This window comes from Myxocyprinus asiaticus, chromosome 32 (genome assembly GCF_019703515.2).
Source record: "Myxocyprinus asiaticus isolate MX2 ecotype Aquarium Trade chromosome 32, UBuf_Myxa_2, whole genome shotgun sequence".
NCBI classification, from domain to species: domain Eukaryota; kingdom Metazoa; phylum Chordata; class Actinopteri; order Cypriniformes; family Catostomidae; genus Myxocyprinus; species Myxocyprinus asiaticus.
Window position 1 is genome coordinate 31107964 of NC_059375.1, and position 61894 is coordinate 31169857.

At 37.1% G+C, this 61894-nt stretch overlaps 5 protein-coding genes across 16 annotated transcripts; 3 read left to right on the forward strand and 2 right to left on the reverse strand.

Moving 5' to 3' along the window:
- Positions 1-919: 919 nt before the first annotated feature.
- On the forward strand, positions 920-8638 carry habp2 (hyaluronan binding protein 2). The gene is made up of 13 exons (XM_051667157.1): positions 920-1046; positions 1136-1169; positions 1252-1350; positions 2771-2881; positions 2973-3089; positions 4379-4495; positions 4626-4779; positions 4865-4959; positions 5199-5433; positions 6894-7036; positions 7165-7299; positions 7399-7544; positions 7663-8638. The coding sequence occupies exons 1-13, from the start codon at positions 981-983 to the stop codon at positions 7822-7824; spliced, it is 1614 nt and encodes a 537-aa protein (XP_051523117.1). The 5' UTR covers positions 920-980; the 3' UTR covers positions 7825-8638.
- Positions 8639-9048: 410 nt separating this feature from the next.
- Positions 9049-14014, reverse strand: LOC127423105 (serine/arginine-rich splicing factor 2-like). 6 transcript variants are annotated; one of them, XR_007894281.1, is made up of 5 exons: positions 13508-14014; positions 11252-11553; positions 10478-10617; positions 9850-9935; positions 9049-9372 (listed from the first exon to the last, which is right to left on the reverse strand). XR_007894281.1 is itself a non-coding variant. In XM_051667158.1 (3 exons), exons 1-2 carry the CDS (start codon positions 13861-13863, stop codon positions 11259-11261), a joined length of 651 nt encoding a protein of 216 aa, XP_051523118.1. In that variant the 5' UTR covers positions 13864-14014; the 3' UTR covers positions 9049-9935; positions 11252-11258. The 6 variants fall into 6 exon arrangements, 2 of the variants coding, with proteins under 2 accessions (XP_051523118.1, XP_051523120.1); XR_007894279.1 differs by lacking the exon at positions 10478-10617; XR_007894278.1 differs by having other exon boundaries at positions 9049-9935.
- Positions 14015-17700: 3686 nt separating this feature from the next.
- LOC127423434 (E3 ubiquitin ligase RNF157-like) lies at positions 17701-40008 on the forward strand. 6 transcript variants are annotated; one of them, XM_051667725.1, is made up of 20 exons: positions 17701-18211; positions 19980-20098; positions 21846-21934; positions 22368-22514; positions 22685-22802; positions 22958-23024; positions 23556-23599; positions 23773-23820; positions 24175-24246; positions 24402-24561; positions 25678-25790; positions 28394-28629; positions 28868-28976; positions 29750-29858; positions 29948-30129; positions 33622-33681; positions 33796-33844; positions 35508-35627; positions 36720-36750; positions 38347-38472. In XM_051667725.1, exons 1-20 carry the CDS (start codon positions 18124-18126, stop codon positions 38360-38362), a joined length of 1977 nt encoding a protein of 658 aa, XP_051523685.1. In that variant the 5' UTR covers positions 17701-18123; the 3' UTR covers positions 38363-38472. The 6 variants fall into 6 exon arrangements, with proteins under 6 accessions (XP_051523685.1, XP_051523686.1, XP_051523689.1 ...); XM_051667726.1 differs by having other exon boundaries at positions 36720-36754; positions 38347-38456; XM_051667729.1 differs by lacking the exon at positions 35508-35627 and adding an exon at positions 37716-37755 and having other exon boundaries at positions 36720-36754; positions 38347-38442.
- A 4651-nt stretch (positions 40009-44659) lies between these two features.
- LOC127423335 (leucine-rich repeat-containing protein 59-like) lies at positions 44660-50611 on the forward strand. The gene is made up of 8 exons (XM_051667537.1): positions 44660-44823; positions 45209-45359; positions 45921-45980; positions 46111-46269; positions 46734-46838; positions 47001-47073; positions 47179-47370; positions 49961-50611. The coding sequence occupies exons 2-8, from the start codon at positions 45261-45263 to the stop codon at positions 50215-50217; spliced, it is 945 nt and encodes a 314-aa protein (XP_051523497.1). The 5' UTR covers positions 44660-44823; positions 45209-45260; the 3' UTR covers positions 50218-50611.
- A 149-nt stretch (positions 50612-50760) lies between these two features.
- Positions 50761-53620, reverse strand: LOC127423336 (alpha/beta-tubulin-N-acetyltransferase 9-like). Of its 2 annotated transcripts, none has more exons than XM_051667539.1 (7): positions 53574-53620; positions 53274-53363; positions 52717-52826; positions 52457-52597; positions 52317-52376; positions 52131-52225; positions 50761-51753 (listed from the first exon to the last, which is right to left on the reverse strand). In XM_051667539.1, the coding sequence occupies exons 2-7, from the start codon at positions 53348-53350 to the stop codon at positions 51595-51597; spliced, it is 642 nt and encodes a 213-aa protein (XP_051523499.1). In that variant the 5' UTR covers positions 53351-53363; positions 53574-53620; the 3' UTR covers positions 50761-51594. The 2 variants fall into 2 exon arrangements, with proteins under 2 accessions (XP_051523499.1, XP_051523498.1); XM_051667538.1 differs by having other exon boundaries at positions 53436-53603.
- Positions 53621-61894: the final 8274 nt, after the last annotated feature.

Here is a 61894-nt window from a genome sequence, read left to right on the forward strand (position 1 = left end):
AAATATATTAATAAAAAGGATTCATCAATACAATGCTAATTAACAGACCCATTTATTCAATATTAAGGCTAATTTGTGTTTTCATCTACGAATAATAGTGCAGTTATCTCAGCGCCATTTAAAGGGATAGTTCACCCAAATATGAAAATTTTCTCATCATGCACTCACCTTCATGCCATCCCAGATGTGTATGACTTTCCTTCTTCAGCTGAACACAAACAAAGATTTTTAGAAAAATATCTAAGCTCTGTAGGTCTTTACAATGCAAGTGAATGGTGGCCAGAAATTTGAAGGTCCAAAAAGCTCATAAAGGCAGCATAAAATAATCCATACGAAGTGGTTAAATACATATCTCAAGAAGTGGTATGATAGGTGTGGGTGAGAAACAGATATTATATTAGAAACAATAGTTGAGTCCTTTTTACTATAAATATTCACTTTCATTTCAACATTCTTTTGTTTTATGGCGATTCTTTGTGCATATTGCCACATACTGGGCAGAGACAGTAAGGGACTTAAATATTGATCTGTTTGTCATCCACACCTATCATATAGCTTCTGAAAATATTAATTTGCTTTGGCTTTACCATTTGCTTTGCACTGAACAATATTCAACTAAAAAAACAAATGTATAACAACATGGTTAAAGAACCTGTGAAATTATGAGGTTTAATGGCAGGATGACTGCATAATCTGACCAAGACAAGGTCAAAGAAAAGCCTGTCCAAGATATTCGACATCAGTTAATTTTCACATAAAACAAGAATACTGTTTTAAAGTATGCCTGTTGTGCGCACATTTACTGTAGTTCAACCCAGCCAGAACAAAACAGGAAATCAATTTGTTAGGTAATGATTGCTAGATATTGAGCAGAGATATGTAGGTCCAGGGGTCATCCAGGCTCAGGTCAACATAATAACTGCCTGCACTAGACCAGTGATTTTTATGGTGGTTGATGTGCATTTGTTACTCATAGAATCATGTTTCCAATTATTATGCTTCTGGTGGGCATATCTGGCCTTACTTTGCCAGTTCAAGCAGTGCCGGTATGTAAACCTGAGAGAATGCATTGAAATAAACGTATATGTTTTACTGGATGATTTTGCACTGGTGTTTGACTGAAATTCTGTTTTAGGGTCTGTTGGATGACCTTTTCACTCTTGTCGATGGTGAGAGTTTTTACATGTTGTTTGGTGTCAGTTTATTTGTTGTTTTCTTGATGGCATGGTCATTTCTCTCTCTCTCTTACAGACATATATGACTACACTTTTAATGAGACAGAAGAACCATCTTCACCTGATATTACTGATGAAACCATTGATTGGATTTTTGACCTCTTTGATGAGCCAGGTAAGAAATACTGTTAGTACACAATAATGTAAATGTAGTAAAGGGGTTTCGCTTTGTTACCCTCCACCACACATGCGTTATTGTCTACTTTTTGCCCCATATTAACTTTTTACTTAAATATTACTTAAATGTTCAGTAAATACTGATATTTAAATGAGTAATACAAAAAATGCATATGACAACTATAATATTCTCTATATAATATAGTTTATATTCTCTAAAGTGGCAACATTAATTGCATTCATATCCATTCTACTGCCATACAATTTAAGCAATTTCTCATCAAATACAATTAATATACTTTATATTCACTTACAAATTTGAATCATTATTGATAGGTGAAAAATCAAATGTTTTACTGAAAGCAAAACTGTATGTCCTCCACACAGTGTACCACGCTAAAAAAATATTTTAAAACAATCATCAGGATGTAGTGTGACTAAGAGAAGCTTTTTATTGGTTTATTCAAATCATCTCTTCATTATTAACCATTTTATTGCCATCTAAAGTGAAGAAAATGGGTTGGTTACGCATGCAATAGAGGGTTAAAGCCATATAACACTAATACTCTAAGAGAATTAACCTTGAAATATTGTAATACTCTTTTACTATAACCTTTATATCAAGAGGACATTAAGCTACATATAGGCTGTGTCTTGTTGGGAAGGCTGCGTCCTCCGGAGATCGCATATTTGTCGGCCGCATACGTCATCGAGGCTGTCTCGTTTCAGAAAAGCCAATATGACACTTCGAATGCGACCTTCTTTCACGGGAATTCTGAGGATGCATGAGGTGTAATCCTTCGTGGGCACTCACAACCCACAATTCTTTGCTTCAACGGAAATGTCTAAAAAAAAAAAAAAGAATGACGCCAATTTGCCCGTAAATATGATGTTCAAACGCAAGTAATGTTAATTCCCAAGTTGAAGTATCTTAGTAGAGGGGTGCAGAGTATATACTATGTATAATTATATTAATATATAATTAAAATAAAGTATTAGACTAAAAGTACACCTGTAAAATCTATTTTCTTTTCTCTTTACATCATTATAACTCTCCTAAAATGTACCTCATACATTCCCTTCCAGAGGGACTTTGTTCCCTTCTCACTCAAAGCGCTCGCGCTTGTTAAAGAGTGGCGTGCTGTCATAGCAACCATGTTACGTTCCGTTTCCGTTTGTCCTAAAAAGGCCGTCGTTTAACCATGGAGGACGCTCAGTATACTGCAGCCTTCAAAGGACTCGCCTACCTAGCATGCAGCCTTCGAAACGAGACACAGCCATTGAGTTCTTTGTGTCCTCTATGATTTACTGATTAAATTTTAGTAGCGTTTTTGGTTGTTTTATACTGTTCATACTGATTAACTGAATACACAGATTAATTTAATGTTCAACAAACTTTCATCTTCCCACTTCTGTAGACGTGTGTGATCCAAATCCCTGTCAGAACAATGGAGTGTGTGAAATCAAAGCGAATGGTGGCTACAAATGCGTCTGTCCAGAGCCTTACATTGGCAAAAAGTGTCAGGACGGTGAGATCACCAAACACTGTTCAAAAATACAAAGCCAATTAAAAAGTAAGAGTGTGAATCATTCACAGCTCTTTATGCTTGCATCTTCCAGAGAGGAATTTATGTAAAAATGTGAAGTGTGGTAATGGTGTATGTGTCAAAACTCAAGAAGCCCCATTCTACATATGCAAGTGCCAGGTCCCCTATGAGGGCCCTCAATGCAGGAAACGTGAGTATCCCTGTATCCAGTGTCTAGAGAGACAAATTCATTACTCTTAAAGTGTTTCTTTCATCCAACACCAAAGATGTTAGTTAATTAAATGTTAACAATAAGTTAACTACGTTTGTTTGAAATTTTGGATATATGTTTTTTAAATGAGGCCACGTCCACCCTAATATACTTTTGGTTGAGAATACATTTATTTTGCTACGTTTACATCTCTCATCAACACTAACGACATTTTGCTCTTATGAAAACAGAGCATTATGAAAACACTTTCCAAAAGTTGCATACTTTGCAAAATGATGACATTGGGAAACTGAAAACAGTTCTCAAACAAAAAATGGATTAATGTGGTTGTGGCTTTCGAAAACGGTCTCCATACCGCATACTTTGAAAAACTATGCAATTAAGAAACTTAAAATGGAGTGTTCAGATGAAAAGGGATTAGGCCACATCCACACAAATTTGTTTAAATTCAAAACCTCAGTATGCAGTTAAGAAGAGCATTTCAAAACACTCCATTATCGGTTCTAGTGTGGACGAGAGGTGTAACTGTAACAAAATCAATGCGTTTTCAAACAAAAACATATTAGTATGGATGTGGTCTACTAATCCTTTTTTGTTTGAAAATGTTTTGATTTTGCTACGTTTATGCCTCTAATCCACTCTGGAATGGCGTTTTCCGCATTCTTTGGAAAACGATTATGAATACTTTATAACTCAATTTTCAGTTTCCTAACGACATCGTTTTCCAAAGTATGAGGTCACTATTGGTCAAAATATATACAGTACATCATCATTCCCCTTACAAAAAATCTAGAGTTCTGGCAAACTAGCCACAAACTTTCAACACATTTTCCACTCATTATTTTCACATGCAAATGAGTTTGTGATTCACTGCAGATGTTTGCCAGAAGTTTGCAGCTCTTTACTGGTAGTGGTGAACCTGCAGCAAAACTTTGGCAACAATTTGCTGCAAAGCTGATTTGCATGTGAAAATATTCAGTGGCGAATTTGTCAGAAAGTTTACGTCAAATTTGCCATGAGCTCTCAATTTTTGTAAGAGGAATGATGACGTACTGTATATATTTTGACCAGTAGTGACCTCATACTTTGGAAAACGATGTCATTAGGAAACTGAAAATTGAGTTTTCAAACAAAAACAGAATAGTATGGATGTGGCCTAAGACTGTATTGAAATGAAACTTGATGCTGAAATTGTTTTTCTCTCCTCCTTAAAATGTATATTTATTCTATCTTGCTTGCTTGTGTACTTGTTATGTTTGCAAAATTAGCCTCTGCTTGTAATCCAAGTCCATGCCTAAATGGAGGAACATGCGTTAAAGGCCGAACAAGAGCCAGCTTTATGTGTGAATGTCCACAAAACTACACTGGGAGGTTCTGCCAAGTTGGTAATATACTGTGCTGCTAAATTTATTTTCTCCATGTTTCAGATTCTGCAGAAAGTCTCCATTATACAACTGGTACATTAAACTACCCTGTATACTGTGGTAGTAATGCCTGTGTATATGTCATCATTAGGTCCAAATGATTGCTACGAGGGGAATGGTGAATCATACAGAGGTTTTGTCAGTGAGACAGTGGAAGAACTGGAATGTCTACCCTGGAACTACTATCGTGTTTCCCATAAGGATTTTGAGGGTAATGATGGCATCGGACACCACAGTTACTGCAGGTAAGAATTCATTGTAAATGTAAGAAAATCTCACAATGATTTGTGATGCCTCATGTTCTCTTGAGTATTATTTTTGTCACTTAAGAAATCCGGATGGAGATCGGGAACCCTGGTGCTTTGTCAAACAGAAGGGCAAGGTCCGGTGGGACTACTGTAATGTCAAGCCATGCCTTAAACAAGGTATATATATTCCATCTGCTTTTTAAAGGGATTAAGTCTAAATGAAACTTATGTTGTTCATTAACTGACTTTCTGTGAAACACAAAAGGAGATATAAGGCAGAATGTTTGGGACTGGTAGCCTGTCACCATTCACCTTCATTCCATCTTTTTTATTCTGTACAATGAAAGTGAAGGGTGACTGAGGTGACTGTACCACTTTACCTATTTATCGAATTGTCTGTGAATTAAATTTCACAGATCCAGTTAAACCCTCCACGACCCCTGCAAAGCTGGAATTTTCTGGCTGTGGAAAAACTGGTCAGGCTAGTATGATAGCTCCAAGGATATTTGGTGGGAGGAAGTCCTTGCCTGGAGCCCATCCCTGGCAGGCCTCGCTTCAGGTACGCCCCGAGGGCTCTAATGGACACTACACCCACAACTGTGGAGGGACCCTTATTGATTCTTGTTGGGTCCTAACTGCAGCTCACTGTATGTAAGTATTACTCTGGGGAGGCACTGCTGTTGCATTGGGACTATGCAAAGGTGGCATATCCACAGATTGCCCGCATCCTGTTCTGATGCATATGGTGCAGAAAAAGGGCAAAACCTGGCTGAAATTGACAGTTCTAATCTGATTGGCTGGATTTACACAACTTCTGGGAGTAAGGGCACATCGTTTTTCTTTTGTTTTGTTTTTTTGCCTAGAAAGTCATGTTTAGAAGGAACCAGGGCTGCAACAAAAGATTTAAGTCAAACAGTCATTGAAAATACAAAAGTGCACAATATAACAGCAATGATCAGATTTATGTAAATAATTAAAACTGATGTAATTTCTGAACCACTAGTGCCACCGAACGGAACTGCAAAAATAAACAATGTTTTCTAAACAGCATTCTGAATACGCCCATCACCTGCAGTTGTTCAAACAGTCAGATAGACCCGCCCTCAACTCACACCACTGGTTGAGTAACGTTGTTGGGGTGGGTCGCTTAAAACAAAAACAGGAATTTTTATAGTGCCACAGAGACACAGTGTATACAGTTTTTGAGAAAATTAACCTATGAATGGCTTATGTATAGTTGTCTCTGCATAATAAGCTGGGAAAGAAGAAAGTATTTTAACACTGAAAAAAAGTTACATCAGCATTAAAGGGATAGTTAAAAAAAAAAAAGAAACCTGCTGAACACAAGCAAAGATTTTTAGAAGAGTATCTCAGCTCTGTAGGTCAATACAATGCAAGTGAATGGTGATCAGGCCTTTGAAGTTCCCAAAAGGAGATAAAGTCAGAAAAAAGTAATCAATAATACTCCAGGGATTAAATCAATGTCTTCTGAAGTGATCATGTTAGATTTAGGTGAGAATAGACCAAAATGTTATTCCTTTTCACTGTACATCTTGAAACAGTCTCTAGGCACGATCATGATTTCAAGCTCAATTACAGTTTCTAGTGCTTGATGCATGCGCAGAGCGCTAGATGGCGCAACAGGAAGTGTAATCGAACCTGAAATCATGATCACCTAGGAGACATTTGTCAATATGTACAGTAAAAAAGGAGTTACATTTTGGTCTGTTCTCATCCTAAACAAACTGGATCAATTCAGAAGACATTAATTAAACCACTGATTTTTTTAATCTCCTTTTTGCAGCTTGATCACCATTCACATGCATTGTATGGTCCTACAAAACAGAGATATTCTTCTAAAAATCTTCGTTTGTGTTCAGCAGAAGACAGTCATACACATCTGGGATGGCATGAGGGTGAGTAAATGATGAGAGAATTTTCATTTTTGTGTAAACTAACCCTTTAAGTTGTTATTTATTTTCATGATTACATAAATTATGATGTTGTATTATAGAAACTTTACTTTTTTACAGGAGTTTGGAATGTGACATTTTCAAATCCATATGCAAATGTAACAATTAAACTATCTTTGCGTGGCTTAATCACGGCAGTGAAGAAGGTGAGGAGATAAGGGTGGAGCTGGGTGGTGTTAACCTTGAGAGAGATAACCCTGCAAAGCAGTTTCTGGAGGTGGAGAAAGCCATTGTTCACGAGAACTACACAGAGACAGCTGAAGCCTTGTATAATGATATAGGTGATTCTGTCTATCTATCTATATAGGCTCTAAAGTTCTATATTTATTCTAGACATTGTTACAGTAGTATTTCATCTCTGACTTTCTCCTTAAGTTCACACAGTGCTTTTCTTTCTTATCCATGCCAGCTCTGTTGAAACTGAAGGCAATAAATGTACAGTGCGCCAATGAGACCAGGTCTGTTAAGGCAGCATGTCTCCCCACCGATCCATTCCCTGATGAAACACAGTGCACCATATCAGGATATGGGCTCACTGAGAAAGGTGTGGCTTCTGTATTCAGTATTTCACTGTGCACATCCACCTTAGCACCATCTGTCTCTGGGCCTATTACTAGCTGAACTCTATTGCTCTTTCTTGTAGACGATTCTGCCTCTCCTCAGCTACTGGATGCGAAGGTTCTCCTGATCTCTCAGAGACGCTGTATGTCTCAGAATATCTATGGAAACAGATTGGATGATACCATGATGTGTGCTGGGTATATGCAGGGAAAGATTGACTCTTGTCAGGTGTGTGTGTGGACAGTAGGATGATTGTTTCCATATAAACATCACCCTATCACACATTTGCTACTTTGTCACAAAAATTGATTGCAGTGTGTAAAACCAATGCTTTGACTACCTGTAGGGTGATTCTGGTGGACCACTGGTTTGTCAGAAAGACCAAATTCATTATGTCTACGGTGTGGTGAGTTGGGGTGACAGCTGCGGAAAGAAGAACAAACCAGGAGTCTATACTCGCGTCAACAAATTCATTGATTGGATCAATGAAAAGATGCGTTCAGCTTAGGTTTGTGCCTTTTAAAAGGCTTTAAAGGGATAGTTCAGCAAAAAATGAAAATTCTCTCATTTACTCACTCTCATGCCATCCCAGATGTGTATGACTTCTGGCAGATCCATACAATGCAATTGAATGGTGGCAGGACCCTTGAAGATCCAAAAAACATATTACGGCAGTATAAAAGTAATCAATAAAATGGCAGTGGTTAAATCTATATCTTCAGAAGCAATATGATGGGTAAGAAACAGATCAATGACCATTTTTTACTACAAATTCTCCTCCCTACCCATTAGGTGGCAACATACACAAAGAATACCAATCATAAAAAATAAAAAAAATGCCCATTTGATAGTGGAAATTAATAGTACATTTATGCTGCATTTATAAGCTTTTTGAACCTTCAAAGTTCTGGCCATAATTCGCTTGCATTGTATGGACCAAGAGTTTAGATAGTCTTCTAAAAATATTAATTTGTGTTAAGCAGAAGACACACATCTGGGATGGCATGAGGGTGAGTAAATAAGAGAATTTTCATTTTGGGGTGAACTCTCTCTTTAAGCTTCAATGCCAGTACTAATAGCTGAAAGAGAAGACTTTACATGAAGAAAATGATTTTACAGTCATTTACAAATATATACAGTACATGATCTGCAGTTTACAGTTATATGCAGAATGGGCAGCCAGTACTTTAGATTAAAAAAATGTAACCATCTCAATTTTAGTGAGCTATATTACAGGGCTGAGAAGCACATGCTTGTGTTTTGCAAATTACAACAAAAGAATGAACACTGAATCAATTACAAATGTAAAATTTTTTACCATGTATTGTCTCAACTAATTTAGTGTTCTGAACCCAAAGGAACCAGGAAACATTACTAGCCATGTAGTCATTTTTAGACTTTGTGCAGGTCACCTCCACCTTAACACTGGTACTCGTTTATACTTTTTTGTAAGTCATTCATGTAATGGGTTGTAAAAAATCACTCATTGAAGGCAAATTCTTCAAATGCCTTTTGAAAGTGTTTTCGGCAAATTAGCCATGTGAAATTTCATAGGGGACATAAGAGGTATTCTGGATTCTAATATTGCCAAGTGTTTAGTTTGGATCCATCAATGAGGTAAAGAGTATCACTACACTGTGGTTCAATTAAATCTATTTCCAGTAAGAAGGGATTAATTCTTACCCAACAGAGGCACCAGAAAATGACTGAAGAATTAGTATACACTAAATGCTCAGAGAAAGAAAACCTTTATTAGCATTCATATGGAAATTACAACTAATTGTATTTCACAGACAATAACACCTACCAAAATGATATCTTGATCTACTTCCAAAGATATAAAATAGGCTCAGATATTGACATTATAGTGGGCATCCACAAAAGGACTTGCACAGAATCTTTCTGCATAAAGAATGAATGCTGCAGCCAATCTTATCTCAAATCAAGACATTACATAGGAGCAATCAGGAGAATACTGGAAACAGCCAAGCACTCTGCACTGCAACACGCCACCTTAACAGCTAACCAGCAAAACACAACTGCTACGCAACTGCGCCTAGTGCATAAGAAATACACAAGAAAAATATTAGAATCATGTTGCTGTAATATTTTAATTTAAACCATAACAATACCTGCTTGGTTAGCAACGGTTCATAATGACACTTTTACACAAGCATGATTTTGTATTTGAAGGCCATCACCCAGCCAATTTTCTACCCAGTCACATCTAATAAGGTCAAAGAAATGATATGCACAACATCCAACATTTTCCTTTAATGATGTTTATTAAGAAAAAGAAAAAAAAAAAGTTAATAAATTGTGATTAATAAACTTTATAGTCTGGGAGTTTCAATAACATGGGGTAATAAACAAATGCAAACACTACCAAAAACGAAGAGAAACTATTTCACTTTGTAGCTCCAATTAAGCATAAAGAATTTAATATCACATGGAATTCGAAGTGTGATACAAAGCAATTTTGGGCAACAGAAAATAAACAATCATTTAAAATTTTAGACCAAGTTACAATAACCTTTGGTCTGATATATGGATAATTTGGGTATCCTCAGATGGACATCTCCATTCGATGCGATCCTTTAAGTTTCGATCACTTGACATCTAGAAGAAAAAAATAAGAACAAGTTAGTTTCAAAGAGCTTCAGAACAGAGAACCCTAAACTATACAAGCCACATTTTGCTTGTATGTTTCCATAAAACAAGGCATTGGCTCTATGTATACCATGCTCGGATCGTGGTCATCGGTTAGGTGAAAAAAAAAAAAGGAACCATTTAAATCAATGTGAATTTGCTTTATTTATGGTATTGCTTTAGCTCATGTACCCTATTTTGTTCTTCAAGAAACCTAAAGGAAAAAGCCAAACCTGGGGGTGGAATACATACTTCTCAAAGCCACTTTAAGTGTCAGCAAGCTAAGGTATAACCCATTTACTGCCAGTTAGAGCAGTATTTGGCCATTATGTAATTTAATAAATTACATTTAGGCCTATAAAAGCACACCAAGGACACTCAGCTGCCTGATTGCTTAAACTAGCTCAGAGAACACACCCCATATCCATTCCCGCTTTTGCCTATGCCACAACAGACATGAGCTTGTGACAAGGATGATGGAAAGGTCTCAGTCCATTGTCCTTCAGACGTACCTCAACACCACCTCAACACTCAATGAGACCGACCTGCTCCATAGCAACCGCCAATCAGCAGCAGGCAGCCAATGGTCGGATCACACACTAACTGCTCTCAAACTGCCCCAAACTCCTCTTTTGCAAACAGGAATCAGCAGCTTGGAGGAAAGAATTCCACATTTAGATGAAATGTGTACCACCCAAAATCCATTGATTTCAAAACAATCAAATACTTACTGTGTTGGACCCAATAATGGCTCTAAAGTAGATATCCATTGTAAGGTTTAGAATATGCATTAAAAAGTACCTTAAAATCATGCAGTTCTGAGATCAGCTCAGTAGAGTGGAGATTTCAGACAGGATGCTGTGAAAAACTGTCAAACTAAACCATCTCATACCCTAGTTTTAAAAATTATGCTACTATAAACTGTAAAACCTGACACCTGCGTTAAGGGAATGCATCTACCGCCAGTTTACCAACATTAAAATGAACTTAAGCCTTGCAAATCAATATCTATTTTCCCTCCGACTTGATGAGAAAGGAGAGGAGTGAAACAGGAGAAGAAAATGCATTTGCGTTCTTTATTTTAAAGCATTTTAATTGATTTGTGATCTACGCATTGGTTTACTCTGCACAAAGCAAAGTCAATTAAGTTTAGGATTATTGACAATATAAAGAGAACAGAATCCCAGTGGAATCTAAAAGATGCATTGGTCATTACATTTCTAAGAAAACAACACAAATTTCCCCAAATTGTATGAAATCTAGGAAATACAGTCTCTTTGGCTTACCTAAATTTCACGATTCAGTGGCAGCTCCATCGTCCTCTGGAGATTTGGGTATGCTTCTTGATCTGGATCTTGATTTGGATCCTTTATTCGATCTGGGAGTACGACTCCTGGAGCGAGACTTGGATTTGGACCTTGAGCGGGACCTGGAAGGTGATTTGGTCTTGCTCCTGCGGGGTGTATGGGATTTGGAGCGAGACCGGGAGTCGGACCTGGATCTAGACCGGCTGTAGCGGGATCTGCTGCGGGAACGGGATCGACTCCTGCTTCTGGATCTGCTGTGTCTCCTGCGACGAGGACTACGGCTAGAAACAGACAAAGAACACATCAGGAACAGAGTCTTCTTTACACAGATGAACAATAATAAGTAGGTTTGAAGATGTAACAGAAGTATTACAACCAATAACAAACATTACAAAGCTTAACAGATCAGTAGAGTACGTACTTTCAAATATGTTTAGTTTGTTTGGTGTTTATTGCCATATCGGCTACAATGGCTATTTCATGGCACATACAGGTGGCGATCAAACAATTCATAAATACAACACACCTTGCAAAAATACACAAAAAAGGAAGACTATTCAATCCAGTACAGTAAACCAATTCTATTAAAGATCCTTTAGTTGCACTTTTTATTAAAAGTCCAAGAGCTTTCCTGGGCACGTCTTTCAAAGTTTTTCCAGATATAAATCATTGTCTCATGAGCACATGCTTCACAATCAAAAGCGTGTTACAATGTTGCCGTTTTGGTGGTTCTTCACCTTCCAAAAAATACCCACGGGTCAGTCTAGTGTGGCCTATACGACACTTGAGGTCCAAGGGTGGGATTCTGCACTCTTTAATTCTTTCTGTAATACTTTCAAATATGAAGGCATACAAAATTATTCAAAGAGGACAGGGTAGGATTTTTTTTCTGTAACACTTTTGCAGTCCCTTGCAATAAGTTTACAATTGTTTTACTACAGTAACCATATTTTAACCTTCATATTCGTAGTAAAATCAGTGATACAGGAAAACGAAAAAAATTGTGGTTATGTTTTTACTAAAAATACTATGGTAAAACCATAGAAACCACCAGATGGTTAATCCACAGTAGAAACATGGTTACTATATGGATACAGTATACTGTATTTTTATTATTTTTTTTATCCCCTTTTCTCCCAATTTGGAATGCCCAATGCCCACTACTTAGTAGGTCCTCGTGGTGATGCGGTTACTCACCTCAATCCGGGTGGCATAGAACAAGTCTCAGTTGCCTCCGCTTCTGAGACCGCCAATCGTTGTGCATGACACCGGAGACTCGCACCATGTGGAGACTCATGCTACTCCACGAGCCCCATTGAGAGGGAGAACCACTAATCACGACCAAGAGGTGGTTACCCCATGTGACTCTACCCTCCCTAGCAACTGGGCCAATATGTTTGCTCACTCCAGGGGTGGTAGTCAGCATCTATACTTGCTGAGCATCCAGGCCCCCTCAGTATACTGTATCAAAATCATGGTTTCCACCAAACTATAGTATACTATAGTTAATAAAATTATTTTTATTTCCGTAGTTTGTGTATTATCACTATGGTTTCACTACGAATATCATTGTTAAAATATGGTTTATGTAGTAAAACAGAAGTAACCTTTTACGAGGGAACGCAAAACTTTCAGAATTTTTTTTATAAAAATAAATCCTGCCCTGTCTTCAAAAGGGCTTCGTCCACATCTTAACGTAAATTCCCCGGGGGGGGGGGGGGCGGACAGAAACCATGGTGGCCAAAATTGTATTATGTTACCATGTGTCCATAATAATCTGGGACCTCGTTCAACGCGTCTTAAACTTTAGTCAACTTAATTTCTTTGGTTGACAATAACTCTTGGAACCATGATATTCTGGGGAAAAGCATGTTACCGTTGTATTTTGTGTCGAGGTTCGTGGGCAACTGCTGTGTTTGTTTGGCAAACTGGCTTTGGTCCATTCAAACGATTCGCTATTAATTGGCCAGAAATGTGACGCAATTATACCAAATTAAGACGGATGGAATACATTCTAAACGCTTCAAATAACCATTATAATGAAAATAAATTGCATTCGTCATGAAACAGTGCACATGTTCGCTTAGACTTAAAAACTGTAGCACGTGTTGTCTCGAGCACAGCGAGGCCTAAGGGCCTCAAACTGAAACCGCTCGCTAATTTTAATGTTATAACAAATAGGCTAAAATCACGGTATGGAATTTTAAAAGCAGGAGACATTTATGAGGGCCTTACCTGCGGCTTCTCCGCCCGTATCCCCCAGATCTCCTCGGCGGGGCTCCGCGGCGACTGTAGTGCGAGTCTGGCGGGCGCCCGTATCGCGCCATTTGCACGCGCAACTCGCGCCCGTCCAGAAGCGCACCGTCCATGGCGTCCATCGCGTCTTCCGCGTCCCGCTTATCGTGGAAACGGACGAAGGCGAACCCGCGACTCTCCTTCGTGTACCGGTCTCTCGGGATGTAGACGTCTCCGACTCGGCCGTACTTCTCGAAAACACGCCGCAGCGTTTCTGGCGACGTGCGGTAGGTCAGATTGTCGACTTTTAAAGATGTCATGCCCTCAACGTCGGGCGGAGGCCTGCCGTAACTCATCCTGAATCACGAACCCTACTGCTGCGCACTACGCGAAGAATAAAGCAGTTACTTGTGAGAATTACGGGAAAAATATCGAACCATTCGGGAGAGTCTTAAGCAGCACGCTGTGTGGACAACACTCTAAGATGGCGGTAAGAGGATTTCCGGGGTTGGTGGAGCTCGTTTTTATTTCCTTCGCAAGGGGAGGAAGTAATGCCACCTAGTGTCATCTGAGTGACACTACAAGCTACTCGTCTAGGAATGTGAGATTTGGCAAGAGTGGGAATAAAATAAAACAAAAAATATAATTTTATTACGTTTTATCGCCGGGCTCAACTACATTGTTTTTACAATCTCGATACATTTTCTTTATCTAAAGTTTGTGCGGGAAAGGGTCTATCTGCGTCCTGCAAGTCACGCCCACTACAAGTTTCGCCCCCTTCAAATGACTGGCGAAATGTTTATTTGGAGACCCGTAGTAACCCTACACCTATACATAATACTATTCCTAAACCTAACCCTAACCAGAAATATTAAAAATTCAATTTGATCAAATTATTAAATATACCAGAAGAAAGTGCTAAGCTAAAAGGCTAACCAGCTAGCTTGTAAGCTAACTGGAGAAAACAAAACAGAGAAATGTTGAATTTGTTTTTTGTTAAAGTACCTCTGAGACTATAAATCATTTATTTTGGGAGTTTCCTAAAGTGAAAGTCTTTCGGAGAGAGTTGAAAAATTATTTCCAATGACTGTTGAAAGATTGTTCATTTTGAAAAAAATGGATGATAATGTTAAAGTGGATCTCAATTGACAATGATGCAAATGTAGTATTTATATGTGATGCATTATTACAATGGCTCGTTTTTATATACATAAAGTTAAAGGTGCACTCAGTAACTTTTGTCTTTGTGTCATCTTGGACTTACACTGACACCTAACAGCTTGGATGCAGCATAATTTAAAATCAATAGTTTTCAGTTTTAACTGCCATGATCACAGTCAGCCATGATGATTACTTTAATCAATGAATGAAAGTGTCAAATAATAGGACGATTACTGAGATTAAGCGTATTCGGCTGGTCACGTGATTCTAAAATGGCAACCTCCATGTGTGGACCCTCTCCATGTAGTATTTGTACATATTTTTATATGTACTCTTGTTTGTACTATTTGAATTCGTTTAAATAATAATAATACAAAAAGTTAAATTTGACCATTTATATCTTCAGTTTAATAATATGATATGTGACATACAATTTAAAAGTTATTCTTTGTCATATTTATTGCGATTGCATTGGATTTTAAACGTTCTTTCAGCCAATAGAGTCACTCTATAATCCAAAGGGCCGTTGCTTGGAGTGGGCATGTCGTGTAGTTGGTGTTCCTTGTTGTCTTGCGGGACACAGACAGATACACTTGTTTTAATGGAGTTTCATGATTGAATTCTGAATGGACTTAATATTCAGAAGAAGGGACTAGTCTTCAGGCTGCAGCTTAAAGAAAATCTGAACACACGCACGCACACACACACACACACACACAGACAAACTTGTTTTTATATCATTGTGGAGACTCTCCATAGACTTCCACGCATTTTATGGTTTTTATACAGACCTAATGATAATTTATATCCCCTAACCCTACCCCTAAACCTAACCCTCACAGAATCTTTTTTGCATTTTTACATTTTCAAAAAAACAAGCCATAAGCCAATTCCCTCGTGGGGACCGCTGGCTAGGTTTTACTATCCTTGTAGGGACATTTGGTCCCTACAATGCAGCATAAACATGTACACACACACACACACACACACACACACACACAATATTCATCATTGCAACAGTTTATCTAATTTTGTTATCTAATTAAATTTATTCTCATTCACATTGTGATTGTATGCAATGACAACAGAGAATCTTCAGTGTTTTTATAGACTGACAGAATCTGAATCAGAATGAACTTTATTGCCAAGTATGCTTACATATATAAGAAATTTGACATGGTGACAGAAGCTTCCAGTGCACAAACAATACAACAACAAGACAGAAATAATAATAATAATAAAAAAAAATAGAATAAAGAACAAAAATAAAGTGAATAGAATATAAAGTTTATATAGAAATACACAATAAGACACAAAAATATATGTATATATAAATACATTCTGTTATATAACTGTCTGGTTTGGTTCAGCTACGAAATCAGACATCAGAAGACTACAAAGGACAGTTCGGACTGCTGAGAGGATTATTGATTATTGGAACTGTTGCCTTCTGGCCGTCGCTTCAGAGCTCTGACCACCAGAACTGTCAGGCACAGGAACAGTTTTTTCCCTCAGGAACAGTTAAATCTCATGAACAGTTAAAACTGCCCTATTGAGCAATAATTAATGTGCAATACACAGCTTAGTCTTTTTATATTATCCAACACATCCAACCTCTTCTGCCATTACATTCCCTTGCACTGTACATAACCGATTTGTATTTAGATTTGCACTACGTATGTGTATGTGTGTGTGTATGTATGTATGTATATGTATGTATATATATATTCATATATGTGTATATGTGTATATATGTGTGTATGTATGTATATGTATGTGTGTGTATATGTATGTATATGTATGTATGTATATATATTGTCTATTGTGTATTCGATATATACTTATTTTCAATATTTATCTAATTTTTTTTTTATTCAATTTTAATTATTTTTTTAAAGTCTTGTTGCTGTTTTGTATTGTGTAGTGGAAGCTCCTGTCACCAAGACAAATTCCTTGTATGTGTAACTTGGCAATAAAGCTCATTCTGATTATATACAGTGCAAGGCAATGTAATGTGCAGAAGAGGTAGGATATGTTAAATAAATATAATTGACTAAGCTTGTTATTGCACATAATTATTGCTCAATGGGGCAGTTTAAACTGTTCATGAGATGGTATATATATATATATATATATATATATATATATATATATATATATATATATATATATATATATATATATATAGATATATAAATAATAAAGTGCTGTGCACACTTGATCATTAATAAGGGGACCTGTTTATTTTTTTTTATTTTATTTTTTTTAGATAGAGCTCAGTGATGGAAGGGCTACTAATGAAACATCAGTTACCCTATTATGCCCTTACTGCACTGCAGTAAATCACTTCACAGTTTCGGGGAAGGTCACGTTTGGCGAAGCAGAATCCGTTATTGTACTGCACCAAACCTCAAGTCTGGATTTAAGCCTGTCATCAGGGGTGGCCAATAGCGCTTCTGAGGGACAGTAATAGAGCATTGATCATTGGGTGGCAGATCTTACTAACAACAAACTGTATCTAAAACGTTTTTTTTCTCCAGGTGGGGCTTGGCGGCTCAGATAGTAAAATCCTCCATTGAGCCGTATTCCAATTTCAAGACGTTTTTTTCTTTTATTGGAGATATTTGTGCACTAAAATATAGAATCTTTTAAATGTTAAGACTACACAGAGTGCTACCTGACATTAAAAACGGAAATCCGCCCAAACAATATCTATAAAACGATGTTTTTAAAAAACCTTATCTACTAAACTCAAACGTCTGTGATTGGTCTTTCCCGATCATCGCGGAGAAAAGTAACAAGTACCACATGCTGATGCTTATTTTACGCTGCGGTCTAGTTTATAATTCATACCTGAATGAAACTTTTATAGCTGCTTAATTTACAATATTCACCGAAGAGCAAAATAAAATAACTATTATTTAGACCAATCGTTTCTGACCAATTAAATACAACATTCGGTTAGCTAATCCTCGCCCATTTTGTGACCCCGGTTCGTGATCAGTGACATTCTACCCGTTTATTCTAGGGCACTGATACGCATCCGCATCGCATCGCTCAAGCGCTCGGAGAACAGAGGATACAGGGATGATGATAAACATACAAAGAACTGTGTCACACAGAGAGCATCTGTCTCGGCTTTGAAAGCGTTATTTACGCCGCAACCTGGCAAGGGATGCTGACCATGGAAAGAGAGGCAGCCTTGTAAAAGGACCACAGTTTCTGGGACGCAAAGAGCAGCTTGTGTCTGCAGACAAAACAACGACCGTGGGACTCTGTAGGAAGCTTTTTGGGCATTAAGAGCACAAACTAATCCTGTGCATGGTAAAAAATCTAAAAGCTAAGAGCAAACAACGGGTATTTTTGCATGAAGAAGAAGATGTTTGGGTTAAAGAAGACGTCGCTGCAGTAGGATTGCAATCATTTGGTGTAATTTTAATTGTTGACTGTATGAAATGGGAGCTTTGACAAGCCGTCAGAATGCCGGAGTGGAGGAGGTCGATATCCCGTCCAATTCTGTTTACAGATATCCACCCAAAACCGGTGAGAAACATAATAAATATATTTTGCATTAAGCAAAATATTATTATTATTATTTTTATAATAAATAATATAAAACGACATACAATAAATGGTATGAAAACCATTTATTTTATAATACAAATTATTATTATTATTATTATTATTATTATTATTATTATTGTTAAAAGTAGTATTAATAGTATTTGCATTAGGATAACCTCTGGCGCTACTCTATAATAGAAGGCTGTTATTGGCCCAATGGAGAAACTCAAGCTCAGATTTAATAGCCTACTTTGTCATTATTAATGGACAAATGATGTAAATGATCAGAAATTAAGATAAAATAGGGGGATTATAAAATATTTTTTTAATAGTTTCCCTATGATTTGAGAGGGGCCTCTGTTCACCTTAACTCCAAAGGGACTGGGCCACCACCCACGGTTTCTTGGTCAGCAAGTCTGTCAGGCCTCTGGTCAGCATGGCGCATAGATGCTTGCCTTTATATTGCTATAGGGCTTATCACTCCCACTACTGCTTTGTCTGCTGAAATATATTATAATTAGAGCAAATGGTTTGCATGATTTCATACTCAACATGCAAAAATTAAACAGGATTGAAAACAGCATTGTGCACTGCAGGCAAAAGTAGTTAAATGGCTAGTTCATCCAAAAATGAAAATTCTCTCATCATTTACTCATCCTCATGACATCCCAGATGTGTATGACTTTCTTTCTTCTGCTGAACACAAACAAAGATTTTTAGAAGAATATCTTAGGTCTGTAGGACCATACAATGCAAGGGAACTTTGAAGGTCCAAAAAACACTTAAAGGGAACATAAAATAATCCATATGACTACAGTGGTTAAATCTATATCTTCAGAAGCGATATGATAGGTGTGGGTGAGAAACAGATAAATATTTATGTCCTTTTTTACTATAATTGTGATGTTGACTATGGTTTACGTAACTTCTTGCAATTTAGTACGTTACATTAACGTAAAACCTTCATTTTCAAGTGTACAACCATTGTTGTAAGTTGAGGAAATTCAAAACACCCATCAAACTAGTTTTATGGGCACTTTTGCCTGTTTTACAAATCTTAAGAAATTTGAGCAGACAGGCAGGATTAACATTGAGATGAGTGTAAATAGACAGATAATCTGTAAATGCAGCCTGGGACTTGTGCCTGATTCTTGCTACCTGATGCTTCAGATTCGTGCTTGTTCATCCATACTCTTGTATCTTCCTGTTGTAGTATAGCCTGAATCCTCTGCCCTTAATCTGTTGTTTTTTTTAGTCTCTACTATATCTGTCTTCATTTCGCAAGCCTTCGTTCATCCTGTGTGTCCAGACATTTCTCTGGAGAAGTGGAGCAGTTAGATTTTTTCACATCAACATAACCATGTCCATATCAGTTTCCGTGCCTGTTGCTAAAATAATATGGGTTATAATACAATAATATATTTCATACTAATGGAACACTCAGGATGTTAATTTTTATAAGAGGAAATGATCATTTATAGAGCTATTCTGACCCAATTATTGGTTATTATTAATTCATTTTACCTAATGATTTCAGTCATGTGATGTAATATTTTGATGTTATTAAAATCAGTTAATTTAGATGTTGAATAAAGCACACATGAAGCCCATATGGTTCAGAAGGGGAAGTGCTTTATCATGTTGATGAAAGTTCGATCAGGAATTATGAACATTTTCGCAACACTGTTGTCCCTGTCAAATTGAATTTTCAATATCTGTAACAACTGATCTGTTCTTTATCATACAGGGAGTTATTTTGCTAGCCATTTTATTATGGGAGGAGAGAAGTTTGATTCAACTCATCCTGAAGGCTACCTCTTTGGTGAAAACACTGACCTCAACTTCCTTGGCAATAGACCAGTAGTGGTAAGACTGAATATAAATTCCTGTAAAATACTTAGATTAGATTCAGCCATTTGGTTATGATTATGAAAGGAAGTCATCACACCACTGATTGTGTTCAGTTCTTAATCTTACTATGTGTTATCTAATTTCCAGTGGTATAATGATCAGCAGCAGTATTTTTGTCTCTTTTTACTGCATTGCAATGCATATAAATCATATGCAATTGTTTAGATTATTGTTCTAAAAATATATTTAAATTCATATAATATGAATTCAAATAAATGCATTAATTCACAAATTCATAGATATTTACGTATTTATTTTCAAAGGTAATACTTTACAATAAGTTCCATTAATTAATGCATTAGGTATCATGAACGAACAATGAACAAAATATTTTTTACAGCACTTATTAATCTTTGTTAATATTAGTTAATAAAAATACAATTGTTTATTGTTAGTTCATAGTGCATTATTTTAACTAATACAACTTTTTATTTTATTTTAACAGTGCATTAGTATATGTTTAAATTATCATCAGTCAAGATTAAGAAATGCAATACAAAAAGTATTGTTCATCGTTATTACATGTTATCTCATTTTGTTAACAAATGGAACCTTATTGTAAAGTGTTACTGTGGCGAGCAGGGTGGGACCGAGTGGCCTCTGGGCAGAGCGAGGCCAGGAAGATAAGTGGTGAATGAGTTCCACCTGTGTGCCACACCAGTCTCGCGTTCCAGTGAGGGGTTGTGGGAGTATTTGAGGAGAGGAGACAGCAGCAGATGGAGAGAGAGAGAGATGCATGTCGATGTGGTTGTCGGGAACCGCTGAAAAGCAACCCAGACCTGTCTGTGTGTTCAATGTTTCGACTGAATAGTCATATTGTGTGACACTGAAAAGTGTATATGCTATAAATGTCTCACATGGATTGTCAAGCCAGTCCCAGCTTCCTCCTTTGCCATTCTTGATTCCTTTACAGTTACCTTTTCGAATATGTTTTTATGAATATACATTAAAATAGTCTTTTAGAATATATATTTTCGTAATATTTTTTGACATGTATTTGAGCTGCTTCAAGCTGTTATTCAAATTTGATATTTAGTATGCAAGATAGTTTGAATTACTGTTTATTAGTGAAAGCTTCTATAATTTACTTTATTATACTTGTCCAAATGTGATTCTGGCCCAATTTGCCATGTGTAATTGTATACAGTTGTTGTTCTTTTATCCTGATATTGATGTCTATGTTTGTGCTTCCTATACGGGTCTTTATACAGTAAGTGTTTATTAGCACTGTGTTTATGAGCTGCAAGGCCCATCTCTAAGCAGACAAGCTAGTGATGCTGTGGATTTAAGCAACAGCTTACTGGAAGTAGTACAGAGAGCCACATTCAGGCTAAAAACATGGGGGAGGGGAGGCAAAAGGCTCACCCACCAGTGTTGACCCACGAGCTTACATACGCATGCTGCTTCTCCGACATGTGGATTTGCCAGTGCATTGCACACACACATGCATCAACACAGCAGCTTGTCCAGAGATCAGTGTACACCACCTTGTAATGTGGCTTTGTTTCCAGATTATTGTTCAGTTTTACAGGAGATCAGATGTGTGTTTTAGATATGTGATTTGACAAAACAGGGCAAAGTGCTTCTCAGACACTTTCTACTGGGTTTTAAAATCAATAATTTCACCCTGATTCCAGCTGCCTCCATCCAGAGAACTGCTTTGTTTGTAAAGTGTGCATTCTGTTGTAATTATGATTTGTAGTTTCCGTACAATGCTCCACCTCCTCAAGAGCCAGTCAAGACCCTCCGCAGTCTCATCAACATCCGCAAAGACACTCTACGACTTGTCCGGTGAGATTTTCCTCCTAAATATCTTTACTACATCTGGCAAAGCTTTCAAAGGATAATTTACTTCACCCTCATTTTGTTCCAAACCCATCTAACTTCCTTTCTTTCATGGAAAATAAAAGGAGATATTCTGGGGAATGTACCGGTTGCTCTGTATGGTTCTCTTTGAAGATTAAAAGCTCCAGTCCCCATTCATTGTAATTGCATTATGGTTTGGAATGACATGAAGGTGAATAAACGATGAATGTAATTACATTTTTGGGTGAACTATTCCTTTAAGATATCTATAATTTATATGCTCCATTTTTAGTCACATGTAAACATAACACATGTTTCAATTGTAAATACATTATTTTAATTTTTCAGTTTATTAAGACCCATGATTTAGTCAAAATCTTGAATGAGCATCCAGTAAAATCTGTCATTTTGACTGCAGATGTAGTGAAGACATGAAGCTGCCTGGACAGGATGTTGGAAAAAGCCACAGTTGCTACAATATTGAGTTTACCTTTGATGCCGACACACAAGTTGCCATCACTATATACTACCAAGCCATTGAAGAGTTTCACAATGGTGTGCCAATGTAAGTTCAGCATTAAACGCACTTTAAAAGTTTCCTCAGATTTTTTTATTTATTAATAAAATACTTTAAACTCAACCCATACCACTTGATCAGAGAGCAGCAAAGTAGGAAGTGACAGGAAAGCTTGAGGTTTTCATTTGTATCACTCTGTTCATTGTGTATGTTGACAGATACTTGCCGCAGGACAGCTCTCTGCAGTCAGAAACGGTGCATTTCAAACGTGGCGTCTGCCAACAGTTCTGTTTGCCCTCTCATTATGTCAACTTATCAGAGTGGGCAGATGAGGAGGTAACACTTCTGTTAGCTATATCCTTTTGTGTCTACGTATGTGTGTTTTTATTTTTTGAGAGAGGTTAAATAGGTTAGATTGGAATGGCGGTCATCTATCTCAGTGTAGAAATCATTAAGTAATTCATAATGCATGTCCTTTTAATGTTACACAGCTTATGTTTGACATGGATAAAGACATCTTCCCCATGGTTGTACAAGCAGTAGTGGATGAGGGAGATGGTGAGTTTGTTGTCATTATTATCAGCAGTTATGACTGTCATCTGTAATCATCTGTCAAAAATGTCCTATGGTTCTCAAACCTTTCAGGCAAAGTACCACTTTTGATCCAATCAGAACATCTAAATGCCACCTAATCACAATGATGTTCCTTCTAATTATTTTAGCAATGAGAAATCATAATAATAATGCCATATTTTCATTTATATTCCTTAATAATATCTCATCGGAAGGACCTTCTAAAACATGCTTACACCACAATAATAGCAATTAGAATTGATTACAGTGTAATTGCACTTGTTAAAATGCAACTTCTGCAATCCAACTCAAACATTTAATATGAAATGTATTTGCTCTAAATATATTTTAATTGGATTAAAAAACTTCTACCATCTATCTACAATCACTTGAAACTCCTCTGTCAGATTGGTTATCACAGTTTGAGAACCTCTGTCCTATGTGATTTCATATGAAACTGGAAATCTATTGTTTTTCAGCACCACATGTTTTTTTTTTTGTTTTTTTTTTGTGCAGAGCACTTGGGACATTCCCATGTTCTTCTCGCAACCTTTGAAAAGGTATGTTTTTTGTGTTGATAAAAGAACTGGGGTATAGACTTCTAATTCCTGTGTATCTTCTTAATGCTTGTTTGTAAATTAGCCTATTCATATTGTCTCTATATACTGTAGAAAACATTAACAATTGGAACTATATAAAGGTTTATCAAAATATTGCTGTCCTTTTCTCCTAGCACATGGACGGAAGTTACTGTGTGAAGCCTCTGAAACAGAAACAAATGGTAAGTGCCCATTTATTATAGTTGTAAGAATTCCTATAGCATAAAAGAAGAAAAAGAAAAAATGAAGGCAGAAGGACAGATTAGATTAAATGGCTGCTATTAGTCTTACTTAGCTTTGCTAAGTGTTTCTTTATATCCCGAGGCAAATTTACAAATGATCAAACTTTAGTCTCTTAAAGGGGATAGTTCACCCAAAAATGAAAATTCAAAAGGAAATGTTAGACAGGATGTTAAAGACTGATAGTCTTATTCACCTCTTCACATTAATTGTATGTAAAATAGATGCAGTGAAAGTGAATGGTGACTAAGGCTAACATTCTGCCTAACATCTCCATTTTGCTGAATTTATCTTAGGTGGATGGTGTTAGTTACCTGTTGCAGGAAATATATGGCATAGAGAACAAATACAACAGTCAAGAATCAAAGGTACGTCACCATCCACATTTACAAAAAGAATCAATTCATTCTTGGTGTAATTGTGACCAGAATTTTCCACATCAAGGCAGAAGGACAAGCTCTGTCACTGCTTTGATCTGATAATTAGTATAAAAATGTTAAAAGTTACCCATTGATGTTTACAGGTTGCTGAAGATGAGATTAGTGACAACAGCGCTGAATGTGTGGTGTGTTTGTCGGATGTGCGGGACACACTTATCCTACCCTGCAGACACCTGTGCCTGTGCAACGCCTGCGCAGACACACTGCGTTACCAGGCCAACTGTTGCCCCATCTGTCGACTACGTAAGCACCAACCCTTGTACCAGATTCATTCATTATTGTTTAGAAGATATTTGTTTTTTTGTCAGGCTGGTCAGGATGCTTAAAAAAACCCCCAGCAATGTTTTGAAAGCACCACGGAGTCACAATGTTTACAGTTTCCAGGGTAATCAATGTATGAATGGTTTATTTATAGTTTTCTCTGCACATTAAAGAATAGTTCACCCAAAAATGAAAAGTATCATTTACTCGTATAAGATTTTTTTCTTCTATAGGACTCAAACGCAAATTCTTAGAAGAATATCTCAGCTCTGTAGGTCCATATAATGCAAGTGACTGGTGACCAAAACTTTGAAGCTCCAAAAAGCACATTAAGGCAGCATAAAAATAAATCAAATGACTCCAGTGTTTTAATCCATTTATTTTGAAGCGATCCAATCTGCTTTGGGTTAGAACAGACCAAAAAATAACTTCTTTTTCACTGTATGTCTTGCCATTGCAGACTTTAGGCACAATGATCATTTGTAATCGAGCTTGAAATCATGATAACCAAGGAGATTGCTTATGTCAAGATTTATAGTGAAAAAGGAGTTATCTTTTGTTTTGTTCTCACCTAAAACCGATTGTATTTCTTCAGAAGACATGGAGTAAACCACTGGAGTCTTGTGGAATACTTTTATGCTGCATTTATGTGCTTGTTGGTGGTTTAAAGTTCTTGCCACATTCACTTGCATTGTTTGGACCTACAGAGCTGAGATATTCTTCTGAAAATCTTCGTTTGTGTTCTGCAGAAGAAAGAAAGTTATACACATCTGGAATGGCATGAAGGTGAGTAAATGAGAGAATTTACATTTTGGTGTGAACTATCCCTTTAAGATGGAATAGGACAACATATTTTTTACACTTAAACTTTAAATTGTCTCATACATGAATGTTATGGTGGATATTTCGTTGAATAAAATACTAGATTTAGTCATCAAATAGTTTATCTTCTCGTGCAGAAACATTGACACTCATTTCACAAAAAAATGTTTATTTAATCAGTTTATCTACGCATGCATTGTTTCCAGTGTATTGTCTTGGCTTAAATATTTTCTGCAGCATCAATTATTTAAGAGGCTCTTCTTTTAATCCCTGTAGCGTTTCGTGCCCTTCTTCAGATCCGAGCGATGAGGAAAAAACTGAACCCACTCACCCCAACTGGATTCAATCCTGTCATCACTTCACAGACCTCAGACTCAGAGGAGCACTCGGTAACATACTAAACCTGCTTCATTCCTGTTTGCTTCAGAGAGCTCATACAGTGCTTTATTCATAGCAACATAATCTGGTGCATTAAGACAAGCATTTCCTACAGAATTCTGTTGATGCAGTGGGAGAGCCCAGAGTGTACTTGATTCTGAATTGTCAATTGCTGCATTCTGTAGTCTATTAATTTTGTATAATGATAAATAATATACAACCCCAATTCCGAAAAAGTTGGGACAGTATGAAAAATGCTAATAAAAACAAAAAGGCGTGATTTGTAAATTATATTCACTCTTTGCTATATTGAAAGCAATACAACTAAACATTTTGATGTTTTACCTTGTGAATTTCATAGTTTTTTTTTATGTACAGTAATTTCAAATCAGATGATTGCAACACACTCCAGAAAAAGTTGGGACGGGCAATTTAAGACTAATACCAATTTGATGAGTTAAAATAACAAGGCAATATGAAACACGAGATGTTAAACAGGTGAACATTGTGTCATAGTACTGTATACTGTACAAGGAGCCTTCAAAACAGCCTAGTCCTTCAAGAGCAAGGATCGTTCAAGACTTGTCAATTTGCCAACAGATGCTTCAGCAAATAATCCAGCACTTTGAGACCAATGTTCCCCAAAGACAAATTGGAAGGATTTTGGGCATTTCACCCTCTACGCTGCACAATATAGTTAAAAGATTCAAGGAATCTGGTCAAATCTCGGTGCGTAAAGGGTAAGATGAAAACCATTTCTGAATGTGCGTGATCTCTGATCCCTCAGACATCTCTGTCTTAAAAAACATCATTCATCTGTAATGGATATCATGAACATAGGCTTGGGATTACTTTAGTAAACCTTTGTTAGTCAACACCATTCACTGCTGCATCCACAGATGCAAGTTAAGACAGAAGACTATGCAAAGCAGAAGCCCTACATCAACACTGTCCAGAACCACTGCCGACTTCTCTGGGCTCGGTCTCATCTTAGATGGAAAGTAGAACAGTGGAACTGTGTTTTTTGGTCCGATGAGTCCACATTTCAAATAGTTTTTGAAAAACACAGCCGTCGTGTTCTCCTGGACAAAGAGGAAAAGGACCATCCAAGCTGTTATCAGCGTCAGGTCCAAAAGCCAGTGTCTGGTGCTAGATTGCAGTCCTGACCATCTCCAATTGAGAATGTGTTGTGCATTATTTTTTATTTTTTTGGCTTTTTCCCCTTTTTCTCCCAATTTGTAATGCCCAATTCCCAATGCACTCTAAGTCCTCATGGTCACATAGTGATTCACCTCAGTCCGGGTGGCGGAGGACGAATCCCAGTTGCCTCTGCGTCTGAGACAGTCAACCTGCACATCTTATCACGTGGCTTGTTGAGTGCGTTGCCACGGAGACATAGCACGTGTGGAGGCTTCACGCCATCCACCGCGGCAACCACGCTCAATTCACCATGCACCCCACCGAGAACAAACCACATTATAGAGACCACGAGGAGGTTACCCCATGTGACTCTACCCTCCCTAGCAACTGGGCCAATTTGGTTGCTTAGGAGACCTGGCTGGAGTCACTCAGCACACCCTGGGATTCAAACTAGCGAACTAGCGAACTCCAGGGGTGGTAGCCAGCGTATTTTACCACTGAGCTACCCAGGCCCCTGTGTGGTGCATTATTAAGCGCATTAGATGGCAACGAAGACCCCATACAATTGTGCACCTGAAGACCTACATAATGGATGAATGGGGGAAAATTCCACTTTTTAAACTAAACAAACTTGTGTCTTCAGTGCCCAAATGCTTAATAAGTGTTATTAGAAGAAATGGTGATGTTTCACAGTGGTAAACACTCAACTGTCCCAACTGTTTTGGAGTGTGTTGCAGTCGTCTGATTTGAAAGTACTGTACATTTAAAAAAAATGAAATTCACAAGTTAATGGGTGAATATAATTTACAAATTACTCCTTTTTGTTTTTATTAGCATTTTTCATACTGTCCCAACTTTTTCGGAATTGGGGTTGTAGTATATTTGATTGTTATCCCTTGCAACCATGTGATAATTTTATGTCTCTTGTGGCACTCTGTGATCTCTTTCTTCTAACATAATAAAATTATTTAAACTAAAATCAGTATTTAATGTTCATTTATTTACTTATTTGGTAAGTAGCATGTAATAAGCATGATATTGTTCTGTGAGTCACTATCACAAAATAAATCCTTTTAGGATGATACAACGCTTGATCACCCTGTCAGGGTTTATTTTGCAATAATATCCGGCTTACTGTACATTATATCCCTTGCGTATTTCGTATTTTAGAGTTCCAGTCTTTTATCTCATCACATTCAAACTAAAACTCACAACTCTGGTGAAATACTTTTGCCATAGTGCTGTAGCTCAAGTAGCAGTCCATTGCAACTGTTGAATAATGATGCAGGAAACACTGATTAAGATCCACTGATTAATGTCAAGCAAACCTAAGTACTAAAACTAAAGCTGACCAACTTTAAATACCCAAAATGAAGTGTGTTTACTGCTAACATTTACCGCTTATTCATACTAAATGCAAATGTTGTTATGCTCCTAAACTGTACTGCTCTTTATGGCCACATGTTTACTGCAGGCATCAGAGCACATCCCACCTGGTTATGAAGCTGTGTCCTTGTTAGAGGCCTTGAATGGGCCCTTGAACCCATCTCCATCTGCTCCTCCACTTGAGGGCCTCACCAGGGGCCATGTTTCGGGATCTGTGCCCACATATGACAGTGATAGCCACCACACACCCGCTCGCTCCCTCTCTCCACTAGAACACTCTGTCAACTCCAGCCAGAATGTGAAACACAAGAAGAGTGGCTCTAAGTGAGTGAGCCCTTACTGAAGAATTAAGGCACTGAGTACAAAGTGGAGTAGTATTTCGGTGTTACTGTACTTTGTAAAAAATACTTTTTATTTAATATCTATAAAACATTGGCTGGGTATTTTGAATTTAAGGTATCACCTTACTTTTTTTTTTTTACTTGTGAATGTTAAATAATGGGTTGAAGAAACAGGCAGAAAAGAGAGTGGTTGCTAATCATGTATTCTGGGAACTCTCTAGATCTCTCTCTCAGAATTCTTCAGTGCTGCCAGAGGAGGAGGATGAGAAGTCATGCAGTGAGTCTGAGGTGCAAACGTGCAGGAGAAAATTGCATGCAGAACAGCAAGAGGTACGAACATCTCAAATACATCCATAGCATTTATACCTTTTTCAATCATTCCAAGCATCACCTAAATGACAAAGTTTATGTTAATCTATTCTATTCTATTCTATTAATCTTTAGGTTCCATGCTATTTTTTTCTAAAAAACAAAAAACAAATCTTCTGTAACACTGATTTAAAGGGATAGTTCTCCCCAAAATGAAAATTCTCTGATCATTTACTCACCCTCATGCCATCCCAGATGTGTATGACTTTCTTTAATCTGCTGAACACAAACAAAGATTTTTAGAAGAATATCTCAGCTCTGTTGGTCCTTTCAATGCAAGTGAATGGTGGCCAGAAGTCTGAAGGTCCAAAAAGCAAATAAAAGCAGCATAAAAGTAATCCATAAGACTCCAGTGGTTAAATCCATATCTTCAAAAGTGATATGATAAGTGTGGGAGAGAAACAGATCAATATTTAAGTCCTTTTTTACTTTAAACTCCACTTTCACTTTCACATCTGAAAGTCACATGTGGCGCCTGTTTAGTTTCACTTTCACATCTGAAAGTGAAAGTGGAGATTTATAGTAAAAAAAGGACTTAAATATTTATGTTTCTCATCAACACCTTTCATATTGCTTCTGAAGATATGGATTTAACAGCTGGAGTCTTATGGATTACTTTTATGCTGCCTTTATGTGCTTTTTGGACCTTCAGACTTCTGGCCACCATTTACTTGCATTGTTTGGACCTACAGAGCTGAGAAATTTTTCTAAAAATCTTCTTTATCCTGCCGCAGTCTGGAGTGACCCCAGAAAGTGACAACCTCACCCTGTCATCCTCGGGGGCCATAGATCAGTCTTCCTGCAACGGGACCCCTCTCTCCTCCACTATCACCTCCCCAGAGGGTACAACTCCTCAGTGCACTTAAGTTAAACTGTAAACCGCACCAGAGCTGCATAATTTACAATAGCTTATCAATTCCTGTCTTGTTCAGACCCAGTTAGCAGCAGTCTGGCCCAGTCTGTGATGTCAATGGCGTCATCTCATAGCCAGCACTCTCAGATCAGCACTGACACACTATCTTCCATGTCTGGCTCCTACATGGCTGGGGCAGAGGGAGAAGAGCCCCCTGAGACCCCAGCAGAGAGCAGGGCCGCTTCCCAGCATGAGGGTGAGGTAAGGGGTTGAAGGCCTGGAAACAGGATATTTTGTTCACTTTTGCCTGTTGTCTTCACATGCTTTGGGTGATTGTATACATTTTCACCACCTTATCATCAAACAATAGCCAATAGACATCAAAACGGACATGGAAAAAAGCTTACTCCATTTTACACACACACATAGGTGTTTATAAATAATAACCGTCACACTGCACACTTTCGACCATGTGTATGAACTTCTGAAAGGTTCTGGGGTTTGTATATTTTTTAAAATTTGACAACTTTTTGTGCATATGCCAAATCTTCACTTTGTGCATACGCATACTTTTACACATATACTAAAAAAGTGGTAACCTGCCTATGTTACCTCAACTCAACTCAGCTCAACTCAACTCAACTCAACTCAATTTTATTTATAGAGCACTTTCAAAAACCGCACTGGGTACCAAAGTGCTGTACATGGAGTTACAAAAAATAAAATCACATACATACAGCTTAAGAATACAACAAGCATTTAAAACCGACAAAAACAGGATAAGAGAAATTGACATAGTACAATTTATAATGCAATTAATTAAAAGCTTGGGAAAATAAATAAGTTTTTAAGGCCCCCTGGAAAGACACTAGAGACGGAGATGATTTCATGGCCAATGGAAGCTCGTTCCAAAGTCTAGGGCCTGCCACCGCAAAAGCTCTATCATCTTGAGTTTTAAGGTGAGACTGAGGAACCAACAGACATAGCTGATCACCAGAGCGGAGAGACCTTGAAGGTTGATGCAAACTTATTAAATCAGAGATGTACTCTGGTGCTAGACCATGGAGAGCCTTAAATACATATAGCAACACTTTGTACTGGATTCTGTATTGGATCGGTAACCAATGTAGGGAAATCAATACTGGGGTTATATGGTCTCTTTTCCTGGTTCCAGTTAAAAGACTAGCAGCTGAATTCTGGACCAGCTGCGGGCGAGAGAGAGAGGCCTGACTCACACCCAGATACAAAGCATTACAATAGTCCAAACGAGAAGACACAAAGGCATGCACACCTAAAGGAACTACAGTATTTCTACTTGATTTAACCCATAAACATTGCTTTTGTCGGTGTCTGTAACCTAATTTTTCTGGTAAATGTATTCAAAATTAAGTAAAATTTTTGAATGGAATAAAACCAGTTAATTTACCACTTCAAGCACATTTATTTTACACCTCAAAAAACTATTATGGTTTACAGTGAAGAAAATACGTAGGTCCTTTCTGAATAATCTGACATTATTTTTATGTGCATATCCTTTCATAAACAGTAGCCTATGCTCTGCGATGGTGGAGACGGGGTTCTATTCTTCCCATTAGACCTTCCATGGTGTTTTTCATACAAGGTCATCATTAGATTATATATAACCTCATAGCTGTCACAGCAATTGCACTTTGGAAATTGAAAACAGTCCTTTGTGATCTGAGTTTGTGCAACGTCTTAGTGAAAAGTTAAAATCTACCAATAGCACCTGCGGGTCAATTGGGTCTAATAGAGCAGATGCAATAACAATGACGGTGATCTGTGAAATGTCATGATTTATGTTACAACCCCAATTCCGCAAAAGTTGGGACAGTATAAAAAATGCTAAAAAAAAAACAAAAAGGAGTGATTTGTAAATTATATTCAACCTTTGCTATATTGAAAGCACCACAACTACACATAATATGATGTTTTACCATGTGAATTTTATTATTATTATTTTTTTTAAATGTACAGTAATTTCAAATCAGATGATTGCAACACACTCCAAAAAAGCTGAGACGGGCAATTTAAGACTAATAACAATTTGACAAGTTGAAATAACAAGGCAATATGATACAGGAGATGTTAAACAGGTGAGGCAATCGTGTCATAGTCCTTCAAAAGCAAGGATCGTTCAAGACTTCCCCAAAGACAAATTGGAAGGATTTTGTGCCAGCTTCTATGGGCACGGTCTCATCTTAGATGGAAAGTAGAACAGTGTTTTTTGGTCTGAAAAGTCCACATTTCAAATAGTTTTTGAAAAACACAGCTGTCGTGTTCTCCGGGCCAAAGAGGAAAAGGACCATCCAAGCTGTTATTAGCGTCAGGTCCAAAAGCCAGTGTCTGTATGGGCCAGGGGTGTGTCAGTGCCCATGGCATGGGTAACTCGCACATCTGTGAGAACACCATGAATGCAGACAGATATGTACAAATTTTGGAGCAACATATACTGCCATCCAGTATCGTCTTTTCCAGGGACGTCCCTGCGTTTTCCAGCAGGACAACTTCAAACCACATACTTCCCGGATTACAAGTGCACGGCTGTGTAAGCAGAGAGTGTGGGTGCTAGATTGGCCTGCCCGCAGTACTGGCCTGTCTCCAATTGAAAATGTGTGGCGCATTATTAAGCGCATTAGATGGCAATGAAGACCCCATACAGTTATGCAGCTAAAGATCTACATAATGGATGAATGGGGGAAAATAAACTTTTTAAACTATACTTGTGTCTTCAGTGCCGAAATGCTTAATAAGTGTTATTAGAAGAAATGGTGATGTTTCACAGTGGTAAACACTCGACGGTCCGAACTTTTTTGGGGTGTGTTGCAATCATCTGATTTGAAAGTACTGTACATAAAAAAAACAAAAAACAATGAAATTCACAGGGTAAAACATCATATAATTAGTAGTTGTGGTGCTTTCAATATAGCAGAGGGTGAATATAATTTACAAATCACTCCTTTTTGTTTTTATAAGCATTTTTCATACTGTCCCAAGTTTTTCAGAATTTGGTTTGTAAATCCTGAGTTTTTCCTGATCCAACAATCCTGATGGAAATTTAAAGAAGCCTAAATCTCCAATAATCTGTAGGAAACGGGGTGTTTCAACTCCACAAACAAACCTTTTTGTGCATTTTCAGCTTAATTTGTATGAAGCACCCATTGAACACAACTCTTTTCTCGGCTGCCAAAAGAACCCGGAAGTGGCGGAGCAATGCGTTTGTTTGTTAACAGTTAAAATGTATCTACTATATAACCACAGGACTTCCATAGTCATGGAAATATCAAGGAATTTCAAATTAAGGATTTACAGACCTGGAAAAGACATGGAAATTAATAAAATCTTAAAGTCATGGAAAAGTTATGAAAATTTCTTAAGCAAATGTAAATTATTCCAGTTATTCTCATCTCTGAAATATTTTACTGGCTAAAAATTGCTCTTTGTGAGTGCAATCTCTATAAAAAAAATTTAAAAACCTTACACAGTACAGTAATCATGAACAACTAAAAAAGTCTTGAAAAGGTGTGGAAACCCTGCAGCAAAATGTGGCAGCTTCAAATGCTTAAAGGGGTGATTCCACCCGCCTCGATGATGTGACTATAAATGAATATGCTATTCTATGATTAACAAGGCAATGTACTTTTCACGCATTATTTTTTAAATGTCACATACATTTCACATATTACCGAATGGAGCAGTTGTGCAAGAGACCATATTTACACATGTTCTCTGCAGGAAATGCCCAATGAGCCAAAAAACTTTGTGGCTGTCATTCTTGAAGAACAGGATTCAGAGGTGAAACATTAAAACACACCATCTAATTCTAAACCCAGCTGATTTATTGTGAACATTTACCTTTTATTATGTACAGTATGTGATGTATTCAGCTGTGCCATTTTCTTTCCTTAGGGAAATGATGTTACTGAGGAAGATTGTGGATCTCCCACCAAAGAACAGGGTAATTGTGACCACAAGTTGGGTGAATATTGGCATTTTTACATCACTGTGTAGATTAAGGAGAAAGAACACTCTGCAAACCTGTGATCTGTAGGTGGTACTTCATCCACAAGAGCTTATAAATCTGCCTACACACCTCTTGTTAAAAAACTTGTGTTGGTAGGTGAGCCAAAGGTTGCTCGCAACCAATATAAAGTTCACATTTGAGATTTTCTGGGGTTTTTTAATCAGCCCACAGACAAGCACATTTGGCATTCGAATTTCAATTACATATACAGTATGCAGCCTTCTACTAATTGCCATGTAGGTTAGGGTTAGTTTAAAGGGAGAGTTCACCAAAAAATGACAATTCTGTCATCATTTACTCACCCTTATGTTCTTCAAAAACGGTATGACTTACTTTCTAGAATGGAACACAAAAGGAGATGTTAGGCAGAAGGACAGCCTCAGTCACCATTCACTCACACTGTATATTTGGTCCATACAATGAAAGTGTATGGTGACTGAGGCTGTCATTCTACCTAACATTTCCTTTAGTGCTTCATGGAAGAAAGGAAGTCATGCAGGTTTGGAAGAACATGAAGGTGAATAAATGATGACAGAATTGATCTTTTTGGTTGAGCTATTCCTTTAATATATGCATTACTTTAATAATTTTATGTCAGGATAAGTTTGCAGTATTTAGGCTTTGCTTTTAGTGTTTTATTTTTTTGTTATTTGGCAACAATTCACAATGCATTAGTTTAAAACATTAGTTAACGTGAACTAACAATGAACTTGGTTAATGTTAATTTCAACATATACATTTTTTCAAATAAAAAGTTGGTCCCACTTTATATTAGGTGTCTTTAACTACTATGTACTAACATTAAATGATATATTTTCAATATATATCTGATGTTCCGCAAAGTTCTCAGAATATATACATTTGCTTTACTGAGGTTGAGGTATGGGTAGGTTTAGGGAAAGGGTTAGGGTTTAGATTGTGGTTAAGGTTAGGGGTTAGGTTTAGGGGATAAGGTTAACAGTGTAACTAAAGATGTAATTAAATGCAGGTACCTTAAATGTAAGTACAATGCAACAACACATATGTACAAAATAAGTACATTGTATAAAATACTTATTGTATATAAGTACACAGTAATTAAAGACACCTAATTTAAAGTGGGTCCCAAAAGTTGTATATGTTAATATTAGTTCATGTACTATGAAATAACAATGAACAATTGTATTTTTATTAACTTACATGAACAAAGATTAATAAATGCTGTAAAAAATACAGTATATTGTTCATTGTTAGTTCATAATACCTAATGCATTAACTAATGTTAACGAATGGAACCTTATGTTTTGAAACTGAATTACCATTTTGCATAGACATTTTTGTCTCTTTCTAATTTTATATTTTGTGTGTATATTTGGTGTACATAATATATGCAAATGAGAGTCTGTATTAGTGTCTTTATCAGTTGTGTTCACTCGCATGCGCCAATTGCATCCGCTCTGCTCTCACATGAATATATGTGCATCCATCACTTAATGGCTGCCGAGAAACATCCTGCGCCCCGTCCCTGCCCTGGCCCCATTATTGCTGCCTCCACTCAGCTGTGCTCTGCTCTGCCCTGCCCTGGCTGCTCTTGTTTGACCTCTGACCTCGCTTGCAGGTGGGCGCAGGAGGAGCGAGGTGCCTTGTCCAGAGTTTGACAATAACAATCATGGGCAGTCTGACACCCACTGTATGACAGGCCTGGACAATGAGCAGCCTCCTGATGGCCGATTCGCTGGTGAGTGGCAACCTCTGGAACATGGACTTTCTGATTGAAAGGGATTGGGTGAGGTTGTTTCAAGGTGTCCCTTTTAAAAAAGCAACTGGATTTTAGTTCTCAAATCTCTGGTTCCGAAACTCTATTGGCTTTCTCTGCTCATGCTCGCCCTTACTTTGACCCTGCTGTAATTTTGCTTAGCGTGAATTGGTACAATAGTGGCCATGCCCTTTATTCCACCCTCTTTTGTGTGTGTGTGAGAGAGATTTTATATTGTGTATGACTTGTATCTTCTGTGTCTGGGTCATACTAATGGCTAAGTTCATGTTCAGTGTCTGCCAGCTCAAAGTAGCTTTGCGTCTTTATTTCTTTATTCATCCCTTCATTTTTCTGCTTATCCTCGCTCTTTTGCTAGCATATTCTATTGATTCCTAACTCGGTTACTGTCATCTAGGGAAAGGATTCGGATTCTCTCTGAAAGGAAACAAAGGAAGCTTTTTAAATGAGATTTGTGATCGTAAAATATGATTCTTACATCATTAATCATCATATTTATAATCATCATGACTACTACACAGTCACAATATACAGTATAGTCCAATCGTTAAAATGTATGAATATCATTGCATTAGATAACAAAATATTCAAACCAATGACATCTTCAAACGTCTTAAAACAAATGATGACCTTCAAAACTGACTTCACTCTTCTTAGCCATTTTGAAAGTACTTTTAACCAACTGGGTTCAAGGTAATTTTACTGGATGTATGAAGTCAGTTCCTCACAGGTGAAGTTCATCACATTATAATGGACATGTTCGACTATGTTTGACAACCACTGTTCACTAACTAAAATGCACTGGTTAGGTTTTAATACACTGATTTAAAGGTACGGATTCCTTACTACAACCCTGGCCACCATCATCTTCTCTCATCACCTCAATGCACCGAGCTTCTCTTTCTCAATCCAACTCTCATTTTCTGTGGATTTCTGGTCAATTCTCTTGATGTACTGTAAATGTGCTCTGTTCTCTCTTTCTGTCTTGGTTTTTTCCTTCTATCATTTCCCATCTCTCTTTCTCCCTGTCTTACTGGATGTCTGTGGAATGGACAGATGAGGACTCGTGTCCTGTTCACATTGAGGAGTAGGTATGGCATTGTAGCAAGTTAAAATGCAAGGCACAAAGGGCTTGGATTCACAAAGAAATCTCTGGCTTTTTACCATTCACTACTGTCATCAGTGGGATTCTTTGTGGATTTGCCTTTTTACCTCTTCAGGTTTAAAGAGCCTTTCATCATTTAGCTTGAGATGCATGGTGAATAATCAGTGTGGGGCCTTTCAGTTATCAGTAAATCTTGTAAAATTTGGAGAACAATGGATAATAATGTCTTGCTTTTAAAGCTGAAGTGTGTAAATTTTACGCCACTAGTGTCAACAAACGGAATTGCAAAAATTATGATTGTTTTCAAGAAGGATTCCTGAATACTCCCCCTCTCGATTTCACGCCATTGATTGAGCCAATGTTTCTTTTCCATATTTAAAGTGATATTTCACTCCAAAATAAAAATTCTCTCATTATTTACTCACCCTCATGCCATCCTAGATGACTTTTTTTCTTCTATTAAACACAAACGAAGATTTTTAGAACAATATCTCAGCTTTGTTGGTCCATACAATGCAAGTGAATGGTGGGTCAGCCTTTGAAGGTCCAAAAAAACACATAAAGGTAGCATAAAATTAATCCATGAGACTCCAATGGTTAAATCTATATCTTCAGAAGCAATATGCTAGGTGAGGGTGAGAAACAAATCAATATTTAGTCTTTTTTTTTATTACTATAAATTCTCCTCCCTGCCCAGTAGGCGGCGATATGCACAAAGAATGTGAATTGCCAAAAACAAAAGAAGAAGAATGTGAAATTTATAGTAAAAAAGGACTTAAATATTGATCTGTTTTTCATCCACACCTATCAAATTGCTTCTGAATTCTCATATGTATTACTTTTATACTGCTTTTATGCTGGACCTTTAAAGTTTTGGCCACCATTTACTTGCATTGTATGGACCTACAGAGCTGAAATATTATTCTAAAATTTTTGTTTGTGTTCAGCAGAAGAAAGGAAGTCATACACATCTGGGATGGCACGAAGGTGAGTAAATGATGAAAGAATTTTAATTTTTGGGTGAACTATCCTTTTAATAGGAGCAACTATTTAAACATTAAAAATTACACACTTCGACTTTCAGCAAAAATAGCTTCTTGAGGAACACTGATCTCCAAAGGGTGCTCAGTAAATCAGGAAAAAAGGTCTAGGAAAGTTCTGATGATTTTTTTCTATCCTTTATCTCGATTACACAATCCCATCATTATTTTAGCCTTTGCAAATGTCTTCATCTCGCTTTATTTTACAACTTTGTATTTCTTACGTTTTCTTTATTTCCCCTCTTTGGCCCTTCCCAAATGGCACTCTAGCCCTTGTGGTCCTCTTCCGAATCTACACTGTATCGCATAGTCTTTTGGGTAATATTGTAAAGTCTGCATCTGTAGGGGCTCAGCAAAAAAGTGCATCAAGGGCAACTGTAACGGTGGCACTCATGAGCACCCTTCTGAAATGCAAAGGAAAATTGGGACAGCCTACTGTCTTGTTGACTTATGTTTGTGCCATTTGGGATAGGGCCTTTATTTAATCCTGTCCTCATCTGTAACTTTTAACCTGGATTCTCTCTGTCCTGTCTGTTAGGTCTGTTATACCTTGACGTCTATCGTCATGGACGGGGTCCTTTGGCTCACCATGCGTCCACCAGCAACATCAACCTGGAGGATCAGGGGGTCACCAATGAGGTGCCAAACCCTAAGAACAAACCTCATCATGGACCCCTAGCTGTGTAAAATTCTCTGTTAGCCTCTCTGCTGTCCTCAGCCAATCAGACACAGACCTACACCTCTCCTAAGAGAGATATCTGCCTCTGTCTTCATCCCATCTATACCCAAACTTGTGTCCACACAAAGTCAGACTTTAGAAATCTCCTGATTTAAAGGGTCTTGAAGGATGGACTGTGGTTTCCCCTTTCCATTGTGATAGATGTCGTGTTTTTAGCACTCTTTTGGTGTTGATACTTATGTAAAGCACCACGTTTACACCAACGCTCCACCCCCTCATGTGTAGAGATGGAGGGATGACTCAAGCAGCTCTCCTGATGAAAGCCTGAAAAACTAGGACACAGTACAGACTCCAACCTCTGATCCGAGCAGCATTTCTTCTCTCTTAGAGAGATGTCTAATTTCATGTCAGGGCTGTGTGACTATGCTGAGTGAATGCTCAGATAAACATGTTTTAGCACTGTGCTATAATTTCATTAATAATTTTTTACGCATATAAACACTTTTATTTGAATCATCATAAAAATTCTGTTATCTGAATTAACTGCCCCCTTGGGACTTTCCTCATTAATGTCACTCTACATTTGCATGAATCTCCTTCTGGATAACTGCCCACAATGAACTACATTTTCAGATATATTAATGAAGTTAAAAGTGAATTCATGTTCACAACCCCTTTATTCTACTGTAATGTTACACATTTCTGAGTGAAACAGGATATTTAACTTGATTTTAATCATCAGGAATTGATTGGATTTTGAAAGGTGGGCTTTCCAGAGTAAAGCCAGACCTGAATGCGAGTTTTGCTAAAACTATTATCATTATCCAATATCCTGTGACATCAGCAAAAAAAGGAAAGACATTTCAGAGCAAGCAAGTTATTAGATTTTGATTAAGACATTTATTTTGTATTTGGTATATTAATCGTTCTCAATAATATCAGGAACGTGCAATGAAAGTAAACAGTCAATTTTGATTTCATGTTGATCTTAAGTTTGCTGTATCGCCATCATTTCAATAATCAACTCAAAACCTCAATTGTTACTTTGCCTAATTTATATTTAAATTGCCATAATCAATCCATAACAAGATGAACTTCAGAGCAATAACACATGTTTGCTCACATGTCTGCCCTTGTCAGTTTGCTGCAGCTCATTTTGAGCTATATGTACAGCCCTGCATGTTTAAAAGACTCAAAGCTACTGAGCTGCCTAACCTGCGTTACACATCATTCTGGCCACGGAGAAGCTACTGAACTGCTTACTGTAGAGCCTTCTGAAACATTTTGTACAAGGGAAATTTTTGGGAAAACCTGCTGATGAGGTCCACATCTGTGGTTGCACCTCAAATTGCTACTGGTATATTAAATGTCACAAAGCTAATGTCAAGCTCTTTGTTCATTGTTTAAAAAACAATTATCAATCATCTTTTAGGGACAGTCTAGCATATACAGTATATATATATATATATATATATATATATATATATATAAACACAGTGTTGGGTGTAATCCAGTTGCATAGTAATTAGTTACTGTAATCTAATTACTTTTCAGTCAAATGTAGTGTAATACATTACATTTTAAATGCTTGTAATCAGATGAAGTCAGATTACAGTTACTGACTCAATTAATTTAATTACTTTTAAGTACATTATAGGGTTATGCTTATTTCTAATATATTATTTATGTGCAATACATGAATTATGGCCATGTAACGAGTCACTGAGAAGGAGAAATGTGAGGTGCTAAGTTTATGACTTGTGTGTAACAATGAACAAGGAAGAAATAAAGACATTATTTTGAATTTGTTGAGTGGAACAAAGTTTTAGAAGTTTTAGAAAGTAACTAAAAAGTAAAGTAATTAGTAATATGATAACTTTTTAAATTAGGCAGTTAGAAAAGTATTGTGATTACAATTATAATAATAATTTGTTATTTGCAGTGGATTACTATTTTTAAGAAATGTACCCAACACTGTATATGTGTATATATATATATATATATATATATATATATATATATATATATATATATATATATATATATATATATATATATATGCTACAATTAGTGAATTTGTAACCAAACCTTGTAATTAAAGGGATAAACCCTAAATGAAGCAAAGCTGAAGTGGCTTTTTAGAAGAGTGTTGTTGGACTGATATTTATTGTTATACCAGGTACCTGTCAGTGACTTTGGTTTACCAATTGATATGTGTTCCTTTTGAAAAGTATCTTGCACTTTCCTATAGCCTATAGGGGTCTCTTTTTTAAAGTGTTTACTAAGCGCCATTGTCCTATGATTTAATGTGATTTGAAAAGACATTAGGCCTATACAACATAACTGGAAATGAAGGAAAGACATTGAAAAGTGTGCCACTAACTAAAAGATCTTCCACAGATCCGTTTTCTTTTCTGTGGGTTCTCTTTCCAATTCTTAAAGGTGATGTGTGTCATTTTTACACACATCACCTTTAATATCATTCTTTCAAATCTTTTAGCTGAGCCAGTTCTACTAATTTTACAAGCACTTATATGGACTATCTGATACTCAGATCAGACTCACAGTACAATCACATAGTTATCTCTCTTAAAATGTCTATTGTACCTTGAGAACCAACAAACCTTTTCCTTTGTGTGGAAAATATTTATTTTCTATTTTTTTCTTATGTTAGCTTAGCTCTCATTGTTGTAACAGTCTGTTAAATATGTTGTTTACGGTAATATACTGGTGTGAAATTTATTCATTTCTCCAAATGGGATTGTATACATTACACATGCACTATTAGATTTTTCCAGTTGGCTGCAAATATGTGGTGCATGTGGTAAATGCATGGTAGCTGCAGTCACAAGATATTAGGAATCCTCCACCTTACATTTGCACTATATGTCTAGCCCTTCCATAATAAGCTTACACATACTGTGTAAGCAAGAGGTACTGAATCACAAGACAAGCAATACACTGGCATAATAGTATGCTGACCTTGAGGCAATACAGAAAACGTAGCCATGCATTGAATGTTTAACAGCAGAATGCCAGATTTACCTGCAAAGCTTCCGCTAAAGGTTGCCAGAACAGCTGCAGTCTGTGACATGTATTGCTTTTGTGATTCTATTCTGTCCTCTTTCTGCACCAGGAGTGACTGTAATCTAATACTACATGAGGAATGGGTTGCATCAATACATCACTTTTATAGAATGAAGATTACGAAATGTCAAAATCACAATAAACCGTTTCTTAAAAACGAGATTTGTTTGGAGTATGTTATCGCTGGATGATTGATGTTTTAAATTATATATATATATATATATATATATATATATATATATATATATATATATATTTAGCCATTTCTAAAAGTGGCAAAGCATGTGCTGCTGGACACTGGCCACTTCTTTTCAGATGTCATACAGAAAACACAAATTATTGTCTAATTTATTAAACAAACGCTCCAGAGAAGTGATATATTGTGTTATTCTTAGATTTACAAATTGGGAGGCAACTTGTGCAATGTAAACATTTATGCAGATTGGGATCTTTTGAAACCATTTTTTAATTCATTTACAGTATTTGGCAGATGTTTTTGTCCCACATCTCTTCAGCTCCCAGAATAATGGTGCCTGCCCATCAACCACTCAGCACAAATCCAATCAACGATTGCCTCCACCAACACAAAAGCCAGTAACAGTGGATTTAATGTCACATTTGTGAAGAAAAATCGCCTTCATTTACCTATGACAAAGCTTTATGGGGCTCCAGGGAGTTGTGTTCTCTCTTATTATTGTTATTCTTCCACCAATAAGTGTTCACATCTTGCACTATTACATAGACACAGAGGGTACCATAATGGCACCAGTTGCCAGTGTTCTGCTAACCAGAGGTGAAGCCAAGCAGTTTGACTCCAAGATTCGGATATGAATTCCCTTCTTGTTTGTATTTTCTGTCTACTCTTTCTAGTAGGTGAGTAAAGCTTCCATTCTTTTTCTCACAGTGCACAAACAATGGTAGGTTGTTAATAAAGGGATAGTTCGCCAAAAATTGAAAATTCTTTCATTTACTCACCCTCATGTTTTTTCACACCTGTATGACTTTTTTTCTTCAATCGAACACAAAAAAAGGCAGAGAGTTGGGACTGAAATATCATCCCTCCCATTGCATCATTGTTTTTCCATACAATAAAAGTGAATGGTGACAGACTGAACCATCTGCCTAACATCATATTTTGTGCTACACGGAAGAAAGAAAGTCATACGGTTTTGGAACGACATGAGTAAATAATGCCAGAATTTTCAATTTTGAGTGAACTATCCCTTTAAGATAACTAGCATACTTGCATTACCAAACTGAATTGAACAGTTATGGGGCATTTACATCTACATCCTTATTTACAATACAGTTATTTACATTTATCTGTGTGGATACTCATGCAGAAGGAGTTCTCTCCAGACAAGTATGCAGTGAGCAAGACGTACTATACTACTTAAATCTTACCAGAGACAGTGAGAAATTCACAGCCTGCCACCCTGCCCTGGACTGGACCCATCCCACCATACTGTACATCGATATTTACCTCTATGGTATTATTTTGGTGGTGAGTATGACTGCAAACAACATACAAAAGTAAAAATCCTGGGCAATTCTTTCTGTGTATACTAACAAGGATTTTAAATATATACAGTATGTGCTGTATACATAAACTTGCCTTGCCTTGTCTTAAATACCCTAATTTTTTTCAGATTGAAAAGTCACATATCTTTGTACCTCTTTTATGGATGTCTGTGGTAAGTGTTGATGAGGAAGGCACAACAAATCTTAGAGCCCTATACTTTCTAGATTACATTGTGTATAGGACAAGCTATATTATTACTGGTGTAGCCCGGCTGTGGCGGCTCATCCGGTACCTTTCTCTAAATGGTCTACAGTCACTCAGTCTGATGTTATGAGCAAGTACATTTCTACCAAACTTAACAGTTCACTCTAACTCTTAAAGGGGCAGTTCCATATGTATAAAATTCACAGTCATTAAAATAAAATCAAAGCAAACCCCTAGATAATGTATATAAAGGCAGCATAAAAGTAATCCATGAGACTCCAGTGGTTAAATCCATATCTTCAGACGTGATATGAAAGGGGTGGGTGAGAAACTGAACAATATTTAAGTCCTTGTTTGCTATAAATTCTCCTCTCAGCCCAGTAGATGGTGATGTGCACAAAGAATGCGAATCACCAAAAACAAAAGAAGAAGAATGCGAAAGTTAAAGTGGAGATTTATAGTAAAAAGTTTCTCACCCACACCTATTACAGTATATTGCTTCTGAAAATATGGATTTAACCATTGGATTCTCATGGATTACTTTTATGCTGCCTTTATGTGCTTTGTGGACCTTCAAAGTTCTGGCCACCATTCACTTGCATTGTATGGACCTACAGAGCTGAAATATTCTAAAAATCTTCGAGTTCAGCAGAAGAAAGAAAGTCATACACATCTGGGATGGCATGAGGGTGGCCACATACAAGACTGTGACTGTGTCAACAAAACCAAGATAGCACCTTATTAAATAACATTAAGACATGACAAGTGGCCTACACTACAATAAAATAAATAAATAAACATGATATTCTAATGTTCACATTGCTCATTGCTCATGTATGCTTTAATACCAGCTTTAAATTAATGAAATAATGAAATAATCTTTTCATTATTCGTTTTGAATATTTTTTTGTACTTTTTTTTCACTGAAAGAGTATTAATAGCGCGTTTTCAGGTCCACATCCACATATTACACTTACACTTTTGTTTGTGAGGAGTTAAGGCATTATGGCTAACTCTACAAGCGAGTCGTTGCTGTCCACTGGTTCGCTAATTCAGTGATTGGCGGCCGAATGGGCAGGAGAATGGACTGCCTGTTTTTCTAGTGCGGACGGCCCGGTTTGGATTCCGCTTATTTTTTATTTTTGGAAGTTTACAAAAATGAGGGGAATTTTGACCAAGAAAGTCGGTGCCGGTCCTCCCCACAGGCAAACTAAGCACGTTCCAATCTGCCAGGGGGCCCCCACAATGTCAAAAACATTATAAGTAGTGTTACGAATATACTGACGCCCCCCCCCCCCCCATGAGCTATCCGTTTAACTCAAGGCAGCTCGGACCTCCAGACGCTAGATGGCGCGGGCGATCATCCAGGCGCGAGACACGCTGTCAGCTGCTGCGCATCTTGGCACGCGCGAGCAATGACGTGGATTTTCATCCATTGTAATGAGAAATCTTTGAACTCACTGCTCTCAACTACTACACATCACTGCAGTGAGAACGGACTGTTTCTAACCATCTGTAACAAGGTAAAACCTTTCAGTTATTGCAACTGGACATAATGTTTAAACGCTGTTGTTTTAATTCAACTTCATCAATGAAAACTCGCTTATCTTGTCCTGTCATCTACAGTTGCTGTCAAAACTTCTTGCATTCATTCTTAGTACAGTATTCGATTTAAGTGCATTAGAGTCGTAAGGCCCGTTCACACCAAGAACGATAACCATAAAGTTTTAAAAATCGTTCTATCTGTAAGAGAATAGCGGAGTCCACACCACAACTTTAACGATAACGACATAGAGGAAAGAGAGCGATTTTTTTGTTTGTTTTGATGAACAGTAAAAACATTGACAGCCAATCAAAATCCATCCAGCTTTAAAGGGCTCGAGCCGCATCCTTCTGTTTTTCTGTTAGGTCGCTTATCATATGTCTTTTTCACACGGCCAGTGAGGAACAACACATCAACATGAGTAAAGGCAAAGTTGAGAACCTTAAAGACAAACTTGATGGCAATGAGCTTGATCTGAGTCTCAGTAACCTCACAGAAGTGCCAGTCAAGGAGCTGGTAAGTGTAGCTACTTTTTTGTTCAATTAAGCATTATTAAATTATTTTCTTTAAGCAGCAATTCATAAAACTGTCACAGATTCAAAATCACAGGTTCCAAACTAGTCAGGCCTACTTGCTTAGTTACCTTGTTTTTGTTATTTATACATGTAGTACATTTGGGATTGTGTTATCACCATTTTAACTGAAGCTTTAATCCTCCACTTTAGCTCCAGTATATTCATTTTTCCTGTGCATAAACAAAGTGTGTGAAAACACTGATAACTGGGTAACACTTTACAATAAGGTTTTATACATTAACATAAGTTAATGCAAAAGTAACCATGATCTAATAATACTGTAACAGTATTCATTAATCTTGGAATGCATAAAGTGTTGTATACCTTAACATTAGTTAATGCATTATGAATGACCAAAAACTAACAATAGTACAAGATTAATAAATGCTTAAAATATGAATAATATTAAAATAAAATATTGTTCAATGTTAGTTCATAATACCCAATGCATGAACTATTGTTACCTATTATTGTAAAATTGAAAGCATTGTTTTCTTCCCAGGCTGCACTTCCAAAGGCAACGGTTTTGGATCTGTCCTGTAATAACCTCACAATACTGACTGTAAGTAGCAACTGTAAATAAATAGACATGTTACAATGGCATGTTATCTGTGATTGCAAAGAAGTCTAAAATAGAGGTGTTGTGGATTTGTTTGCTTTATTGATTTGTGCTGTGGTCATTACATCACCAGCCAGAATTCTGCAGCTTGACTCACCTCATCAAAATTGACCTGAGCAAGAACCAGCTAGTCTGCGTACCGGAAGAAATCGGACAGCTCCATAATCTCCAGCACCTGGATTTATACAACAACAAACTGAAAATTCTTCCTGTTGGCTTTTCACAGCTCAGGGTGGGTTCAGGATCACTGGCCGCAAGGCTGGAGTCTGGTGCATCACAAACATTATCCTCATTATTAGACCATGCCATGTCTTGACTCTTCTTACACTTAAAGGGATAGTTCACCCAAAAAAGAAAATTGTCATCATTTAGCTTCTAACTATCATGTTGTTCCAAACCCGCATGACTGTCTTCCATGGAATACAAAAGTAGATATTAGGCAGAATGACAGTTTCAGTCACCATTTACTTTTATTGCATCTTTCTATGGTGATGGAGTATAACATTCTATCTAACATCTCCTTTTGTATTCCACAAAAGAAAGGAATTCATAAAGGTTTGTAACATATGAGGGTGAGTAAATGATGATAATTCACTCAAAAAAAAAAAAAAATGGAAATTCTATCTCTTTAATATTTATACTTAAGTAATGGAAGAAAAGCAGCAGATAGTAATGGAGGGAATTTGTTTGTTGTAGAGTCTGAAATGGTTGGATCTGAAGGATAACCCCTTGGAGCCAACCCTGGCCAAAGCTGCAGGGGATTGCTTGGACGAGAAGCAATGTAAACAGTGTGCATCCAGGGTAAGTGTGGTTATTGTAGCCATAAATGAAAGCCTCAGAGATCAATACAGTATACAATTTTTTTTTTTTTTTTTTTTTACCTCAAAGTAGGTGCTTTTCAACAATAATAAATGCTACAAAATGTTAACAATTATTTTTGTATGTGTATTTATCTATGATCAGGTTCTCCAGCACATGAAGGTTCTGCAGGAAGAAGCCGACATGGAACGAGAACTTCGGCTTTTGAAAGAGAGGGGTAGGACGGGCTACCAGTCTGAACCACAGCTGTGAATAAGAATATATTTTGTGATCCCATTGACTGCTATAATATGTTCTTGCTGTAATTTTTATTCACTTCTAGAACAAGAAAAGAAAAAAGAAATCAAGCAGAGAGAAAAGGATGCCAGGGAAAGGGAAGCCCAGAAGAAGAAAAAAGCGGAAGAGAAAGAGAGGAAGAGACAAGAGTATCAAGCGCAGATGGCTGCTCTTGCTGCACAGGAACAACAGAAAAAAAAGAAAGAAGAGAAGAAAAAGAAAGCGGCTCAAAGTCAAGGTATATTTAAACCTTACTTAAAGAAATATTTCAGCACTTTGCACTTTTTGCTCACTGTTTACTTCATGTTCATAAAACGTTGAAGTATTTTGACCCGTGTTTTTTTTAGGACTGGGTATTGAGAACTGGTTCATATTCAGAACCAGTTCCATTTCTATACAAAATACTGGAACTGAATGGTTTTCACTAGGGGTGGGTAAAAATATTGATTTCCCGATGCATCGTGATCTTCATTTGAACAATCTCAATATCGATTCTTTAATCCCAAGATTGATCTTTTACTCCATGCGCAACCCTCTTCTAAAATTAGAGATAATCACTCGCATTTGCAACCAATTTTGTGCTGTGTGACTAAAATGTATATATTTGGCAACTGGCTGGTAAATATTGATTGAGTAGTATAGTGGTGGCGTATTCTGCAGCGAGATCCTTTCACTGCTTGTTGAGAGTAAAAGTTGTTCTGTGTGTGTCCAAAGATGAGATCCACACAACCCATTTGTCATTGAATAAAGTCTCTTTTAATACCCTTTCTGTTGTTTACAGTCAGTTGTCGATCAAAAACAACAAAAAATAAACATTTAATTCTAATCACGCATGGCACACATGAGAGAGTCACTCGAGTCCTCTTTCATTAACATGTGCTCAACATCAAATCAAAATCAAATCACTTTATTGCCACTCAACCATATACACAAGTGCAACAGTGCGTGAAAGTCTTGGGTGCAGTTCCAAGCAACACAGCAGTCATGACAGTGATGAGACATATACCAATTTACAATAAACATCAGATTTACACAACACAATTAACATATCTAATATACACAATTACACACAACATAATATACAAATAATAATATACAATGTACATTATACAATACACACAATATAGAATACACTGTATACAATAAAAATCATATATATATAAATGTGCAGTAAGGTTGTATAGTGTTGTATAGACATTCAGGCTGTTGGTTGATAGTCAGTTGCCAGTGTGTTGAGAAAAATAATTATGACAGTCCAGTGTGAGATTAATATAGTACAGTGCTGATATATGTTGATCATGAGCGATCAAGAGTTCAAAAGTCTGATTGTTTGGGGGAAGAAGCTGTCATGTAGTCAGCTGGCGCGGGTCCTGATGCTGCGATACCGCCTGCCTGATGGTAGCAGTGAGAACAGCCCATGGCTCGGGTGGCTGGAGTCTCTATACCGCCTTGTATAGATGTCCTGGAGGGAGGGAAGCTCACCTCTGATGATGTGTCTGGCAGTTCGCACCACCCTTTGCAGGGCTTTGCTGTTGCCGTACCAGGCAGTGATGCAGCCACTCAGGATGCTCTCTACAGTGCAGGTGTAGAACCGTGTGAGGATGTGGCGGTTCATTCCAAACTTCCTCAGCAGTCTCAGGATGAAGAGGCGCTGATGAGCCTTCTTCACAATGGCCTCAGTGTGGACAGACCATGTGAGTTCCTCAGTGATGTGGACACCGAGGAACTTGAAACTGCTGACTCTCTCCACCGGTGCTCCATTGATGGTGATGGGGCTGTGTTCTCTGTCTTTTCACCTGAAGTCCACCACAAGCTCCTTGGTCTTACTGACGTTGAGGGAGAGGTTGTGCTCCTGACACCAGTGTATCAGAGTGTGCACCTCCTCTCTGTTTCATCATTGCATAATTAGTACTATTTACTATTCATCTACAGACGCTCTTTACAGAAATGCCGGTTTTGTTAAAGAGACAGTACTGGCTTTAGCACGTGTTCAACAAATCAATGTTAATACTTGTAAATAGTACAAATTATGCAATTAATCTATAAACATGTAACAAATAAAAATTATAATATATGCGATATAATATCATATTTATTGATTGAATACAGGGATTTGTTCATTTTTAAAAAGCCAAAATGTGACCAAAATGATGAAAAACTAATCAAATATAAATAGTAAAATTTATATTTTCATAATGTACCTAGATTGAAGGTCTCCTGTATTATTAACAGCATTAGCTGGGAAAGAATTAATTTTATATGTAAGCAAAAGGAACATATAACTGAAGTATACCTATATAAATCAATTTCGAATCGAGATCGTAATAGAATCTAGAGCTTGTGAATCGGAATCAAATTGAATCGGGAAATCTGTATCAATAACCAGCCCTAATTTTCATGACGTTCGGTTCCATTAACCGTTTTTGTGTCCACTGATCCAGATAGAACACTGTACTAAAATACTCTTGACAGTGTTTCCATCTGAATTAAATGTGATGAAAGAGAAAGACCAGGTACAGTGATTATAATACAATGAAAAAAATAAATAAATGGACAACAATGTTTTTTACATTTGTAGTCCAATTTGCAAATTAATGACTCTTGAGATGGTCCAGAAACAAAACAAAACTGTTACAGTGTCATATTGTTTTTAAAATTGTCCAGATTAATTTAGTGAGAACAGTTGATCAGTGACCGGTTTCTCATATGATGTGTATTTAAAGATATACGTACACATGAACTTACAGTTCCCATTCTAAGTGTTTCAGTATGTTAATATAATGTGTGATCCATGTTTTGAGTTAAGTTCTACACTTCCTTCCCTACAGCTAAAAAGACAAAATCAGAGTCTGTACCCAAAGCCAATCGGTCCTTCTGTTCCCTGTTCTTCACTCTCCTCCTAAAAGTCCTCCTCCTGGTAATTGTGGGAATGTCAAGCATCTTAGCAGCTTGTCAATTGACTGAACTGAGGAAGGAGGCATTCTGTGTTCCACTTAACGTGCACTTTGAGGAGACAGTGAGATGGGCTCAGGGTCTGGAGGTCGTGCAGCAAATCATTCAGAAAGTGTCTGATCTCAGAGCATAATATTGTGTCTGATACGACACGTCTGATCAGGATCCATCCTGCCCAGGATCTGAGCTGGCAGGCGACGCATGGGGACCAAGTCACAGACCTGTCAGCAGAAATTCCTATGGAATTGTTTTCTCCTGTGTTGTGTCTTTTCAACAATAATCCATGTAATAACTATGGACCAGTTTGTGAATTCAAGTCGTGCTTGTATGTTTTTAAACCGCCAAAACAGAACAGGGAAAAATTACATAATGATTTTCAGAAACTGTTAATGATTAACATTTGCCATGACATTGAATAATAAAAGATTTGAGCAATTTTCATAAGCTCACATTTACTGTCTGTGTTAAAAAGGTGATAAAAGCTCATTCTTTTGTGCAACAACTGCTCTTTTTTTTTTTTTTTTTTTTTAACTCATCAGCTTTTTTAAACCAAATATGTAATCAAAATCAAAAAACTACTGGTAATATTATTTATTGTTAAAGATTGTAATTTTGATTTTTTTGATGAAATTTACTACAACAGAACTTGAAAAAGTACTTTTAAGAGTTCAGCATGAGACAAACTATTTTATTATTTTGTGCATATTCACAAAAAAGTACATGAATAAGATAAGCAAAAAAAAAAAAAAAAAAAAAAAGTACTCCAATTTATATAGTTTTTATGTCAATTCATCAAAACAACATGCAGTATGCAGACTGAAAGATAAGGCCGGATTGGTTGTTTTACAGTCCAGTATTGATTTCCATGCCTTAAAATTAAAAAATCATGCAATAGGATAAAGATACATTTTTGAAAGTTTAGTTCACATTTAATTCTGAATTACTTAAATTCAGAAATATTTTATTACACACAAGACAATGTGATAAAGATGTCACCTACTTGAAGTACTTAAGCTTTTTGACAACAAATAATGAATTGGTATTATATTGTAATGAGCTTTTCATTAAAGGAATAGTTTACCCAAAAATGAAAATTCTCTCATCATTTATTCACCTTCATGTCATCCCAGATGTGTATGACTTTATTTCTTCTGCAGAACACAAACGAAGATTTTTGGAAGAATATCTCAGCACTGTAGGCCCATACAATGCATGTGAATGGTGACCAAAACTTTGAAGCTCCAAAAAATGCATAAAAGTCATTCATAAGACTCCAGTGGTTTAATCCAAGTCTTCTTAAGCGATCTAATAGATTTTGGGTGAGAACAGACCAAAATGTAACACATTTTTCACTGTACATCTTAATGCAGTCACTAGGCACGATCATGATTACATAATCCTAGTGTTCTGCAGAAGAAAGTAAGTCTTACACATCTGGGATGGCATAAGGGTGAGTAAATGATGAAAGAATTGTCAGTTTTGGGTGAACTATTTATTTAAGGCTATTTGTTCACAGAGATATTGGTGGGATTGTTGCCTGTCTGAAGTCCCGAGCCTTCCCATATTCTCTCTGCTGCATGAAATCCATGTTTCCAAACACAACTTTCTGTAAAGCTTCATTCACAGTGACCCCAAGAGTGACTTCCTGAAAGACCTCACTGATGGAAAGCTGTAGAAACAGACAAACAAACAAACAAACATTAAACAAACAAACAAAAATTTTCTTACAGTATATTTCAGATGTCAGGACTTGAGGTCGCCAGATAGTGGATTTTGCAGATACTGATAACTAAGGTGGTGGAAAAGGCAGATAACTGATTAATTGGCTGATAGTTTTTAAATGAAATTGTTTTTTCAGTCTTTCCTTACTATAACAGGTACAGACATAGAGGCTACAAGAGACCAAAATGAATATAATCCCAGAACCAGTTTATAGTTCAACCAAAATTCCAATAAAAACCAGAAAAAAATTAAGACTGTGACTTTTAACTGTAATTGCAAACATATATAATCACATTCGGTCCTGAGTTAAGTACTACTACTTACCTCTCGGAAATGGAATTTCTTGAACATAGCTATGCTGATTTTGTTATCCAAACCAATCTTGACTTCAAACTTTCGAATTCCAAGTTTGCTAATGCCTGTTGAGGGAAATCACAAAATACCGTTCACAAAAAGAATACTTACTAGAATAATGGATCCAAATTAATCATCTCATCAGCTTCATCTTACCATAGCACATCATCATGCGTGTTACTTCTTTGCCAAGTCCTTTTCCTCTGTAGCAGGGCACTAAAGGAAATTATGACTTAATGTTACTGACAGACTCCAGAAGATTTGAATGAATTCAAAAGCAGTGAAACACCCATCACCTGCGATCATGATCTCCAGTTCAGCCAGGGAGGGGTCGCTGGGGTCTGTTAAGAAAATGTTGACATCTCCCACCATGCATTGTTCCTCTGGTATAGTCGGATCTGCCCATTTCTGCTTATCCAAGATGATGAAGGTGCATTCTATGGGAGAGCAGTCACAGATGATGAACACAGAAACAGATCAGGGGAATTGGAGACCATGAAGGAATGCAAACAGGACACTAACAGGAAACATGTGCATGTGTAAAGTGGAAGCTCACTGTCATCATCTTCTCTCCAGCTCCTCTGCATGTCATACTCTTGCTCCAGTGTTAGGGGCTCTGATGAAGTCAGCTTTTGCAGTTCAGGAGAGGACATCCATTCATGATATCTGAAAATAGTTTAAAGGAAAATTCAACTACAAATAGCAGTACATTACAGTCAGAAATAATTGGCATCTGGGTTATTCTTACTATGCAGTACAATTTTATGTGGCCATTACATATGTGACCTGCTCCATAATTTTGAATCACTTTGACCCAGAAACACATTTTGAGTTTCATGCACTAAAGCTTTCTAATGATTATATATATATATATATATATATATATATATATATATATATATATATATATATATATATTATGTTTCTACTTCAAACAGTTGCCCATATATAATCATTTTAATTTCGTCTGAGACTTTCCTTTTTACTTGAGTTTACACGTTAAAAATGTGTGACTCGAAATGATAGACAGTGTCTTAATACATTGGGCAAAATATGCAATTCATATTAGAATAGCTAGACACAAAATGACACGCTGGATCCACTTATAAATACCTGGGAACATGATCTGCGTTGTAAGGCACCAGAACAACCTTCTGCCCCTCCAGTAATGTATCTTCATTTATCCGCATTATAAGCAGCAGCCTGTAAAATAAAGTGTTGAATGACTTCACTTGGCACACTAACCCAGCTGTTTATAATTTCTGCCAGGCATACCTCGGATTCGGCCTTGAATGCAGAATGGGAGCTCAAATAATGTCCATCTGTCTAATTTACGTACACATTCAACGTGACATGATACAATAAACAGATTGCATAACAAAATATTACGAATTTCAATGAATTCCAACTCACGTAAACAGCGGCGCATATAAACTGCGTCAGCAACATGCGTCGAAACGGTAGTGGCGTTCCCATTCTCAGCCACGACAGGACGCAAGCAAAGGCGCAATATTTCACTTTAAAAGAAAGTGTTCAATATTAGATTAACTGGCTAGACGTACAATTTAATGCCACAATATTTCACAAGTAAATAAGCTTAATAGTAAATTGATCAATTAAGAAATATATTTGTATTGAATCAGTAACGCAAACTGTGATAGTTTTTTTAAATGGCCATTTAACATAACCACAAGATGGGGCTCAAGGTCTAGTTTACTGTTAATCAAACTGAAGGCCGTTTTTTCCCAGAGAGTTTACAATTGAATATCGGTCAGTTTCACTCTAATCTAATGAACCATGTGAACTTCTAAACTGAAAAAATAAAAATGGAAACATGGAAAATACCATGTGTTTCATAATTTTTTTCTCTTCTCTTATTGAAATGTTTCAAACAAAACACATTTTCTTGGGAATACTGTTTTACTGACAATCAATTTATAAGTTTTACCTATGTCCTAAATCACTTTGCATCCATAAGCCTGTTCCATCAGGACATCATCCTCCAGGAAGTGACATCATTTTGGAGGGAAAACAACAGCATGATCATCAGTAAGTTTTATTAGTTGGTCTCACTCTTAAACACTCCATTCGGTTAAATAACACTTTTTGCTTTTTTTTTTTTTTTTCTGGGTAGTAAGTGTTATTTCCTAATTGATTATCCCTCAAAAGTATAGAAAATGGCTATTATTCCCCACAAACTTTGCTTTTGTGACCAGGACAGTGATATTTTGAAATTTACCTATTTCCAATGAGAAAACGGGCAAATTTTTGTCTTTTCGTTCACATAAAGTCAGAAAAAACAACAACATATGAATCCAAATGAACATGTATTTATACTAAAGTAATATTCAAAGCCTTGCTGGACCATAATGGTAACAAGTACCCGTCTCTTCCCCTGGCTCACTCGGTGCACCTCAAAGAGGATTATAACAGCATCAAGACCTTGCTGGGCACCTTGAAGTATGATGAGTACGGCTAGAAGGTCATAGGAGACTTCAAAATGGTGGCATTCCTGATGGGTCTCCAAGGCGGATTTACCAAGTTTCCCTGCTATCTTTGCCTTTGGGACAGCAGGGACACCAAGGCACACTACCACAAGCAGGACTGGCCACAACAGACCGAGTTCTCTGTGGGGAGGAACAACGTCAAGTGAGAGCCACTGGTGGACCCCCGGAAGGTGCTGATGCCACCACTGCACATCAAATTGGGCCTTATGAAACAATCTGTCAGAGCTCTAGTTAAGGAGTCGGCAGCCTTCAAGTACCTTCAAGATTTCTTCCCTAAGCTGTCTGAGGCAAAGGTCAAAGCCGGTGTCTTCATCGGAACACAGATAAAGAAGGATTCTGGATTCATATGTTGTTTTTTTCTGACTTTATGTGAACTAAAAGACACAAATTCGCCCGTTTTCTCATTGGAAATAGGTAAATTTCAAAATATCACTGTCCTTGTCACAAAAGCAAAGTTTGTGGGGAATAACAGCCATTTTCTATACTTTTGAGGCATAAGCAATTAGGAAATAACACTTACTACCCAAGAACAAAAATTGTGTTACATAGTGTAATTTTACAGGAATTGGTATGATAATATCAACATTTCAAATTCTAAATGGACTTGAAGTTAACACCCTTGTGTAGATTAACTCTCAATCTCTGAATCCCACAATGGGGAATGGCTAACCTTGGGTGTTCATATCCATCCTCTTATGTTTCATCCTGTCAATCAGGGTTCCCACCATCTAGAATATTGCTCTTTGTGAATGCAAATCCCTATAAAGTATAAAGATATAAAGCCTTATGCAGTAGTCATAACGACTGAAAAGGCATGGAAATTCATTGATCAAAAGGTGTGGGGACACTTAAACATTTAACATTCTTGCCATTAACACTTAATATTCTTTCCATTGTAAATGGCCAAGTTTCAAGTGCCTGAGCTTGACCAGAGCATATTTCTGAAAGTCTGGTGTGCCATTAAAAAATAAAATACATTAAATATGCACTCAGTGATTTTTTTCCTCATTAAAAAGAGTTGTACTCCTAAAGAAATGATTTGTCATTTATAAACATATGCATGAAATCGTGACCACTCACTTGAGATGAGGACTCAAGTCATTTCAGTAATCTTATAAAAGCTGTTTTATTCTACATGGAAAGGGTCCCTTCAGGGGGGCTGCCATGTTGAGATCACAATACCAGTCAAATACTACTTGCTTAATCTCAGTAACCACCTTATTATTGGACATTTTCACTCTTGGATTAAATTAATCATAACTGACAGTGAATAGTGGATTTCTAATGCATCTGTAACTACAGATACTACTGATTTTGAATAATGATGCATCCATGTCGTAAGTGTCACTGTAAGTCCAAGATGACAAACAGAAAATTACTGAGTGTGCCTTTAATTACAACACAAGCATATTCATTTTATAAAATGTTGTAGAGTTCAAAAGGTACTGAATAATAAGAATAACGCCCTAAAGCTGAAATAGATCATTGTACTGGGCTAGTGATAGGTGTCATTTTTCTGGTCCGAAAATTGTGCTCAACTTCCAGGTAATCGGGCCTGATATATTTACCCATTTTTATTCTAATCCATCTATACACAGGAATATTTTATTTATCATTTTACACTGTGATCTTTTTGTGCTACCCAAATAATGCACCAGTGCCAACAGCGATGGAGGCCAACTTCCTTTTGAAAGGGCAGTTTGCATGTATCTGAGTGGGAAGGCCAGGTCTGTTCTTCAAGTTACCATGTGTATTTCATACGTATTTCCTTTCATCCCTGTCTAGATTGACATTCTTTATGGACAAGTGGGGTTTTCGCCACCATGTATCTACCATCGCCCTCATGCCAGTCAGCCACGGCATGCTTGTGATGAGCCATCACTCAGCGCTAATGGAAGGATTCATTCAGCTCATTCGCTGGGAAAGCGTCTATCATTCCTCTTCTCTAAAATTAGTCTAATGGAGTCCCCTTGGCCTGCGTTCCTCTGAGGTAATGAATTTAGTGACAGTGAAGAGGCAATAAGTGTGTTGGGTCCTACGGGATCCACCGGTGTGCAGACACTCAAGTGGACAAGACAATCCATCTCACTCATAGATCTCTATCCTGTTGATGTGCAAATAAACACAGAGCAAAACCAGATGACAGGTTGGGCAAAATTCTGGATTTAAGATTAGACTCTCTTTCAGTTCATGGTTTGGGACAGAGACATTATAAGGGGTGGAGATGGGCCACTGGTAAATGTATGAACAGGAAAAAACTTAACATTAATTATACAGTTAAAAGTGTTACAGTTACAGTTAAAAGAGCCAATCGCCATGCTCAATATGCTGACTGTATGAATGTTAGTCCTGCCTTAAAGTCACAAGCCAGTTTTATTTCACTCTAGCTGGCACATGCGCTTTAGGGGCGAGGCCACATAAGGGCCAGAGTGGCAGTGGTCCACTCAGATTGACGACTGGTCTACCCAGTCAAAACTGCTGAAATATAGGCTACTAGTAGTTTGCAAAAAGAAACTGCATTTGTTCACACTCAAAATAGCTCACATGCTAGATAATCATAATATTTCTGTTATAAAAATAATTAGAAAAATGTGTTTTTATTTCAAATAAGAAAACGTTTATATGGTTATGTGAACTGAAATGGGCCACAGCGCGTTTCTCATCGAGTGGCTCATTTTTTCTGGTCTGTGCAACGCTTCAGTCATGCCTGTAACGGATCCGCTCAGCACCAAGATAGTTTATCCACGTTTTGTCTCACTTAATTTCTTTTATTATTATTATTATTTATTTATTTATTTATTTTCACGTGGGAGTGTGTTAGATGTTTCTGTAGATGATTTCTGTGGTATTTCTGTGGTTTGGCATGCGGGCAGGGTATGAAATTAGCAGATTAATTTTTCTCATCCACCCACCACTGTAGCGGGCTACTTTTAAGACGTCTCGCAGTGACAAATGACAAGAAATGCCATTAGACACAAAGACACACATTTGAAGAAGCACACTTGATTATATTTTCAAGAACAGACAAAAGAAAAGCCATCAATGTCCGTGTCTGACTCGCCGTGTGTTTTATTAAAAAATGTCTCCCCAATTGGAATGCCCATTTCCCAATGAGCTCCCAAAGTCCTCATGGTGACATAGTGACTCGCCTCAATCTGGGTGGCGGAAGACGAATCTCAGTTGCTTCTGCGTCTGAGACCGTCAATCTGGAGACATAGCGCGTGTGGAGGCTTCACACTATTCTCCACGGCATCCACGCACAACTCACCACGTGCTCCACCGAGAGTGAGAACCACATTATAGTGACCACGAGGAGGTTACCCCATGTGACTCTACCCTCCCTAGCAACCAAGCCAATTTAGTTGCTTAGGAGTCCTGGCTGGAGTCACTCCGCACGCCCTGGATTCAAACTCACAACTCCAGGGGTGGTAGTCAGTGTCTTTACTCGCTGAGCTACCCAGGCCCCTGTTCAGAGACTTATTGGCACTTTGGCACTCACACGCGCATCGCGAGTGAGTTTCATGGAACGTGCATATAATTCTCACTATTTTTGCTCTGTCAGTCATCTGGGAACAATTTGCAAGAATAGTTTCATCTGAAAATGCTGCATATGATTTCAGACCATCTTTGGATGCAACAACACTGGGACTACAGGTGAATTGTCATTTGTGTCATAATTCAGTAGGCCTACAACCTCAGAAATGGTTCTTGAACAAGAAGTTTCTCTTCTGTGCTTGTCCACTCTTTACTCTCCATTTGAATGTTGGAAAATGATCTTTATGATACTAATAATAATTAAATGTTTTTATTTTATTTTGTATTCTAAAATAACATTGTTAAAATGTACACTACCAGTCAAAAGTTTTGAAACACTTGACTGAAATGTTTTTCATGATCTTAAAAATCTTTTGATCTGAAGGCGTATGCTTAAATGTTTGAAATTAGTTTTGTAGACAAAAATATAATTGTGCCACCATATTCATTTATTTCATAATTAAACTAAAATTTAATTTAAAAAAAAGTTTTTGAAATTGATGACATGGACCAAATAATAAAGAAAAGCAGCCAATAAGTGCCCAACATAGATGGGAACTCCTTCAATACTGTTTAAAAAGCATCCCAGGGTGATACCTCAAGAAGCTGGTTGAGAAAATGTCAAGAGTACATGTCTGCAAATTCTAGGCAAAGGGTGACTACTTTGAAGATGCTAAAATATAACACAGTTTTGATTCATTTTGGATTTTGTTTAGTCACAACATAATTCCCATAGTTTCATTTATGTTATTCCATAGTTTTTGATGACTTTAATATTATTCTAAAATGTGAAAAAAAAATAAAATAAAAATTATAATAAAGAATGAGTAAGTGTTTCAAAACTTTTGACCGGTAGTGTATATTGAAAAATGAAAGTGGCTGGAAAAAATTAAAGTGGCTGGTAAAATTGGGCATTCACTCACCATTGTGGTTGGTGGGTAAAAAAGTTAATTTCATACCCTGCATGTGGGGTAAACAACTCACAAAAATAGCCACAAAAGCATCGGCTTTTCCCGAACTGGTCCTTCGTTTTCGGACTTCTGTTCAAGTGTATGGCCGGGATTTCTAAATTGCCTTAAAATGTCCCGGATTCATTTGGCTTAGTTTTCATATTGTTATGCTCTTTAGAGTAGTTATACATTCTCTGTCTGCATATTTGCCATTAATAGCCATTTAAACCCAGCGCTTCTGTTCTGCTAGATATACATAACATCTTTACGTTGCATCTCTCTTTGCACGTGCACAGTGTGTGAGGGAGCGAAAGAGCTTTATCTCTTGACATTTCTCTTAATTTCTGTACGTTGTTTTGAACTGTGTTTGTTTTTGCAGTTTTTCTTTGCATGCAATTTCTTTCTAAGCTGCCAGTGCTTTGATAAGAACCTAACACTGAAAAGGAGAGCGCTCCCAGCCAAGTATAGTGATCATGAGAAAAAAGCAATTTTAATGAATAATAATGCAAAATGCGCTGTAATGTAATGATCCACCAAATATTTCATTATCAATAGCAAAATAATGTAACATAACTTTTAAAAGTAGCATTCCCCAACACTATGAGAGCTTTTAAATTGAACATCTGATACACGACTCACCAGACCTCTTATTTTACATAGGCTACTATATTTTGCGACATTGCAGCAGCTCAGAACGTCATCCAAAGGAGAGACTTTGTCAGCTTAATTAAAGATTCAATCTTTGGAGAAATAGACAACACCTTTGCACAGCAGGAGGACTGAAAATAAATTTTATTACATCTCATCTATTTTTTACGTGGGAGTGTGTTAGATGTTTCTGTAGATGACATGCCGTTTTTGTTTTGTTTATTGCATCTAATCTCTTATATTAATTTATTGTAATTTTTTTCTATGGCCATTTCATTTTTCATCACATCAATATGACCCATTAAGGTAAATTAATATTTTTAAACTTAATACGTTTTCAAAAACAAATTAATATTTTTATTGTCAGTAATTATGCAACTATAATTATTAAGCTGTGTAAATGAGGGAATATCGATTCATAATGGCTGAGGTACGTGTCATAGATTAACAATTAGGCTCAGAATAGAGGTCCACCCTATTTCACCAAGGTCCACAGATGCGCATTAGCATGTCCAGCCTGATTTTTTTGTATGTGTGTATGTGTGCTTTCAGCGGAAGAGTCACAATTAATGATTTTCATTTGATTTGAAATATGCTATCGGAATGTAATCTTGATATGCAGTTTTGGAGATGTATTTTATTCCCCTTTCAGGTAGATGGGAGCTGTAGTTGCATGACTGGAAATAGCTGCCGAGGGGCGTTACCAATATGAACGCTGAGTTAACTGACTTGCCCCATAGGGTCCTTAGATTGGAATTTGAATGAAATTTGGCCACAACCCTAGGATGCTGAATTGAATTTTGAATTGTGGAATGAAAGAGGAATTTACTGAATCACAATTTAACAGACCAACTCTGATAGGAGATAAGGGAAAGATTTGTTTTAGTGACAGGCTTACCCCCCCAAAATCTAGCACAAGGTGATTATTTTTGTAATTAATATTTTCATACATAATGATCCTTCCAAACATGGCCTGTTACACTGCAGGGAATACACAGGAGAAATCAACATCTCTTTACGGAGCACATCTTTGAATGGAGAGCCATGATTGATGACTGTCCTCTTTTGTCATTTGAGAAATGTGTTGAAGGTCTGTCATTTATTGTGATGGCTTAATAAGCTACATTACAAGAAGCATCTGTGATGCAGACATTCTTGTGTCTAACACGAGGCAAAAAGTGATTTTATCTCATTTATACATGTTAGTTAACTCACAGTCTGCATTGTTATCTGCTAAGTAGGGTGTCACAGCTGCATTTTTTTTATTTTTATCAAACAAAACAATTGGATGATATAGAGAGTATATGCATTGTAATATTGCAGGCCACATTCAAAAAGTTATATATACAGTGAACCCAATTTAAGCCACACTTACAGTATGTATTCTTGTGTGACCTCGCGTACACATGCTATTTTGGCTTCGCTATGCACAACGCATAATTTAAATTAATTTAAACCAACTGGATACTGTTCACAAGTCATTTAAGGGTTAAACTTCTAATGCACAGAGTCACGTGACTCAACAGCACAGCATCGATTTCCGTAAAGTGCTTCTACCAGCACCGAACCAACAAAATTGCCTCTGGTATAAAAACATTTAAAACTGTTTGGGTGTATAGTGTAGCATCTTTAGTTTAGTTTGATATGCCGCTTTTAAAAAATTCATTAATTTTTTGCGTGTCATCGAGATGATAAACATGATGTACACATACGTGTATTGTGGGACATTCCTACAAAAGTTGAAAAAAACATGTTAGTTATTTTGAATACTTTCCACATATTTGCAACAAATTATTGAACCAAGTGGCCAATTTTCTAAAGAAAGATACCGCAAGCACATTTTCAAGCAAAACATTACAAAAGACGTTTGTTTGATTCCAAATTATAAAACAATAGTTATATTGTTCAATATTGAGATAAAAGTATTTGGACACTTTCTGATTGTTAATTTTGTCAAACATGTCCATACAGTAGTTAATGTGACGGACTACACCTGTGGTTACTCTGTTAGGACACCTGTGTGAACTTTAGGGGAACTGTCCTCGTATACTGTACGTCCACTAAATTACCTTGAAACATGTTTGCAGATACCGCT

Bases quoted from the DNA above. Each gene is read 5' to 3' on its own strand.
- habp2 (XM_051667157.1), top strand. From the start codon at position 981: ATGTTTCCAATTATTATGCTTCTGGTGGGCATATCTGGCCTTACTTTG. The intron at 1,351-2,770 runs GTAAGAAATACT...CCACTTCTGTAG, and splicing joins TGACCTCTTTGATGAGCCAG to ACGTGTGTGATCCAAATCCC. The intron at 4,496-4,625 runs GTAATATACTGT...TGTCATCATTAG, and splicing joins TGGGAGGTTCTGCCAAGTTG to GTCCAAATGATTGCTACGAG.
- LOC127423105 (XM_051667158.1), bottom strand. From the start codon at position 13,863: ATGAGTTACGGCAGGCCTCCGCCCGACGTTGAGGGCATGACATCTTTA. The intron at 11,554-13,507 runs GTAAGGCCCTCA...GTCTGTTTCTAG, and splicing joins TACGGGCGGAGAAGCCGCAG to CCGTAGTCCTCGTCGCAGGA.
- LOC127423434 (XM_051667724.1), top strand. From the start codon at position 18,124: ATGGGAGCTTTGACAAGCCGTCAGAATGCCGGAGTGGAGGAGGTCGAT. The intron at 24,562-25,677 runs GTAAGCACCAAC...TAATCCCTGTAG, and splicing joins TTGCCCCATCTGTCGACTAC to CGTTTCGTGCCCTTCTTCAG. The intron at 25,791-28,393 runs GTAACATACTAA...TGTTTACTGCAG, and splicing joins CAGACTCAGAGGAGCACTCG to GCATCAGAGCACATCCCACC.
- LOC127423335 (XM_051667537.1), top strand. From the start codon at position 45,261: ATGAGTAAAGGCAAAGTTGAGAACCTTAAAGACAAACTTGATGGCAAT. The intron at 47,074-47,178 runs GTAGGACGGGCT...ATTCACTTCTAG, and splicing joins TCGGCTTTTGAAAGAGAGGG to AACAAGAAAAGAAAAAAGAA. The intron at 47,371-49,960 runs GTATATTTAAAC...CCTTCCCTACAG, and splicing joins GAAAGCGGCTCAAAGTCAAG to CTAAAAAGACAAAATCAGAG.
- LOC127423336 (XM_051667539.1), bottom strand. From the start codon at position 53,350: ATGCGGATAAATGAAGATACATTACTGGAGGGGCAGAAGGTTGTTCTG. The intron at 52,598-52,716 runs GTGAGCTTCCAC...GCTCTCCCATAG, and splicing joins CTGGAGAGAAGATGATGACA to AATGCACCTTCATCATCTTG. The intron at 52,377-52,456 runs GTGATGGGTGTT...AATTTCCTTTAG, and splicing joins ACTGGAGATCATGATCGCAG to TGCCCTGCTACAGAGGAAAA.